This window comes from Apus apus, chromosome 14 (genome assembly GCF_020740795.1).
Source record: "Apus apus isolate bApuApu2 chromosome 14, bApuApu2.pri.cur, whole genome shotgun sequence".
Lineage (NCBI taxonomy): Eukaryota > Metazoa > Chordata > Aves > Apodiformes > Apodidae > Apus > Apus apus.
This window is the reverse complement of record NC_067295.1, coordinates 6,080,948-6,149,448: the sequence shown is the minus strand read 5'-3', so window position 1 is coordinate 6,149,448 and position 68,501 is coordinate 6,080,948. Positions and strand designations below refer to the sequence as shown.

Sequence of the window (68,501 nt, the reverse complement as noted above, 5' to 3'; positions counted from 1 at the left end):
ATAATTTGAGTCTTCTGAGTGTTGACCTTACCTTAGGTCACTGGAAATTGCCCATGACTAAAGGATCAGGATCAGGTTTTTATGGATGTTAAAAACATGTGAACATTACACACACATACTGTGTAAAAATAAATGTATTCTTGTATTGCTGGTATGAAGACAAATAATAAAGTTGTATTTAAATACCCTTTAGTTGGTGTGTCAACCACATGAAGCACTGATAATTATCTCTCTAAAAATCATAAGCAGTGGATTATAGTATAAAAGCCCTGGGGCAACAGATTCCATTTACAAAAATGTGCAGGTCATGCCCTTTCAAGTTGATTTCACTTATCCCCCCCTGCTTCATAATCCAACTGTAATTCCAACCAAACATTGAGGTGTGTTTATTCTATGTGATACCTGTATTCAGTGTTTGAATACTTGGCTTAATGCTTGTAAAATGCCTTTGTTTTTCATGGTTTTTGTGAATAATAACCAGTATCCTTTTTCCTAACAGTTGATGCTGTCGACACTTTAACCAACAGTATCAATAAACACTTGTAGTTGCAAACATTATATAAATTTAGCAGAGGATAAACAGTCAATACAAACATTTGTACAATTTTAGAAGAAAATCTTCTGTTCCTATTTCTACACAATAGATCATAAGTATAACCAAAAAATCCACATAACTTTCTTTAAAGCTGCAAATTTTACTACTTTGGGAAACTGGAAGGAAAGTTTTCTGCTTACTCAATGCAAACAGTCAAACCCATCTCAGAAAAACTGTTTTCCTAAGTCAGGCTTTTCTTTAGGTTCCTCCTATCAGTTGAGCAGTAATAGACTGTGAAATCTGTTTCTGAAATTATCCTTTCTCTTCTTATTTTTCTTCTGCAGTTTCTTATTGTCTGTACGCTTTCTTAGTACCAATTCTTGTCTTTCTCCTTTAATTTTTCCTGAATTGTTCATCCCTTTCTTCCAGTTCTTACTGTTATCCCTTTCTGCCTATTCCACCCAGTTCCCCCTCAGCAGTGCTTCCACACTAAACCAGATCTGTAATGTCAGTGCCAAATACAGTACAATAACAACAAAAAAATTTCCTCTTCCACGTTTTTTTTTTTTATTGTTGAGTTGAACAGATGAGTGGTGGGTGCATTGAGAGCATTCCTCAGAACAGCATTTGGAGGACAAAATGCTAAACCACTAAATCTGCAACATCTGGTTATTCTAAGCTAGAGACTTGATTAGACTGGAAGTTGTACACTTCATTTCTGGGCATTGCTTTCTCATGGAAGTTTGTCTGATGCTGAGGGGAGTGCTCACATGCCTTATTACATGCTTACTGAACACATGTCAAGAACATTTCTTCATGCATATAATCATTACTAGGCAAGTGGAAAAGGCCTACAAGGCAACTGCTGAAGCATTTAAAATAACAGCTGGAATCATAAAAAGAAAAAGCCTGTGATATGTTGAATGGTCTTTTGTGTTTTCCAGAAAATCCTCAAGTCATTCCTGTTCTTTTTTCAGTGTGTGAAAGCAGCAGAATTGATTGGAATGTTTGTCAGCCCCAAGGTGTCGTTGAGATTAATCACATCAGCCTTTGGGAGGACACCCAAACCATCATGTATCATGGTTCTAACTGCAGTCATTCGAGGTAGCACAAAAGAAATCTTACAGCCTCATTTGGCTCACCTTGGCAGCACACTGTCAGAAGCTGGAGTTTGTCAGCAGTCTGGAGAGGTGAGTAGAATGTGTGGAAAACACACAACAGGCTACAGTTCTAGACTGGTGGTTCTCCAAATTGTTTTTTCCTGTGTTTTCCCTAAATGCTCCCATTCCTGTCCCACCCCACCCTATCTCAGGATATAGTTGTGGACATGTGTCTGGGACAAAACAGGAGCTTCCCTATCCTTCCTGGGACATGTCTCCTGGTCAAATCTGCTATTCCCAAAAACTTGCTAGCCATCCATCCTCTCAGCAGAGGGGGGTTCAAGAACTCCTGTAAAAGGCTTCAGAGGGTGGGAGGAAAATGAAAAGGCAGTCAGGGAGAGAAGAAGCTGTTTAGTATGTACTGTACTGGTAAGAGGACTACCTTGGCTGATCCAGAGGCAGAATTTAACACATATTTTGAAATGCCTTGTGTTCACAGTCCAAACAAGATCATATGTTTTGATCTTCAACAGTAAAAATTACCAAAAACTTGTCACAGTCTATTCTAATTGGCATGTCATGTTTCCTACAAATATTCCCTCTTAGTATCATCCTCTTATTTTTGTTTTCTATTATTGTTGTTTTCCACTTTAAGAGGAAGGTACCAGTACTTTTATGTGTACATTTAGGAGCATGCTTTGTAAACTGTTAAGCCTGGGTGCTTCTCTTTAAGTGAGAAGCTAGGAGGGAGACCTTTATAAATTAGAAATGTACTCCCAAGTGTACCCTTAACTAATGGCTGAGCCTGGATAGCACTGGCATTTCAACATTTGAAGAATAGTCATTAATTGCTATATAAGGAGGTGAGAGATTCTCTTCAGTGTGCAATGGAGATTTTTAACTTCCAGGATTTTTTCCCCCCCACCCCTTCAGTTGCTTGGATGTGAAAATAGATCTGTTAGAGATGCACAAGAAGAATCCCTACCATCTCCCCACAGATGAAATCCCAGCTTTCATTCCACTGAAAGTTTGTTAGGCCTCTGCTCTTAAGATGACCAAAAAAGGGCCAGTGTGGTGCCTTCAGGAAGCTCTGACTTCATGTCAGGTGCAGACTTCACTTTAAAACAGTTATTCATGTGTGTAGACTGAATCTAGTGTAATTGTGTTTTCAAGCCAATGTTATATGTTTAAAGTTCTGCCCCCGTTAGGTTTCTTCCCTAATGGAATACGTGCCAGAAATTCAGGAATTAACCTTAATCTCCAAGAAGCCTGTGATGATTAGGAACTCGTCTAACTGGAAGCACTATAACATGATTGTTCAAATAACAGTTCCCTGAAGTGTATCTGCAAAATTGCTATGGGGTCTTAAGCTTACCACTTCCATTTGGCATTAGACACAGTAGACACATTCATCTGCAGCTGAAGGATTTGGCAGAATTGTTCCAGCCTTTGGTCTTGGAAAACAATCTTTTCCTATTTTAGACAGCAAATGCTGCATACACACTGTTTAGCTAAGGTTTGACTGTGTCCATGAGATTAATAACATTTATAGCTAACCTATTCCTAGACTTGATTTATTTTTTGGAAGTAAATTGGAAACAATAGCCTCCTCTGGTTGTTCAGTGTGATCTGACAGCTTCATGGAATGTCTGATGCACTTGATCATAGTATATTGCAAACTAACTGACAATATTGACTTCAACTGGTATCAGCTGGATCAAGATAACATCAATTATATTGCTGAGATAAAAGCAGATGCTTGGGTTTTCTTGGTTTATGTATTTTGCTATGATCCATCCAAAACAGGGAAACATAGAATAGTTGAAAGAGTTACAACAAATATGGTATTAATTAACAAAATCAACTTCAGATTAAAAAGGTACTATTGATAAGCATTCTAAAATGCACGGTCATTTATTTTATTAACAGGACAAGGTAAATACAGTGTGGGAGGAAGATTATATTTTATTCTATAAAACATAGAATTCAGGTAATCAAAAGCAGTAACATAAAATTGTCAGTGTTACCAGTTTAGGGGATTACACAGTCCTCAGACGTTATTGTCATTCCCAGTATCTCTTCCTTAAAGAGAATGTTGTAATTCCTAACAAAACATAATAAAATTGTGGTTTTATTTAAAAATAGGTGGTTTATATGGAGCAGTTGTTTTGTTGTGTACAAGCATTGATTGAAGTATGCCAGGAAGACTGCAAAGAAATTAGCTTGCAGCTAATGAAAGTTTTGGTGACAATAATGGCAACACCATCTTCTCAGCACCTTAAGGAAAAGGTAAACTATGAGCTGGTTCAATATTTTGTTGTGTTCCTGACTTTCACTGTTGATAAGACACTATCTAAACGGAGCCAAAATTATTAGCTTTGCTTTAGGTTTAAACCACAAAAATCCTTAACTCCTTAAGAGCTCATCTACAAAGACTGGTAGAGTTTGAAATTATTTGGTGTTGAGTGACCCTCTGTCTCCTTGTCTTTTTCTATAGTGTTGGATTTAGTCTGTTTGAAACAGATAAAGACAACTTCTCCAGAAGAGTAAATCATTAAAATCTCTTTGTAAGAGCTAAGAATTGTACAGTACAGTTTAGGAATTGCTTATTTTTCATCTGTATCTGTGTGTGTATAGCAATCTATTTCATAAATTATATAGAAAGCTACACAAGGGGCCAGGAGAAAACACAGTTTGATTTTCTGACTATTAAAAAACAATTCACTTATACATGAAGAGCACTACTAGCCTTAAAAAAGTGAGTGTTTAATAATATTTTTTTTATCTTTAGACAAAGATCAGACTGATTTTACAGTAGTTAACCTTTTTACCTCCCTAGCAGACCCAAAAGTTTAAGTGTTGCAGGAATGCTTTAAAATCAAGGACATCTGTAGATGCCCTGATAATAGATGAGCTTTTTTCACTCAACATTATCTCACCCCCTTATTTCTCTCTTTCCCTTTCTTCCCCAAGCTAAATATCAAATAAATCAGCAAGCCATCCTCATGTAGTATAATTGTGACCTATCCAAGTTGTCTTTTTTCAAATGTGTGCCTTAAGTGCACAAGTTCTGCTTCCTTTTCTCTTGCTCCCAGGCATGGTATTCCAAAGGCCTGTGTAGCATCAGTATTTATGGCCCCACAGCTGACAGGCTGCCTCCAAGGAGGCACAGGCTTAGAAAACTATTCTGAAAGAGGTAAAATAGAGCAAAGCTTGAAACAAATACTGGAAAGACTTTGCAAAGAGGTGTGGCATGAAGGTCTGTCTCATGGAGAGCGAGAGCAGGATTTCTGGGGGGTTTGTTTTTGTGGTTTGTTTTTTTGTTTAAAAAACAGTCTGTCCTAGTAAGCCTCAGACAGATGGATCTGGTATGTTTTGCACTATCTGGTCTGTTTAGCCCTGCAGTGGTCTATAAAGTCAGCAAAGTCCATTTAAAACCTTACAAATTCATACTCCTACAAAGAAAGCATTTTCATGGAGATAAAGCCTGATTTTCATATAGAGAAAAGTTAATCTCCCAAGATTACTAAAGTTTTAAGATGTTACTGCAGTTACAGATGATTTTTAAAGTTGACAGTACTTTGGATCAGAATCCCTTTTCTCATTAGCCTTTCTTTCAACCAGGCAGATAGAAACTCTGGCAACAAGATTACATAATTGCAATCTTTCAAATTTGTCACAAAGACAGCCTGACATTTTTTTCCCCCCCCTAGTTACCAACTATTCTAGAATTTAAAAAGTGAGTTGTACAACTTGTAGAAGGCAAGAAGTGCCTGGTAAAATACCTTAAGACCATGTAAAACAAACGTATCACATCTAGCTTTACAAGTATAAATTAGTTGTTCAGAAAAGAAGTCTGAATTCAGGATCATCGAATTTGTAGTATAAATTATTCAAAAAATTGCATTAGAGAGCTTCTCTTCAGGCTCTAATACAATGGGACAGAAGATCACAGAGATGCCAGAGACCACAAGTGATGTGACCTGATTGTGAGTGTTGCTGTTCCTCCTGCTTGCTTGATTTTTGGCCCCTTTGCTTTGTGTTTGTGTTGTGAGTTTCTGGTTGCTTCGGGCAAAGGAAGAAGATGAAGACCACCAACTGAGCACTCTGGTATCTGCTGAGGAGCATGGTTTACAGCCCCAAATAGACTGAAGCCATATCAGCTGTTAGTGTGTTAACCATGAATTGAGCTTGCCAGTGATTTAACTGGTGACCTAAAGATAAGAATTTTGTTTCATTACCAGGGGCCTGTGCTACCTTGGCTCTTTTTTCAATGCATGTTGATTATGAGCATGAAAATTATGTACCATTAAACTTGTTAGCTTTCAAATATAGGAAAATAATATCACTCTTGCTATTTTTTTTCTTTTGACTGAGACACTTCTTAATGAGAAGATATGCCTCAGTCTGCTGGCATATTTATTTGTTCTTTTTTTGATTGTGCTCTTGAAACTACTGAGTTTCTTTTAAATCACCTGTGAACAATGTGTTGTTTTGTATCTCTTTTGTTCAATGGAAAAAAAAAACAACTTGCAGATTGTGATGGGACTAATAGTGGGGAACAGTTTCTGGCTTGGCACATTCTGTCATGTAAAATGTTCCTATTAATTTACAGATAAATTAATATTTTACATATAAGTTATTCCAAGTTAGTTTGGCTGGCTGGGAGAATGCTTCCAGAAAGGAGAAATCTGTTGTGCTGGAGGCAGGCAAACCTGCTTTAATAGTAACCTTTGTCCTTAGCAAATCCTGATTTGATTTTATTTCCAAATTTATTTCCTAGAAATCTCATTTATTTTCTCCACATCTGGTACTTCCATAATAACATCTCTGTCTGGCAAGTCATTAGTCTGTAAAATTCTCAAGGTCCTAGATGAGTTTCAGCTAATTTATATGGTGGAGTTCAGCTTAGAAATATTAGAAATATGACTACAATTTATAGTTCTACTGAACGACTTAGAGTCAAATGATGTCACTCACTACCCCTTTGCCTTCTAGAACTGGCCATGCTGGTCACATATGTTATTTCTCAGTGTGGTTTCTAATGGTGTCTTTGCTCCCCATTCTTGACTCACTGTCCTCTGAGATCACTAAGACTGTAGATGCTGCTTCCAGTGTGCTTTTAATCCCCTCCTTTGGAGGAGTTTTGTACCTCTGGTAGGGGTCTCCAGGAATTGTAAAAAAAATTTTCCATTGCTTTGAAATACGTCTGCTACAAGTGGTTAAGAAAATCTGTATGCTTCCTTGCCAAGCATGACAGTGTCTGGAATTAATTAGTAGTTCTTTTTACATGTTTTATTTGTACATGTTTTGTTTGCCTGTCTCATGGAATAGTCTCAACGTAAATATTTCAAACATTAACAGTGAACTTCTAAGGAACAGGGGTTGTGGATTTCAAACTGGACCTGCCCAGCTACTGTAAAGAGAGAGGATCTTGCAAAATTAATACTGGGGAGGTAGGGAAGGAAGAGGGAGAGGGGAATTGCAGTGTCTTCCCTGACCTGCAGCAGGAATGGATTTTGGAAGCTGCCATAGCCTGCTACATGGGATTGTGAGAAATTCCCTCCAGGTTAATGTTCTAATTCATTCTTAAATTGAGGAGGAAAATCACTACATTTTTAAAACTAGTAAGAGCTTTTTATGATGTGTTTGATTTTTGGGTAGGTTTTCACTTGGATCGGAGTTTCTTTCATTTTTCCGTTACATTGCTGTGTTCCTTATGATTTCAGCTGGAAATCAGGACAAATGTTTTACTGTTTTTTAAAGATAATGGATGTGTTGTAGACAGACATTAAGTATCAATCTTGATTGTCCTAGTAGCAACTTAGGAGATTCTTGTGTCCCTTTGGTTCTTCTAGTGCAATTATGAGTTTTCAGTTTTTTCTTTTTTTTTGAACATCGTTTCAGTTCAGATAAAGTATCTTGTCTCTGTTTGAACAGGTAGAGGAAGCAATGTCTTCATTAGCTGAAGTGCAGCAGTTGGATAGTTTTCTTTGTCTCTACAAACAGCACATAACTGAGCTTATGGAATGGGTGTCAGAGTCGTGTGATTGTTGGACAAGCTATTCTCCAGAGCCGTTACAGTTGGATGTCATTGCAACTCATTCAGGTAAGACTCTTTTAGTAGTTCTGAAAAAAATCAAGACATACTCTCCATAGCCTACAGATAGGTTGTTTCTTATAATGAACAGTGTAATATTCAGGAATTCCACAAGAGTAGGATGGGAAGCAAAGCTGAAAATGTTGAAGTAGCTCAAATTCCAAAAGGCTTCTTGGCTGCAAGGAGCACGCTGGAAGCACGTCTGTGAAAATTATGAGGAGATGAACTGATGTGGCTTGTGTGTTCAACAATGTATCTATTTTTTCTTTCTATTCATTAGTCTTGTAATAGATACTCTTTTTTTACACAAACATTTCCTCACTTTGGTTCCTCAACACCTTGCTGTGTATAGATGAGTGACAGTTTGGCATGTGTTTCACCTCACTTCAGATCTGCACAGCAAACGTTCCTGTGACAGAGCTCTCCAGCTCTCCAGAGTGCAGCTACAAGCAGGGGACACAGTGACAGGCAGCTCTTTTCATCTAGACACCCATTTAAGATTATTAAAATGGGAAGTCCTGTTTATTTGTGGGGTTTTTTCCTTTCTGTTAATTCAAAAGGGGCTATAGACTGCTACTTCAGCTACAGGTGAAGTATTATTATTGCTGCTTCAGAGAGTTAAATGTGGACAAGGATGTTTGAAGGGACTGTGGCTTCTGCATTTAATCCTTGAATCTCAAAAAATGCCTCAACAGGCCTATGTGAAGCACCCACTTGCTGGTTTGTGCAGCAACCACCATAAGTGCTTTTTCTTTTTTGTATCTGTGGAAAGAGCAAATAATTTTTTCAGTGCAAGATCTGAGAGGCCAATTTTTCTGTATATTTGTGCTCTCATTTCCATGACTGAGGGACTTCTAGACAGTTGTCTCTGTTTTCCTTAATGCTAAATAAATCATCAAATGTCTGAGCAAACGTTTTGGCTTGCACCCAACACTGGTAATATGCTATTGTCTGTGTTTTCTGTCTGACACAGCAGCTCCTAGAGCTATTTTTTTTCCTTTCTTTTCATTCCCACACATAATGTTGTTTTTAATCAATTTAATCAGGTTTATTTGAAATTTCTCAGTTTTTACTGTTTCTGGGAATGCATGCTTAAGCTGAAACTAGCAATGTAGTTTATTTTGCTTATTTCCCATCTGTTGAATTTGCTCCTATCAGTTTGATACAATAGTATCTTTCAACTGTCTTAGAAGTCACATGGAGCAATTTATTTTAAATAAATGCTGTGAAAATAAAGACCTAATTCTAGGCACAGAATTTTAGCCAACTGCCCCCCAACACCCTGAATTGTTTCAGTCTAGACAGCAAAGATTTGGGATTATTTTATTTTAAACATTAAATTTCCAGATATTATTAAATGCTATTGAACTTGTTTGGGAATCTTGAATACTTCAATCTGTCCATTCCATGTGTGAGGAATAAAGCATGTATATAGCCATATATATTCTTCCTTTTTAAAACCATGCAGATGTTAATCATTATAAAGGAGAAAGGTATGAACTTCCCTCTCTTTTGGGAAAATCAGGTCTTCAAATATCGAGATAACAACTTAGGATTTTTGTTTGTTTGTTTATTGTTTAGGGGTGAAAACAGAATTCATCCTAGGATGTGAAAATGGTAACAAACTGAAGAATTACTTTGGAATGTATTTCTATTTCAAATAGCTTTTAAAATTAAACATATTTTAGATTATCTTGTAAAACGCAAAGAAGTATTATTTAAACATGGAGAAGGAAAACTGCTTGAAGAATTCCACTAACTAAGTTTTGAGGCTGACCCTTTCAAACATGCCCTTTCCTGTGCCCCTGGGAGTCATGAGCATGTTTCCTTGAAAGCTACACAGAGAGAAACTTGAAAGAAGAAAAAAGCACAGTTAATGCTGATGTTTGGAGTGGTGTGATGGTCACTCCGGATTCAGTATCATTTTCTTGAAGTTCAATAAAACTAAAACTTTGTGCATAGCCTCAAGTTTTCAGGGATATAGTGAACAGTGTTAATCCCCCCCAAAAGGCTTAGTTCCACCCAAAATGTCATGTTCTACTGCTGGTCCCAACCACTTGCTGTGCAGCATGGACGTATCACTGACATCTTAATGAAAAGCTGCCTAGATGTGTTGTGGGGTAAACCAGCCTTCAGGGACCACCTTGCTGCTATGGCTGAGACTGGGGTACCTGAGCCCATGGAGAGTGAGCTTGGGTGTTTGTACAGCCCCAGTACCACATAACATGGGTACATCCATGGCTGCCATGCAAGAGTGGGAATTAAATACTGTTTTAATACCAGGCATACTACAAATTGTAATGCACTTAGGTATTAAGCATCTAAATAGAACTTAACTAATACTCTGAAATAAGTCCTATGTGTTTGGGTTTTTTTCTAGGTCCTGTCATAGGTGAAGCTCTAAATAACTTTATTCCCATTCTTACGACGTGTCTTCAGCCAAATAAGGATCCCCAGATGCAGTTAAAACTTTTCACTGTATTATCAGAGTTGCTCCAGGAAGCAAATGAAACCATCAATTCTCAAGGGTAAGCAGAGTCCTGATTTCACACAGCTATTTGAACACTACCATGGCATTAAAAAGTAATGACCATGGTGGTTATTTAATCCCTTTAATTGTGTCCATGCTAGCATGTCTGGAAGAAGAAAGATTTTCCCACCATCTTCTACAATGTATTTTTCTTGCTGTATTTTTAACAGTACTTGGGAGGTTGGAGTGTAGTTAATTTAAGAAAAAAATAGGGATAAATTGATATCTGGACTTTCTTCACTATAGTCTTCCTGCCTCTGCCACTATGGAGCATTAAAATGGATGTGATGCAGATCTGGATAGTTTTCAAAAAGTGCAGAGTTTTAGTTGAAGAGAATAGTGTTTGAAAGCTAAAATGGGGATTCTTAGGAAAGAAATATGGGGGCCATAAAGTTTTTTTGGGTTTTCTTTTTCTCCCATAAAAGTCCCAAATCCTTAAACTTTGCCTGTACTCATCATAAGGAAACAATAAAGCACCCCAAAAAATGTGCATTTAAAAATGCCCATGATATAGCATGGTGTTTAAAAAGCATTAAACTAAATGTTTGATAAGGAGTTATTATTAGTCTCAGTGACTAAAGATGGAAGCATCCTGTTGCTTGGCTCTATTTATGCATTGCAAGTACAATCTAACTACAATTTATGGTGCTTGTAAAACCCCTCCAGGGATAACAATGCCAACAGTGGGGCTCTTCAGTCATTAGTAATTTAATCTTTATAGTAGTGCAAACACTTCTGCAAAGTTCTCCTGAATACATAAACAATATCTGCTCTGCTTTTCCCAGTGCCTGCTGCATTTAGAATGTGAATGTATTCTGTGCATATTTTTTTTCATTTTTAACTCTAAAAAAAATAAATACAAAAACCCCACAAAACCAGAAAACAATCACAGGAAGCATTCTTCCTAAAAGTGCTTTGATAGCAGTGGTCCTCTATACCTAGAAGTTTTTTGCACTATTTTGTTGAGCAAATTGGCAGTCAGTGGGCATTCTGGGATGTTGAACATCATTCAGATTCCATTAGGACATGTCAGTAGCAATTTTTGGATCTTTTTAGTATATTAGTGTGCTTAAGATGGGATATAGTGAAGCTGTCCTTTTTGTGCCAAATATATTATCTGTTTTCATATTTTCAGGATCCAGTTGTTAAATCTTTGTTCATATGAAAAATCTCTTTGTAGTCAGTGGGTTGTTTGTGTGAATAACCATAAGTAAGTGAGTGGTAGTTACAAGATCAAGCTAGATATGCAGGAATCTTCCAAAAAGAAAGAAAGGGCAAGGAAAAGGAAAAGGACTTTGAAAACTCTTTAAAGTGTTCCAGGATGTGACTATTTACTGTAAGCTAATCTCTTCTATCTGAGATCTGTATCATCTAACTGAGGATGCAAAGACTGTAGAGCCAAGAAATGTCATCTCGTGTTCTGTGATGCCCTGAACACAACAATAATGCTTATTAAGTCTGTAAAAACATATTTCAGTCCAAAAAGGGGGTAATGCAACTCTCTCCCATGTATTTATTTTCTTTTATGGCCTAATTTTACCATCCTTTATTTACTGCAAAATGCATTTTCAGCTCCTGTTCATCTGATGTACAATCACAATGGAGGAAGTAACATAAAGTTTTTGTGTTTGAAGAGCTGTTTGCAAAACATTTTTGGATGCTTTGATTTGTAAAAGCAAATCTGATTTTGTTTCAAATGACCTGGTTTTCTTTTGGAAAGTACAAAAACATAGACACAAAAAACCCACACCACAACAATCCACAAACATATAAAGCCAAGTGAGGCAGTGCCTTAAAAGCAAAAAAGGAGCCAGTCCAGAATAAAAATAGATAAAAAATACATAACATGGAATGAAAGGTTAGGTATATAAGTGCACAAAATGTGGGTAGCAATTTCAGTGTAAAGCCAAGCTCTGCTTTTTGTATTTGCATAAGAGGTAGGTGTTATTGGATGCACAGATCACATTTTAGTTATTGCATATCTGGTTGAGAATAAAATCTCAACTCTCTTAATGCAAACACTACAGACAGGGTATGTTCTTTCAGGGAAAAGTCTCACTTTTAGAATTTTCATAGATTTACCACAGTAAGATCTGAAAATGGAAAGAGGGAAAAATTCATTGCATTCTTAATGGTAATGAGAGATAGTGTAGTGAAGTAGAAATAAGTACTAGTTCCATAATTGCATTCCCTGCTGGAAGTAATTTATTTAGCTGCTTAAAACTTTCCAACAGTTTAGATAGGAAGGCTTCCAGTTATTATACTAAACTCAGTTGTGTGGTCGTCTAGTTTTGTTTGAGTCTGACATGATTGAATCAGATATTTGCCAGATATTACTTGATGGACTCTATTTCAAGGCATTACAACAAATACTTTCACAAATAGAAAAGCATTATGGAATTTGTCTTTATGTTTTGACAGATTGGGATTTTTGCAGTTTAACAGAAAGCTTTATTAAAAACAGAACAGCTATTGATCAGATATCACAGTAGCACAGATAGCACAAAGCCTTTTTTTTTTTTAGCTTTGGAGCTAAAAGGAAATTTGGAGTGATAGTGATCATTAGTTATATATTTTTTTTCTGGCAACTTTCTGAATAGAAAATTACTAATACTCAAAAATGTGTTTGAAATAATAAATCTAAAGTTTCTGACAAATTTAGATACTTTTTTTAGAGACATCAGATTTCCTATTATTACTGAATCTTAAGTGCCATCTGCTGGACAGGGAGCAAGAACAGATCTCTGACTTTCTCAGACACTGAGTGTGCAGGTCTATCTATTTTCATCATGTTGAGGGTAGAGATTTTCAATATTGTGTGTGTGCACCAGATAATTAAGGCCTGGCAGGGTAGCTGGTCTTATTTTATTCAGATTACTTCAGTGGGTAAAGAGTAGTTACAGGAAAGAAGTAGATACAATTGCATTTCTTATTACATTGGTACAATATTATTATGGAAAATTGTATTGCTGGATGAGTTTGTTCTGCTGCTGTGGGGATTATTTTAAAAGTACTTTGTGATAATTGTTAACATCTACCCATTATGTTCCTCTTGTGGCTTGGCAGATCTCTGTAGGAGCCACTTATTAATCCTGGAAATGTAGGACTCTCAGAAAAGTCAACAACAGCTTCTTCCCTTTCTGCCAAGCAGCAGGGTGGTGGGTGGTGCACTCAGGTGGCCACAGCCCAGGTCTGCAGGAAGTTTGAACAGAGTGGGACACAAGTCAAGGTAGATTAAGCCTGTTTGTCAATCTGTTTTGCATGCTGCTTTTTAAGGCAGAGAGGCACAGTGAATAACCTTAGTTATCTGGTCTCAGCCAGGCATTATCTCTTTGATGCAGCAAAGTCTTTTGTAATTTGTGTGTAAGATCAGTATCTTTTTCTCTTGAAATGGTTTGAGCTGGAATTTAATGGGTGTGAGGGAATATTTTCTATTGCAACTGCTGACCCTTGCAACAACTTTTAGCATTGTCATAGCCCATTCAGTGGAGAAAGAGGAAGAAGCATCAGCAAAAATATCACAGATTTGTGTGTTTGTAGTGAAAACAAACTAGTATTGGGACTGGCACTGTAAGAAAATCCTACTGACTTCTCCTTGAGGGAGATGAGTTTCTGAGCCAAGGGAAAACAGAATTATTCTGTGTGGACTCCCTGCAGTATCACTAGTTCAGGTCTCATCAATAGCATTCATACTTTTCACATTATAAATACTTTCCACTGGGCAGTCTCAAAGGGCCTTACAAATATTAATGAGTCCTCACAGTATTTATACAGGGTCTTATCTCCTCCTCACAGACGGAGAAAACGAGACAGAGAGAAGGTAAGTAGTTTACCAAGATAACACAGTGAGTCATGGACATCGTCTCAAGTGGGAGAAAGTCTAGTCTCCTCTTTCTATGAATGCTAGGTATTTGTTTAAATACTCTCTAGGAAAATTAAGTTATGAAAAGCTTATCACAGACATTATAATCCCATTGGCTTAGAAGATTTTATTTCTTTTTTTACAGTATTTTTTTCACCTTTTCTGCCTGTGCTGCTATGACAGAAAATTCTCTTCTACATCCTGTCAGTCTCTTTCTCACTTTCTCATGAACCTTTATTTTGCTTTCTTATTTTTGGCTTCAGGCTGTTCCCTAGTTACCTTGAGACTGTGATAAAAGACATACTGGCCCCTAATCTGCAGTGGCATGCTGGAAGAACTGCAGCTGCCATCCGCACTACAGCTCTGTCCTGCCTTTGGGCTCTTACTCACTGTGAGATGCTGTCACCAGAGGAGGTAAGTTTTCTCCTCATCAAATGTACTTTGAAATCTTAGGCAGGAAGACAAAATAAATGCGAGGGGCAAAGAAGGAGAAATCCTTCTATTAAGTAATATTTTCAGGTGGACATACAGTTTTCATAATCAAGTTCAACAATTGTAAGGGAGTAGTAATAATTGAAACGATCAGTAGTGGAGGGGCAGTGGTATCCTGAGGTGATCTGCAGTTCACCAGCAGAATGGTGAACTGGAGAACTCACCATCGTCCAGTTTTGTAGATCATTGTTCTAGAATAACATCAGTTCTATAGCACAAAATACTCACCACTATTAGCACAACAACTTGGGTGCTTGACAGGATTGGATCCCTACCCAGTGTCTGTGCAGCAACCCTGGAGCCAGCCAGGACATTCTTTTGTGTAATGTGGCAAAGACAAACTGGCTGGCTGCCTGGGAGCCCAAAGGTCCATGTAGGAAAAAAAATAAATCTAAAAGATTCCTGAAAGGGCAGGAGAACTTGAGATGGAACTTGAAGAGTATGTGTAGAAACTGAAGTGGAGCTCTAACAAGGAGTACACTTGAAGAAATGTTACCCACCATAGTGATTAATTGAATCTGAGGGGCTTTTTGAACCCTCCTTGCTAATAAAAATAACATTTGGAAATGATGCACTGGAAATACATTACATATAAGGGCATTTTTAAAAACTAAATGGAATTAAAATGTTATTAAATGTTTATAGTCTTTATTATCTTTATAACAGACCTTATTTGAACAAAGTGCTTAAGCATTTGTAACTGGTTGAGTTCACATATACAAAAAAAATTATAACAGAGACTACTGTTCTAATTAAACTTTTTTCTGATTGAATGCCTTTTTTGCATTTATGTATACAAAATTATGTATTAAAGTCAAATTATGAAACTCACTGAAACATTTTATCACAAGTCTACTTAAAGGCTTCCTTTTAGAATGAGAGCACCATCTACTGGTACATACACATAACCCTCATCTCCACATTATTTAAAGTCTTGCCCACAATTTTTCAAAATGGAAAGGCAAGTAAGTGTAAAGCTTTTACAAGTTACATTAAGCTCATTTTCAGTTTTCATTAACTGGATGATCAACTGGTGGATTTTCATTTCCCAAGCTTGCTTAGAGGCAAACACAGAGCACTGTAACTTCCAAGATCTTCAAGTTAACTTTTATAGTTAACTTTTTCTTTTCAAATGAAGTAACCCAGTGTCAGTCAGACCTAATGCTAACTGATGTAACTAATAGGAACATTGTTTGAGTGACTGAAAATCTGTTGCTCTTCTATGCTTTTTCTCTAACTGTAGATGTTAAAAGTCAAAGATGGCCTAATGCCCCAAATCATTGCCTCTCTGGATGAAGACTCTAAAATTGCTCGGCTGTTGGCTTGTCGTATTGTTGGTGTCCTTCTCAAAGTCTGTGGGAGGCAGTTTGATGAAGAGAATTTTACCAAAACTTACACAGGTAAGTGCAAAAGTTTTCTGGTTTTGGGTTTGGTTTGGTTTTAATGTTGAAGAATTACAGTTGCTTTTTTCCCTGCAGCAGCATAGGTACCTCAGCATTTATGGTTGAAAACATGGTGCTGGAACAGTGGGCAGATTCACTGTATAGCTTTAGGATTCACTGGGCAGGTTGTCCATCCCACCTGCAGATTCCCTGCAGCTGGTAGCAATGAAAGCACTAATAGAGAGAAGGGAATGACAAAACCTTTTGTATGTCACTGTGGCAGCTGGCTTTCATCCCACATAAAGAGCAAAAAGCCTTTACACAGTTTGAGATGCAAATTGGGGCAGATTTTATTTAGACTTGGTTTCTCAGCCATTCTTATTTCACTCCCATACACACATATTCTAGTGCTGTTTCTGTGTTCTCTTATGTGGTATGTTAACTATTTGGATAGTTCTCCCCCAGACTAATTTTATAAATATTAAGGAAATGAAAACAGTAAAGTGCTGCACAAAATCATACCATTAGCAGTTTTTTTGTGTATAGTTTAATGTCTTAATCCTGCAGAGACTAAGACATGGTCTTAAACTGACAGGCGAGACTGCTTAAAGTATATAAACTACACATACACATTTTAGAAAAACAAAGTGTTATACACTTGAGTAGGTGTTGAGTGTGACTCCAGCAGCATTTTCTTTTTGCAAAGCCTTTCTATAGTAACTTTTAAACAGCAGCAGTTCATTCCATTGAGGTGTTGCATGGCAGAGTCCCTGTTCTTTGGAGATGCCCTCACTCCCGGTTGAGCAGAACTGAGCAGGATTCCCGACGTTATTATGCATTAGGCCACTAGATGGAACTTCACTCAGGATTACGGTCTTTGCAAGGCTTGTGCCAATATTCCATCTGCGTTGCTTCCTAGTTTAGACTGTATGAAATAATGTTCTAACTATAGTGAAGGCAGAACAGCAATGCGTTACATAAATGGCAGCCACATTGTTCTCCTTGCTGTGGTTCAGAGAGCCAAGAGCAAAACCATTTCATTGTACCATAAATAGACCTGAAGAAGTAGTGGGTTGTGGTTTCTTATTTAAAAAAAAAAAAAAATTAAAAAAAGGAAGAAGAAAACCCTAATCTAGAGTCCTGCAATGTCAAATAGAGCCATTATCTGTAATGTTTCTTAGGGTGGTGTTTAAATGCCAAGCATTGAGTCAGGAGAAGTGCAGCCTCTGCTGCGTCAAGGATTTATGTGCTCAGAGATATATGCAAATAAGTGGGACTTCCCCAAACTCAGCATCCTAGTGGCTGGTATTTTTTCTTACATGGAACAGTAGAAACCTAACAACAAACATTTTTATTGGAGAAATATGTGATCAGACAAGTGTCAAAGTTTATCTTTGCATCTTGCATATTCAAGGAGTTTGCAATGCAGTCATTCACTGAAACAGTAATATTTGATAGAAATACTCTGCTTTATAGAGCATAAAAATACCTCTGTACTTCAGTAACAGACATCCATAGTACCTTGTTAGCAAGAGTGCTAGAGAATGTTTAACTAACCTAATTAATTTGTACATTTCCTTTAATGTTTTTGTCAAGATAACAATCCAATAACGATGCACTGCATGCATTTAGGAACAGTGTACTGTGTGTATTTGTTCAAAAGACAGAAATATGTAATAGATGCAACAGTCATTTCAGTGGTGACAATATAAATTTGGTTATTCAAATGGAAAGGTAACCTGACTGTTCACAGTGCTTTTTGGTTATGTCTGGCCTCCTTTTCAGAAGTTTTAAAGCGTCTGGATGATGCTTCAAGTGATGTACGAGTGACAGCTGCTCAAACCTTAACTAACTGGTTTAAATGCCTGAAGGACAGTGCTGTGAAGTCTGCAATGGAAACTCACATTGAGTATCTGTACCAAGAACTTTTGATACATCTCGATGATCCAGATGAAAACAGCCAAAATGCAGTCCTTGGTAAGGCTTTCCATCATACACATGTTTAAAAATGCTTTTAAAATTGTATTTTCTAGTGCTACATGAAAGTAATGCATACAGCTGGAGGCTAATCCTGGCAGGCTGGAAGCTTTCCTTTGGGTTTTGGTGTGAGCTCAGACCTTGTACCTGCATGAAGACTGCAGGGGTATGGCTACCGTTCACCAGAGGGGGAGTGTCAGTGGATCTGGTGTAGCAGAAGACTTTACAGATGGTAAAGAGGATACAATAGACACTTAACCACTGCAGAATGCGATCATATCCTACCTTGCTTTGTGGATTCTTTGGAATTTATTAGTGTATCATTCTGTGTTCAAGCATGTAAATGTCAAAATACAGACCTCAGCAAATGAGGGAGGAATCAGGTTGTCACGTCTGAGCAACCATCTTCCAGGTTAGGTTTCAGCTACTCTTGAGAGAACTTGGATAGAGAAATGTAGAGTGGCTAATGATTTATAAGCGTATTTTTTAAACATATTTTTGTTTTACAGAAGTTTTGAAAGAAGGAAGTGTTTTATACCCAGAACTGCTTGTGAGAGAAATTGAAGGGGTTGTACATAAGCACCGAACACCAGTCTATTGTAATCAACTACTGCAGCACATTCAGTCAGCCAGAGAATCAGCTTGATGAATCTGAAATTCTTTCCATTGATCTGTGTGTGAAATCTGTATGATCTGGATTACTTTCATATTTTCATCTGCTTAAGAAAGGCTGAGCACTAAATAGATTGTTTTTTCGTTGTAAGTTTGCTGTTAGCTCATTTAGAAGTCAGATTGGCACAATTCTGTGTTCTTTGCTATTTGAACAGCTCTTTGTATTTGCTAGCAATAAAACAATGTGTTAATTCACTTTGCTGTGGGAGTTTTTCAGATACCAGGTTTAAAGGATTTTGACACTATTTATAATTCAGAAAGATAATTTATTTAACAAAGTAATAGTCTAACATCAAAGTTATTAACATAATTCAGTGAGGACTCAGTCTTTCAAGGGGCATTTCAAACTCTGGATAACATAAAAACCAGGTCTGTAAGGATGAGTTTTATCATGGAAAAAACCAGCCAAACTTCTCTTGCATAATGCAGCAAAAATTTTATAATGTACTCACACTTATTTTGCTGGTATAATAGGGACATATTCTGAGTAGGTGTCACTAAAGAAATAGTTTTTATCATTGTGTTACATTTCATGACTGAGAATAAAACTAACCTTTTTAAAATTAAGTTTTATACATGGGAGGAAATGTGCTGTTTTGTCACTTAGCCTCACAGTATTTATATTTTTGTATTAAATAGACTGCATTTGCAGTTTCTATGTTTGTGCCATTGTGCCTTGGAAAACAATGCATTTGTTTGCATATTACTTTGAAATTAAATTCTGCAACATTAGGTTAAATCTTGGTTTATTTTTTTAAAAGACCTCTGTAGTGTGCAAGTTTTAGTGTCATCTTACATGCTCAGCTGTGTAATAAAGTAAGTGAGCTCCTAGATTCTTGTCTATGTCATTATGGGGTAGTGTGCTCCTTATTGCACACACAAATCATGGAAAATCAGTTTGTATGTTTTGTTGGTTTTTTTTTAATATTTATCTGTATTACAGACAAAAAGGGCTCTTTGGCTTCTAGCTCCAGCATGCCTTGGCTTTGTACCAAGTCTAAAACCAGGCTCTGTGGGGTTTGGTAATAGTCCTTTTGCTGTATAAGTCCTCATGTTTTATCCTTCTGAGTTAACTTTAGCTTTTCACACTTGTGACATAACCAAGCCACAATCTGTGTCCCATAATACCTACTTCCATTCTCAAAGAAACATTTGAGAGAGGTTAGATGAACAAATCTTATTCCTAGCTTACAAGCAAAGCCATGCAAACCTATGACTTCTCCACAAAATTTTAGGTTGCTCTGAAAATTCTACCAAAGAGGGGAAATTAATACTAACAATACAAAATAACTGAGTAGTTTCTTATGGACCCAAAAGCTGTAAAATAGGATGCTCATTTTAGATCAGATGTAGTGTCTTTGAACTTTTCTTTTAATGAAATGCCAAAATATAACTGTTCCTGTATTGAGCAGCATCTTGGTTGACTAAAAAATATTTTGTGTGTAAGGTTCTTCCAATAAAACCTGGAGTTCTGCTTCAGCCACAAGAGCCCAGTTATTACTGTAAAGTTCCCTTGCAAGTCCACCAAATAAATCCTACTTAACGACATTACTCCAGGCATAATTTGATTAGCTTCCTATGTTGGCAAAATTTAGATTCTTCTGCTTCACCACTGACTGCAGGCTTGTGACAGCTGCAGTACAGATGTTGTGCAGGAGCTTTTAATTACTCTGGTGATCTAAATAAGAGACATTTGAAAACCCAGCTTTAACTGCGGCAGAAGAGTGGCAAGAAGCTTCCTTGGGTGGAGGGAAATTGAGTCAAAGGTTTTCAAGATGTTCTAAAGCTGGTACACAAATAGTAAGAACTGAAGTATCCATCAAGCTTGCTATCTTCAGCAGGCTGGGAACATTTTTTTTCTGCATATGTTGAGAATTCTGTTATCTTTCAGAACAGTGTTGTGGGATGCCTCCCAAAGAAAAATCTCCGCATCATCCAACAAACCAGCTTTTGTCTTCAGAGCCAGGAGAGCTTTTTGAGTTAAATATTTTAATAGTCCTTCTAGAGAACTGTTAAACAGCAGCCTGATGTTGTTTATGCATGTGTGACAGACTAGGTAGCCTCCACTACATCCTTTTATTAGAAACTGTTCTGGACGTAGGACTTCCGCAGTATGCTGACCTTGCTCAGAGTTTGCCCAACTTCCAATTATATAACCCAAATTTCTCAGATCCCTTTATAAAGAAGTGCTGTTATTGAGTCTCCTGTGGATGGTGTATGTGCCTGGGGTTTAGAGTTATTTTCTTTGGGACTCAACTTTCTCATCTTCAACCTTTTGCTGCATCAGGAGGGCCATAACTGAAATACATGAATATTTTTTTTCTGTTTGGCTAGATCAGCTATTATACGTACTCGATTTTTTTTGCGTTCACAGCATAATGTTACTGGGCTCGTATTCATTACGTAACTTTTAAGCAAGGACAATTTTTTGGGGCAAAACCGTTATCTCAAAGTTTCAGACTGTTCAGATAAGCAGGCTTTAGCCCTGCCCTTCCTGTGACGAACAGATGTGCTTCTGTCTTCGTCCTTGTAAGCTTGAAGACCTGTTGTGGAGGATCCTGGGACTTGGATTCTCAGAAAAACAAAGTTCTTGGTGAGTGCTTGTGTTTGTCTAACTGAATATACAGTCTTCTGAATATGTGTTGGCTGCCTTATATAGAGTCAATTAATTAGACATGGAGAGAGCACTGTCAAATGAGGCACCTAGACTCTGAAAGCCTATGTCTGAAAGCATTTTTAGGAGAGACTGGAGGTTAAGTATGTTCCCAGATCCCCTTCTCATCCATGCAGGTCCTTGTAGGCAATCCTGCAGAGTTCCTCAGAAGTGCTTTGGTGGGTTGCAGACCTTCTGTCTGCAGCTGCCAGCTGAGCTCAGGAAGATGCACTAATGCACCTCGTCTGCTGGCACATGCAGTGTGCTCCCCAGAGACTGCCCTCCAGTTATAACCAGAGAGTTATTATAAACTATAATAACCCATCAGAAGGCAAATCTAATGTCTACATCTGGAACTTTACCTCTTCCAGTATAATAACCTTCCAGTTATAACTGAAAATAACTATTATAGTATAGAATACAGTAATACTATACCATAGTAAAACTATACTCTTATAGTATAACCATAATATTTATGTCATTATACTATAAGTTATTGTATTTTTCTTTGCTATATTTAAGTTGTTGTACTATAATAGCTATAGCTCTCTATATAGAGATTAGATTTGCCTGACAGGCTATTGCCTAGGTTTTATCTCATCTGAGGGAAGTCCCTGGTCTGCACAAAACAAACATCCAGATAGAAAGTAGCATCTTGGCCTGTGGAAATCAACTGCTGATTTGAGAGGCGCCAGGTTTCTGTTTAATTTGCAGAATCTGTGTTAGGATCTCTGCATGGGCAGGTGAGCAACTGTCAGCTAGAAGAGTGGGCCAGAGCTGGCCTGGTGGCTCTGTGTCTCAGCCCTTGAAAGTGAAGCTCTAACCACATTTTAAAAAGAGAAAAGGGAAAAAAAAAAAATTCTTCCTTATTAGGCAGCTGAAGGATCAACAAAAATTACAGTTAACAGGCTTGTGTCCATTTACTGGCATCAATCCTCTGGGAAAGCTCACTACCAGCAGTAACTGAGATGAAGCAGCAGATGAGAGCTGAGAAGAGAACGGCTGCTCTGTCAGGCTGCCTTGTAGGTAATCAGCTTTTCTTGTTAATGTCTGAAATCCCCCGTAAGTCAGGACCATGGCAGGATCTAGTGGCAAAATGGAACTGAAGTGCTTTGCAGCCCCCTCTAACTGAGAACCCAACTGCTCTGTGTGCAGCGCCCATCGTCCTTGGCTGACAGGAATGAGGGTGCAGAGAAAGGGCCCTGATGAGCTTAACCATAAAGTGTGATGCAGATGGTGAGAAACTTTTTCTTCCATGAGGAAGAAATCAGATTTCCAGATATTTTAGGTGATTTTCATACTAATGCAAGTGTATGATCATCTCCCCAGCCTTGGACATAAAGGTCACCATACTTCCTGACACAGGAACAAATCCACAACATGCCCTTTGCCCAGCACATCCCTGCCACATGTTGCCACAGCACCCTGACCCCAGCATCCCTCCCCAGGCTGCTGCTGAGTTCCCTGGGACTTGTTTCAGGGCTTCCCCAACCCCACCACCTGCAGATTTTGAAGCAGTGATCTGGTCCCCTCATGGACCCATCACACAGCACTGCCCTTTGCTCAGCCATTCCCCAGCCCGTGTGGTCCTTCCAGGACCCCCTGCATGGGCAGTGTTCATACCCACGGAGTGCTGGCCTGGGAAGTGCAACGTTTCACCCTTTCCAACCTGCAGAGCAGCCCAGTACCCCGTGTTACCAGTCAGGAACACCTCGCCACACTGGTTTCTGTCACATTTAGTCTGTACCTTGATTTGTTGTGAGAACCTGTGTCTTGATAGCAAAGGACCAGAATGCAGAGCAGAACAGGTTTGCTAGGTGTGAGTCAAACAGTGCATTGGGAATGGTATTGGGCAGGAAGCAGAGCAATAATCTGGGAATCATGGTGGGAAGGGAAGAGGTAGGACTAGAGAAGTGTGGACCTTGGATTGTTTTGGCCTTGCATTGCTGTTTGCTTGTACCTGGTATCAGTCAAGAAAGCTTATTTCCCCTGAATTTCTAACTGCCCTCTACAGTGTTAAAACTAAAACTTTTTTAATATGTTTGATTTTTATTCTTATTGACCATTCTTCTGCAGACTTGAACTTAGCCAACAAAGCAAGCCCACTTCACATTCAGAGCTCACTGTTGAATGCTGGAAAACTTTAAAATAATTTTTGTTTGCCTCAGAGCAGTTTCTTCTGAAATGTGGAAAAATTAACTCCCTGCAGGTACCAGCTTCTTTTAACAGAACTGGGACACCTGACCAGGTTTCCCTTAAATCCTAGAAGCCAAAGGCTCTACTGCTCCTCATGGCTGAGAAGCAGAGGGAAAGCTGAGTGCAAGCCATTCTGCTCCAGCCTCTTAGCCTGGTCATGATGGAAAAACAACTGCTTGGGACAAGTCAGAGCAGCCCAAGGGGCTGGAGCGATGCCCAGGGAGCACAACGTGCCTTGTTCTGCCAGAGCAGAGCACAGCCTGCCTGGCTGGGCTCCAGGGGAACGGGGGAGAAACATCCCAGAGAAGGTCTGGCCTTATAGTGCCAGAGAATTTCCGGGAGGTTTAAACTAAGACATGATTTTGCTCTGTCTTAAGTCCTTAAAGGCTACCTGCTCTAGAGTCAAGAAGAACAGTGTGTGGAATAAGTACAGAAAGAGAAGGGGTGGTCAGAAGAGTGAGGTGATTTACCCTTCTGCAAAGTATTCAGCCACCTGCCAGTGAGGGGCTGTGTGTCCCACTGAGTTATGTGCTGACTTCCAAGAGTTGCTGGGATCAGCTCAACTTTGGCTGCAGCATCTTTAAACTTGCTGGAGCAAAGAGCTTTGAAAATGAACAGTAATTACCTAAAACCAGTGCTACGCTGACATCATGTCTTACATGGATGTCTTTCTTTTTCATCCTTCACTGTTTAAGGAGTAACTGCTTTTATGCATTTTGTATCCAAACAAATACACCGAGTGTATGTATTTATTTGATAATAACATATTTAGTAACCAGCCTTTCCCAGTCAGCTGAGTCATTCTCTTGCATGCACACGTAAATAATAATTTTTGGCCCGATTACCCTTTCTCAAGTGGCACATTCCCTGTTTGCACACATAGTGCCATTTGAACTGTCCTTGCCCGCAGCGACCAGCGCGTCGACCCCCACAAGAAACCTGTAGGCTCAGGGAGACTTAAAGGCTTAACAAAACATGACTCAGACACAGATTTCAAGTTGAATGTGTTTGCTTATGTCCCCCAAATATTCGAACAACGGGGCTTGCTGCACGCCACGACTTCTTTGCAGAAAGGAGGCCTGTGACAGTTCCTTTTCCCCCAGCTGACCCGTGGTTGCCATGGCCCGTCGCAGGCACCGATGAAGCTCAGGATCCAAAGGGCTTAAGTCCTGCTGAACGGCTGTGCAAGTGCCAGAAGTCTTGGGGAACGGCAAGAGAAAGGGAAAGAAAATCCAAAACTCCCACTGAGTGGGAAGGAAACTGGGAGGGGAGAGGCAGAAACACTGGGGAAGAAAGTCAGTGAGGGTCCAAGCAGCAGAGGCAGAGGTGGAAATCAGAGGTAAGTCTGCTCATCTCTCTAGCATTTCTCACGCCCAGGACAGCCCCGGTTCCATCCCGCAGAGGCGGGCGCCGCCAGCAGCCTGGAGCTGCCGGGGCAGGAGCCCGAGGCGGGGAAGGGCGAGCCCGGGGAGCCGGGGCGCCAGGCGGGCGTGCTGGCTGCAGGGCAGGGCTGGAGGGGCTGCGGGAGGGGCGATGCGGGGCTGCCTGTGCCTGAGGGGCGCTGTGTGAGTGGGCTGTGAGGGGCTGCGGGCCGGGCGGGGTGTGAGGGGCGGTCTGGGGGTGCGCGTCCCTGAGGAGCGGCGGTGTGCGGGGCCGGGCGGGGCGTGCGGGGCCGGACGGTGTGTGCGGGGCCGGGCGGGGCCGGGCGGGGCGTGCGGGGCCGGGCGGTGTGTGCGGGGCCGGTGCCCTGTGGGCGGGGCCGGTGCCCTGTGGGCGGGGCCGGTGCCCGGTGGGCGGGGCGGGCCGCAGAGGGGGGCGCTGGCGGCACGCGGCACGCGCCGCGCGGGCGGGGCGGGGCGGGGCGGGGGTTCCCGGCGGCCTCGGCAAAGCGGGCGGAGCGAGGCCAATCTCTGCTGCCGCCGCTGCCGCCGCGCAGCCTTCCCTCGCTTCCCCGGCGCCAGGTAACGGCCACCCCGGGCCGCTTCGCTTCGCGTGCTGCGCGGGCCGCTCTCCCCGCTGCCCCGCGGAGGGGGAGCGGGAGCGGGGCGGGGCGGGGGGGTCTGTCCTTTCCCTCAGTGGTCAGGCCGCGTTTCCCCCGCCCTTCCTCAGAGCGGGGGGCTGGCCAGCAGCTTGGCGCCAGCCCGTTCCGGTCGTTGCCGCGCTGCCAAGCGTGCCCCGCTTACCCGTTTAACTGCTGGCAGGCGGCAGCTGCCGCCTCACGCCCTGCAGGCCGGTCCCGGGCAGCGGCGGTGAGGGCCGCGTTCGGCAGCCGCCCGTCCGGGAACGTCGTGTCTCGGTCTGCAGGCTCCGCTGGGCGGAGCGGGTTCGGCTGCCTCCTCTGCTCGGACACTGGTCTCGCCCTGCAGCCCCGGGAGGGCAGCAGGCTGTGAGGACGTCGCGTGTGAGAGCGGGCTGGAGTTGTTAGCTGGCGTGCTGAGCTCCGCAGGGCCTGAAGTCACCGTCAGGCTGGAAGGAGAGAGGCAGATCTCTGCGGTAGCCGCCTGCCTGTCTGCTTGGGAGCTTCTCGGCCTGGCGCTTGGAGGGCTTTCTTGTCGGAAGGGACTACAACCTGCAGCTTTCCGCTCTGATTTCGGAGGAATCGATAAGCGTGCCGTGCTGCCCGCAGCTGCCGAGCTTTGGTGCGAAGGTAACCGCTGCCATCGGGGCTGTGCTGCGGTTCGGGAAGTGCCAGACCTGCCTCCTCATAACCCCCTGGTTGTCACCTCAGGGCGGCTGGTGTGTCCGTCAGCTGCTTCCGTGGGGAAGCCTCTCCTGGGGGGACTGCACGACGTGGTGTTTCAGTATGGTGCTGGTTTTGGGAGGATAGAGCTGGGTTCCTGATGCGTGATGTTTTCGTTTGGTCGCTCTTCAGTAACCACAGAGTGTCAGAAACGTGCAGCTGCTCGGAGGCAGCGCCTGTTTTCTGACAGTCTTCAAGAAGTTTGATGTCTGCTGAAAAGAAAAAGCATTTGGCTTGCCTTATTCTACGTTGCTTTATAGAGATATGAGTATTGTTTATAATACGTTCTAGGAAAGGAAAATATTAGGTACCAAGTGCCAGGCTCCGTGTTTCTGCAGCACTTGCGGTCCCCCTGCCCCACCGGCTGGTGGTCAGTTGAACGTTGGCACAAAAAGGAAGTGAAATGTTCTCTCATTAAAAATATATATATATATATATAAAATTCTGTGCTTTGCAGCCGACTATTACAGGCTAATGCTTCCACTGAATTTCCAAGTTAATATTAACCTCTACTTTCCCCTCTCGCCTACGGTGATGTGTTACTCTTTGCTGCTTTCCGTAAGAACGTTATGGAGGTGAGCTGCGGGCTCTGAGGGGTGAGGGATCCGGCTGGAGGGCTTTATCGACAAGCTTAGCAGGCTTTTTCCGTTGAGGTATTAGCAGGTGTGGCACACATGCATCCTTAAATCTATGCTACCTGACTGACTTGTGACTTGGTGACTGTAAGTTGTGGAAATCTTGGGCACTCTGGTGAAGGAGTTGGTTACAGAGAGTAAGATGTTGGGTTTCGTTTTGTTCAGACAATGCTGAGGTCGCTTTACTGGGCAAGCGAAGCGTTTTAGGAACGGGAGACATGAAGTAAAAGGTGCTTTTTGTTTTCAGCTGGTGAGCTTCGTAGCTAAATTAACACGGATGAGGTGTACATGCGGGTTGACATACCCGGGGCCCTTCTCTGCGCGGACACCCGTGGGTTAAACCGTGGGTTAAACCGTGGGTTAAACCGTGGGTTAAACCGTGGGCTGGCGGGGCGGCCGCGGCCAGTCAGTTCAAACTCTGCCTCTTGAGTGACGAGGGACGCTCTGGGAGGCTGGGTCCCACCCGCCGGATCCTGCGGGCTTTGTTGCGGCCGGGAAGCCATTTTGGGAAGCGGCGGTGTGGCATGGAACAGCATGTTCCCCCCGCCGGGGAGCGAGCCCTGAGCTCGGGCCCCTCCCGGTGCCGCCCGCGGCGCGGGGCCCGCCCCGGGGCCAGCCCCCCGCGTCGGGGCTGATGGGGGGAGGCCTGGAGAGCCGCGCTGAGTCGCTCTCAGTGCAGAGGCCTGGTGAGGCTTTTCTCTGTATTTCATGGCGAGTTGATCTGGGCGTTCCTGGCTTATAAAGTGACTTGCGTGTGTCGCCGTGCGGCGCTTCAGGTGCTGCGTGTGTAAACAATGAACAGACGCGTTTATTGTTTCACCTGAAGGTATCGCTGCTTTCTATCAACCTTCCTGTATAAACAACCAAACAACCCAAACATCTGAACGGGTACTTAATGTCAAGATGCAATATTAGTGCTTTGTGCAGAACCTCTTGTTTTTCCTTAGTAGCGTTACAGTTTGACACCTGTGCTTGGGGATCTTTGACTCAATGGTAAAATCGAGTATATAAAACGTGAATGTTATTACTTGGCATTTTTTGTTTGCTTGCTTTTGTGTTTGCTTAAAGGGATACTAATGTTTTAAGAATGTGTGTTTTCGTTTTGATGTGTCTTGGAGCTCTTTGCTCTTCAGCCTGTATAAACTAGTAGTTGATTGGGTATGTGAAAACATTCTTTGTATAATTACTTATGGGTTTGCCTTTTTTTTTTTAATCCAAAAAGAGTAATATTATTGGTTATTCATAATAATAGTTAAAAATTGAAATTACAAGTAAAAACTGGCTTGCTCTCAGAAACAGGTAGGGGTGTGTACTTCGGTTTCATTATTACTAATAATTTGCCCAAAAAGTCGGTTTAGGTTTTAGGTCATTAGTGTGTTGAATCAAAATTACTTAAACTTAGTTTATTTACTTTAAAAGCTAAGGATAGAATAGATTATACTTGAAGTAGTACTACCAATATCTCTCAAGACCTGAAATGTGTATGATTTTTTTTTTTTTAGGCCTTGTAAAAAATAAGATATGCTTTCTTGCAAATTTTCTGATTCTATTACGGACTTCCTGGTGATTATTTCAACTCTGCCCAGGTCCCATTTATAGAATGACAATTTACCACTTCCTTGGTCAGAAAGAGTGTTCATGAGGAAATGCCTAGATAGCATGTTGGTGGAAGTCTATTTATGTACCCAAAAACTCTTAAGTGGGGTCTCATCCTTGTCCTTGTGTATATACAGTTTTAGAGTATTTGGTGCTGCTTCCCCTCTTGTGGTGCTTCTGTGCTTTAAGGCCGCTCACTATCAGAGCATCTCATCACCTTCCAGGAAGCTTGCTGCCGTGGTAGTAGAGTTCTGTTGAGGCTGGGTGATTCTGAAAGTAATTTCCAGGTAAAAAGTCTTTAAGTAAAAAGTAGTGATGCAGTCTCATGTCACTCAGATGCTTCATAGTCCACATCCTCTTTAGACAGAGTCAAGGGGCTTTGTGCAAAGGTAAATTCTTCTGCACTGATTACAGGAGCCCCCGTGCTTCCTTGTGTTCTGTCCAAGTCAGAATTGGCATCTTCTGCCCTTCCACTCGGCTGATAAACCGTAACACTGTTGAAATCGTTGTCTGCTTCCCCAAAAGAGCAAATAATCCAGCTGTCTCCTCTGCAGGAGCATGGAATTTGGGTTAGAAATTGAGGCGCATTCTAATGTCCTCTTGAACTCTCTCTGAAATGTGTGCGTCTCTTTATGGCCTTTAGGTTGTCCTATAAATGTACTCTTTTAACTTGGGTTTTTTATGCAACTGTATAATGACTTCTTTCACTATACAACCCTTAGTACTTGGAAATAGATGTTTATGAGCTTCTGAGGAAGGAAAAAAGGCTGCCTCAAGTTTGGGCCCAGTAATGCTTGCAACAAAGCTGGTACTAAAAGCCTACATGAATCTGAGTCCAGAGAGATCTATGGTACCTAAACCAAAAGCCTGCTGGGCACCCAGAAGTGTTTAAACTGGAACTAAGTACTTTGTCTTACCTTTCAGGTTCTCTGCCAAGTTTTGTGTTTTAATTTCCAAAATATTTTATTAGCATGCCTCTTTCTGTTCTAGATGTATATGAAAGTTTCATAAATAAGAATAATTGATATATAATAGGTGGAGTGCTGTTAAACTTGAGTGAACAAATTAGAGGGAGTTACTGTTTTCTACCCACCATGGTCTGTTCTGTAGTTTAGAGTTCTGCTATAAGAATGTAGAATATTCCTAAATAAATTGGGTTGATTGTTTTGTGGGTTTTCTTTTGAAAAAATGGGTAACTAAAATTTAAGTTGTTGAGCTAGTAGCCCGGTTTAAAAAAAAAATAAATCTAGTTTCATAGTAAATTGTAGGTGTCTGTTTTTGAAAATTGTGGTGGTTATTGCTGAAGATTATTTTCAAGTTCTATTTAAGTCAGGTAAGGCTGTTTTATTCCTTGGCAAAAACTGGTAAAGGCTTTTCCCTTTGAGTCTGAATTAATTTTAGAGCATCAGACAAACAGTGAATCAAACCAAGCCCCTAAATCTTCTAAGAGTGCCTTCTAACTCTGTGGTGCTGAGATGGCAAACCTGTTGTGTTTACTAGAGATCTTGGTGTTGTGAGTATGAGAAGCAGCTATTAATAGATCTATGCATAAACACCCTCAGGGCTTTTCGGTGAGCAGTGCCATTTTCAAGTACGTATTTTATCTAATACTAACTTAATGATATATTTCAAAGCTTATTAAATTTATAAGAGATATGATATAAATTCTAGCATTTGATTTCCTTAGAAATGAAGTAAAGACAGAGCTGACGGGGAAGGGGAAAAGAACAGGAAAGCAGCTGAGCAAAGATGTTATTTTTCAAAGTCTGATTTTGCTGTGCCTGTATGGGTAGCAGAGGCAGAGGGAGGAGCTGGGAGGCTACTGAAAGCTCCCTCACACAGCCTGGCTTTCCACATGAGAGCATACTGCTGGGTGTCAGAAGCATGATAGCAGCTATTGAGTTACCAATTTAAAACTGGATTTATTGATAAAATTGTGTGCTAAGCAGTCAAGATTGGCTCCAGTGGAAACTAAACAGAGATGCCCCTGCCTTGTGGTTTCTAAATCTTTCTGTTGGGATAGACCAATTTAAACAGAACAACCTTAATCATAGTTTTGAATTTCAGTAGGTCTATGTAAGAGAAATCTGTTTTACCGTTGTTTAAGGCAAATGCTGTTTGATGTTATCAGCATCCCTTATCTTGGAATTCATTGTATTTCCACTCTCGTTACTTGTGGAATCATTACTTTCTGGTCCTTATTTCCTGTGTTCTAAAATGAGCTCTTGTTTGTTGTTAAAGTACAGCAGCAGTTCTTGTATATTCTACCACTATTTGCTGCTTGTTCTAGCAAGAGAATTAGACTGCTTTGCTAGTATTTCCATGCTGATCTAAGCTTCCTCTAAACAAACAAAACATTTTATATACAAGCCAGTGAAAGTATTATGGCTCAGGGACAAGTGAAATAAGTGTAGAGAGATCAATTAATGGAAATATTTATAAATAATATTAAAAAAATAAATAGCAGAAGTGAGACCTTAGTTTTCATTAACCCCACAAATGGGAGGTGCGTTCAGAAAACTGCAATGTTCAGTTTTGATTTTTAAAAATAAGGAGGAAACTGTCTTCAGTAGTAATGGAAATATCCTCCTGTCTTATTGGACATGTCCAATGGATTTGGAGGCTAAAGGTGCGATGACTAAGATATTTTGGTATTAAACATAGAGATTTATTTTTGAGCTGCTATTACGATACCTGTGACACTGCTTTTTGCTTCTATTTCTTATATATAGTGAAAATAAGTGAGAACTTTTTTCAGCGTACCAAAGTGCATTTTCCAACATGAGATACTTCTTGTTTTGATTATAAGAATTAAACTGTAGCTAGGGATATTTTTACCTCTAGTTTATGCTTGTCAGCACAGTTGTGTGGAGTATCTTTTACTGCTGCTGAGACAGGAGGTGTAGATAATCTGAAAAAATAGCCTGGATACTGCTTTTCTAATCCATGATAGCCAAATCCCTATTTTTTAACCACAAATAACCTACTATCAAATATTTTTTTTTCCTAGAAAAGCAGAACTTTTCTTGTGACTAATAAAACTGAAAAGCGCTTGTGGGTTTTCTGCAAGTTTTTTTTAACTTAAGTCAAATTGTAGATAATACCACAAGTGTATCCATGCAGCTCTGCAAGTTTCTTAATATGAGTACATCAGTTTTTATTTCTAAATTTATTATACCTTCCAAAGACCCCATGGAAAGTTTTACAAGTGTGGGTTGGGTGTTTTTTTTGAGTGGATGGCACTCTGGAAAATATACCTAATTCTAGCCATGTGAGTCAGTTGGCTCCTTTGCTGGGGTGTGTATTCCATGTTTTTATGTCAGGAATAAATACACCAGTACCAGATACTACAATTTAATGTGAAATGAAAGAAATGTCCTTGCTACTTAGTGGATGGTGTTTGAAGGTTGTAAAGTGACTGGACTATATGCAAAAACTTTCTCAGGTTTCATCTGTGTTATTCTTTTGTTGGCACACGGAGCAGCCTATGCTTTGCTCTGTGGGCTTTCAAAGCAAAACTCGTAGTGAAGAGACCTGAAAGCATGGCTAGGTATTTCCTGAAATATTTATGCTTAGGTTTTGGAATGCTAGCAATAACTTGGTTCCTGTGGAAGTGTTGTGGTAGAGTTGTGATAAGAGCTTGGCTCATGTTACAGCAATGTTTCAGAGAACTCAGAAATTGCTGAAAATAGTGTATCATAAAGAGAGTCTTGGTCAAAAATACACTCATCTTTGTGCAGGGATACTTAGCACTAGCAGCAATACTGCTGAAAAACTGAGAGCTCCATGTTTCTGCTAACAGTAGCTTTTTTATTTCAATACTTCATAACAGGCTGAACGATGCAAGGGCTTTTACATTGACTTTACGTAACTTTTAAGTCATTGCAATACTTTATTTTCACCTTTTACAGTATGATTTGAAACAGTCAACATGGACTTTTCACGTCTACACACGTACACTCCTCCCCAATGTCTGCCAGAGAACACTGGCTATACATATGCACTCAGGTGAGAACTCTCTTCTTCTTGTAGAGAAACTGCGTGTTCTCTGAATGTTGTTAATTCTGGAGAGTGTAACTTTCATGGTAAGTAGCCAACTTATTTGAACAAGCAAGCTTTGTCTGGTGTGTTTTAAAAATAACTCTGGTGTCCTAAATGGCGGAAAGAATACATGTTTAACTAACAGGACAATGACTAAGGTAATGACTCAGTGTTTATTAGTTGCTAGGAATAACTAGTCTCCGCCTAGTTACAACTGCTGTTTTATTTCTCTAAATACGTCATCAAAATTCTTAGATGCTTTCTGCTGTCTTGTAATGTGTGTGTGTTTTCTTGTGTGACTTAGCACCATTTTAATTTTAAAACACTGATTGATATGCACTTGGCTGGAAGTCACATGTGGATTGTTGTTGTGGTTTTTTTTTTTTAGCAAAATGTATGTGAATGTAAAGGCTGTATCCTCATGAACTTGTTTTTTTTTTCTTGTATCTTTTTATTAAATTCGTCATTATCATACTGTTTTTCTTAAATCACTTAATTTTTATAAAAACTCTGTAGTGTGCTTGCTAGGTTTTGTATTATGTATTAAAAATGAATGTTGTGATGTCCATTTGAATTTTTTATATCAATAGAGCACATTAGGACTGCTGATTTAATGTATCGAGCTTTTCCTGTTGCTGAATCCTGAGGCATTGGCTTTGCTAATTTTACGTGGGAAAAAATTCCTTTGCTCATTAAGATGCAGTATGAGATTGCTTTCTGTTCTGTGCCTGCAAATCATGTCTTTAATGTGCATTGAAATACAGTATTCAGGTTGGAGGATACTTGGCTACTTGCCAATAAAACAGAAGTTGGCAAAACTGTAGAATTAAGAGATCACTAACAATATTCTTGCTTTTTTGTACTCTCACACTGTAGTGTCATCAGTTTTAGTTGGGAATTGTGTTGTTTTTTTAGCTAAAGCCTGATATTAGCAGTATTGAAGAATGGTGTGTTTTATGTTGCATCCATGAAATTGCAACTCTTCCTAGATTTTTAGAAAAACATGGGTAGAATGGTGGTTAAACACAATTGGTTTACTAATTTCAAGAAAAAATATGCTAGACAATGAAAGATGATTTATGTGCCTTATATCAGAAAGCAGATTCACAGTGATATTGCTAAGCATTTTTAGATATCTCTGCGTTGCAAGTGTACCTTAGAGATTGACTGAAATTTTATGACTCTTTTCCCTGTTGTGAGCCATGACAGTAGACTTTGATTCTTCAGTTTTTTTAGACAGCAATTTTTCTTTCTGAGGATATCTTTTTTACAACAATCTGCGATACTGTCACAGTAATTTGACTTCTCCTTCGTTGTTATATTTGTCTGAAATGATACTAGTATGTTCTACTATGCAATCTTCTCCACAGCAACTAATTTTCTCATGGGTCTCAGTGTTAGATTAAGAAATGAAGATTTATTTTCTCTCTTTTTTTATTATGTGTATTTCTGATAGTATTAGCAAATTAAGTTTCAATGGCTTGCTTAAACTTATTTGGGATTAAAACCCTTCTGAGCTGGGTTTTTCTTCCTGCCCACTATTTTGTCAGAGTTTCTGTTTCTCATTGAAGCAAATAAGAATGCTACAGCAGCAAAGATTAACCTGCCAGGAAAGGAAGATGCAGAATGCTAAATTCTATTTGGGATCTGGAATGTAGTTCATTATGACATTGGGTTTTGTGTAGGAAACAATGGGAGTGTTTGACTTCCTACATAAACAAAGATGGTTGTTTTGCAAAGCTGAGAACTTGTGACAAGGCCTTTGTAGAGAGGGAAGGATTGAAAGAAAGGAGATGCCTTGAAACTCTTCAGCCTCCCATTTTGCTGTGTTATACACGAGTTCAGAAATGGGTAGAGCTGGGTAAGCTGAAGTTTAGTAACAGACTTAATGAAGGCAAGTATAGTTAAACAAGGTTGAAAATAATTCATTGTGATTCTTCCTTGTGTAGAAAAGGATTAGCAAGCACTTCTATCTTAAATTTCCTCTTGAAAAATTCTCTGAAGCCCCGAATATTAAAATAATGGGGGAAAACTACTTGGTACACTGCCTGCCTTCAGGCTGTCAGAGTGAACTACAGTCTTGAGCAGGCTCTGGCTGTGTGTCTGAGTCTGTGCAGAACATGCCATGTGTTATTGATGTAGCTCATCCTACCTTGGGTCAAGCAATATTTGAAAAATCCAAGGAAAGGGTGAGTTAGGCAGAGTTGCTAATCAGAAATATTTTCATGCCAAAGTTCATTCCTTCTTCTCCCCCCCCCCACTTGCTTATATGCTGATCTGGCTTGTTCTGCTTTTGAAAATTCAAGCTTCACGTAATCTGAGTTCCTTTAAAGAATTTGGCTTGTGCCTGTAGCACTGCAAAAAGAAGTACAGTGAAGCTAGATACCACAGAGCTATTAATAGAGCTGGTTATGACCTATTAATAGAATTTATATTAATACTCACTGGAATTGCTGTGTGTTCATAACTGTTTGTAGTGCTTCTGCTTTATGATTTTACTCCTCCAGCGCAAATCAGAAAAGTGTTAAACTGATACAGCTAAATAACCTTTATCCTCCTCAAAATGCAATTCAAAACTTGTCAATCTCGCCTACTTGTCAACGTGTAATTTACACCCTCCTCTTCAGGCTAATTTTTCTTTAGTCACCATCATCTTTTGAGTTGTGTTGGTTTTGTCAATTTAGGTACCTCTAACACTACTTTTTCTTCACAAATATGGAGTAAATTTAAAATAAATTGGTTTTATGTTGCGGGTTTTTTTCTGTCAGAGCATTAAATCAGATGTAACTTTCTGCAAAATAGTTGAATAAATTCCTTTGGTGTTTTTATGTATGTTCTGGGACTGATTTGAAGCAATAGCTAAATAACTCGGGGTAGTATCCTTGGTCAGTTAATATAAACAATGCCCTTGTCAGAAAGCACATGAACATTCTTATACTGATTATATGCCAGTGTCCATGTTAAAGATGTCTGAGCTGTAGTTCTCTAGGTGTATTGCACTTATCTATTATTATCTCATATAATGAAGAATTACTGTCCATTTCATTCCAAGAAATAATTATAAAATAAATGACACTTAAGGTCCTCCAAACTGAGCTATAGATGTGCTAAAATTGGCAGACCTTGTTCTCATTCCATTTATAAATAAACTTGAAAAGTAACCCACTGAAGTCCAGGACATTATTGTTCTGTAGAAGCTCATATGGAGTTATCAAGGTAATAGCTAAGAAGCTGGAAGTGTAAGACTAGATACAGCAGATCTGCCAGCAGCCAGGGGAGCTGTTTGTCAGGAGAAGGAACCAGAGTTTGCACTGTTAATGTACGTTTTCTAGGAGTGTAGTCTAACTGCATCCCAGCTTTAGTGTGTTTTTACACTAACTATACATATTGGGTAGGAGTACTGTCAGTGTACTGGTTTATTTCTGTCCTGTGAAAGGCAGGTTTTTTGGGGTTTTTTTGCATTTGTTTGGTTTTGTTGATTTGTTTATTTACTTTAGTCTTTTCTGTAGGAGAAAAAAGGCTGCTTTCCACAGAGGTGGCAAGTTAGGAGACTTCTAGGTACTGTCCTGCCAACAAAAAACAGATAATTCTCTTTATTTTCAATGCGAAGAGAATTACTGTCCTGTATAGGCAAGAGAGAAGCTCTCATTATGTTTAAAGAGAAAAAGATACCATTATTTTTTTAGATATTAGAGCCCAATTCCAAGCTATGTATTCAACCCAAATTGATATAACTGCTCATTGAGATACTTAGTAACAGCAAGTGTTGATAAACAGAAACAAATTGAGGCTGATCACAGCTGTCAGCTTGCCCTGTGTACTTTGTGTTCTTGTGAATTGAGTATCTGTAAGAAACACTGAGTGAAGATGAGGCAAAGCAAATGCATAGTGGCAAATGTAAATAGCAAAAGGGAGTTCTGAAACAACTGTTGAGGGAGGGACTCAGTGGTAAAGTATGGTGGTTACGACCCTTTCAGAGGGTACAACAGGAGGAGCTGTATTTAACCCATGTTCTTGCCTCACATCTGTCAGAGTGCAAGCTGTTGAAACAATATTTTTGAAAACTGTAAAAGTTATATCCCTTTGTACCTAATCAAATGTAGACTAAATCTATTTTCACACAAGGAGGCTTCTGTCATATTTCCTCTCTGCTTTCCACCCAAATGTAAGCAAGGATTAATAAGCATAACGTGTATATTAATGTATGTTGGGTTTGTCTTGCACTGTGCTTAGAGCTCTGCCTTGCACAGGGTAGCACTGCACATGGCAGCATGAGCAGGGCAGACCAGTAAGATCAAGCAGGTGGTGCCAGAGACCTGCCATCAAATCTGTGCACTTCTGGGTGATTGAAGAAGTTATTTTGGACAAGCTTTGGTCTGGTCCTGTGGGTTAATGGCCCATTCGCTGTTGGAACATCTAGATGCTTTCCTGCAGTGATTGTCTGGGTTAGGTTTTATAGCTGAAAGAAAGGCAGTTCATGTGCTCTGACACAGTCCCATCTTAATGCTTTACTTTGCGTTGTGGAGCAATCCAGAAGCTTGCTTCTAAAGCACCCACTTTGTTGAAACTCTCTGCTGTAAATGTAACTACTAGGCCTTCTGAATTTGTAAACCAAGGAGGCTGAGAGGAGACCTTATTGCTCCCTACAACTACCTGGCAAGATGTTGTTAGTGAGATGGCCATCAGTCTCTTCTTCCAAATAACAAGCAATAGGACAAGGGGAATGGTTTTAAGTTGCATCAGGGGGCGTTAAGATGGGATATTAGGAAACACAAAGTTTTGTCAAGCATTGCAACAGGCTGCCCAGTGAAGTGGTGGAGTCACCATCCCTGGAGGGATTTAAAAGCAGTATAGATGTGGTGTTTAGGAACATGATTTAGTGGTGGACTTGACAGTGTTGAATTAATGGTTGGACTTGGTGATCTTAAAGATCTTTTCCAGCCTAGATGATTCTGTGATTCTATCATACGTATCATATTACTTTGTAATATTCTGGAGTCTTTAGTGATTGTGTGAGAAAATTGTTTCCATTACATTTTTATAGTGTCTGTTTATAGGTATTTTTTAAAGGGACAACTTCCATTTCAACTACAGATTGTGCAGTAGAATCTGCTCCTTCAGACCTGATTTTCTTGCCTGTGTACTTTTTTTGAGATCTTGGGGAGGAGCTGGTTTTGTTAGCTCAGCTCTTCTTTAAACGAACAAACTAACTAAACCCCTAGGAATAATGAAGTAACTGCTGTTACAGCTCTGTATAGCCTTATGGCACAAGAGGGGACAGAAGCCTAGGACATGTAGTGTTCAGATGCTCTGGGTCACAGTGCTTAGTGGTTCATACTGCGCAATACCCTGTAACAAGAAGCTCTGCTCAGTTGCATAACTGAATGTTTCTTTTGATTTTAAGTATGAGTATTCTGCTTTGGGCTAAACTTCTGGTTTAGTAAATGCATTTTTTTACTTACTCTTCTGTTTAATTTGTTCATGTTTGCCTTGTGTTGCTGCTTTGTCTTCATTGTAAGTTTTCATGGAGGTACTGAAAGAATGAAGTGTGAACGTGTGAAGTAGAGTTCCTGGGGTAATGATGTGAAGCTTGTCTGTGTAAACTTGCCTCTGAGAATAAGCCAGAGAAAAACAGATGAAAGACTGAATATTTTTTTAATTTGTTCAGAGTTAAATATTTCTAATGATTTGCATTAAGAAGTCTTAAAAGCACATTTTAAAAAAGTAATGAGTGTTAAACTAATGAAGGTAAAGTAGGGAAGTCTTTCAAGTATCCTAAAGAGGGGAAGTTTCTACCTATTGGGAGATGGAAGTTCAAAGTAGTTGGGCATATGGATCTTCGATTCTTCTTCAAAAACAATGAATTGGCAAACAAAAACCGAACCAAAAACTCTTACTATAAATGAATTTTTACCTTGCAACTTAGAGTGCGTAATGATTTTTTTAATTTGCTGCTAGGTGTGGTGAAGAGACTGTGTCATGAACAGCTTCTTCTCTCAAAGTGGTCCCAAAACAACTGTGTCTGGGGCTGTATAATGAGTGTTTGCTCTGGCTTAACTTCAAGTGTTGTTACCGTGGTGGTTGCCTCTTTCTAACTGTGATTTGCTTTCAGTTGTTAATCTTATAATATGAATTGCTGAAGAGAACCTTGAATATCTGCATACTTCTAAGTTATTTAGCTTATGTGACACATCTTGTAGGAGTTGCTCGATAACCCTGGATAAACTGCTTTTAATGGAAACTGAGACTGGCTTGGAGGTCATGATTGTTACTAGGGGAATTTTTCTCGTAAACTCTGGTAACTTTGCTTTTCTTGTTTTGCTGCAGTTCAAGTTATTCTTCATCTGCTTTGGATTTTGAGACTGAAAACAAAATAGATCCAGTATTTGATTCACCAAGAATGTCACGGCGTAGTTTACGGTTAGCTGCTTTAGGACTCAAATCAAATGATGCACAAAACGATATCCATCATGACAGTGCTTATACTGGAAACCTGTCCTTCAGAGAACAGTCTTCTAAGTAAGCATTTTTTATCATCAAAATTTGTTTGAATTTTGAACATACAGTGCAAACACAGGTTATCTACTGTTTTGTTCTTTGTTCTCAGCATTTACTGCCTTACTTTGGAAATTCATGTTCAGTGTGAGGTTTTTGTTTGCAGTGAAGTCTTTGCAAAAGTATATAGATGCTTGAATGCAAGGATTTTCTTTTAAACTTGATTTGAGCTGTCAAGTCACATCAGTGTTAAAATACTATGACTGTTGGGTTTATTTTCATTTAAAATGAGACAGAAATTTGCATCTTTAGTGCTACGTCTTATTTGTCTTTGCTTTGTTTCCTAGTGTGGCGAAGCAACGCAGAAGTGTAAATAAGCAGTCTGAGGGTGCAAGACACAAGCAAAGGAAGACTATATCCAGCTCTTCCATTTTTAGCCAAAACAGTTTCAATAGCCATGCCAGTGACACATCAATGGTGTCCACTGCATTGGATGAAACTTCAATTCGAGAGCAGACAGAAGTTGATCATTTGTGGGGTAGGTAATTATTGCTATTGCTCACAGCAAACTGCAAATGATGGTTTGGTGTGTATGAACATATGTCCCCACCTTCCTTCTTTTCCCCATCCACTTTTCCATCCTGCCCTCAAACATCTGCATTTACTGATTTGCTGCAGATGTCTACTTGGGAAGACACCACTGGAAACTCAGTCCATTGTGTAAACTTGATTTCCTGGCATAGTCCATGTCAGGACACATTGCACAGCCAAGTTAATACACCAGGCAAACATATACAATTTTGTGATGCAACACTGTAGATTGTATAGATGTAATTGTCTGTTGTCATTAACTTCTTAATGTCTATAGAGCACTGCATTTAAAGAATGACAAACATGTAACTTAACTTGGAAAAGTCAAAGGAGAAGCATGTTATTGTTTGTTTATAGGCAGAAGTGTGTTTAAGATCTTAGTAGAACTCATTCTAAACTTCAGGCTACCTGGCTCTTAATACAGGATCTTAAAATACAATAGTAGCAAAGTAGTTACCAAGCAACAGAAACAGCGTCAGCTTGGAATGAGCTGCTTTAAAAGTCACATGGGAGCTAAGAAAAGGTGCAGTTGTCTTTCATATTATTTTGTCTGCTGCTTCTGTAGTAGGATGCTTATCACTACCTGTTACCCTACTATATTAATATCTGAATATATGGATTTATTCATCGGGTGGACTGCAAAATATGTTAAATGCTAACCATAAGGTTGCTGTTCTTTGCAGTCTTAAAATTAGCAGGACTTTCAATTTGAGTTAATGTCGGAGACTGTAGTTGATTACTGGACCTTCTTATACTTGGGACCAATTTTTTTTTTTCTTTTGAAGGTCTGGATGATGAAAGCGACCCTAAAGGTAAATACACTTTCTTTTTCCTTCCACATGTATTCTCTTGAGGGGTAACTAGTGATAGCAGTACTGATGTCAGTGCACTGAATGGTTTACTCTTGGTTTGCTAGGACGTGATGCTGCACTGGTGCAGGGAAATGGTGAGATCTCAACAGGAGAAACACAGACCACAATGATTAACGGCTACATTTGCAGTGACTGCAGCATGCTTTCTGAAAGGAAGGAGGTTCTTACAGCCTACTCAGCTTCCCATGTGCCATCTTCCAGAATTTATTCTAGGGACAGGAGCCAGAAGCATACATCTAGTAAGTTACTTTCTCTTGTGCTTTATCTAGGTAACAGAATTGGATACAGTTTACTTGATGCGTTTTCCATGTAGCATTACTTCTCCTACCCTGCTAAATTTACCAATAAATAAATTCTAGAAATCAGCCTATACAAAATACCTTTTCTATATCAGTTGAAACTTTATGTACTTGACAACCTCTGATACAAAATTAACAACTTTTTTTTTTCAATACTGATGCAAGAATAAAATGATATTAAAGTTACAGTAATGTGGTATCTTGACAAGTTATATTTCCAGACTGGTCTGGAGGACAATGGGATGTTCCAACCAGCAATGATTGTAGCAGTCTCCTAATCTGGTATTGGATCTGTGTATGTCTGCAAGTTTTTTTGTCAGGGTCTAGTTTCTTTATTTTCTACTTACAAGAACTTTTCAAGATCAAGCAGAATTTCTACTTTGCAGTGCTTCTGTTATCCAAGAAATCTCAGAGATCCTTTTCTACTTTCTGCTTTTTTCCCTCCTCATTTAAAGTTGCAGCTTAGAGTGTTTTTAGAAGCTAAACCTCAACCATTTGAAAAATTAAACTCTAAAGGGAAAAAGTAATTCCAAATGCACTTCTTGGGGACTACACTGCTAAAGTACAAATACAAATGAATCTGCTGTAAATAAAATGATGCCTTTTCAAGGCAAGCTCTGTTCTGTGGCTGGTTGTTCTCTGTGCCTTGACTGCCTGCCTCTTGTGTAGCATCTTGAATTTCTTGATTGTTGGTAGTCCTCTGTTATCCTGACAAAGTTGTTTCTTGAATGACCTTGACACTACATGAAAACTGTTTTTCTGTGCTCCCGACTTTGTATCACACAGGAGAATTTCACAAGGAACTAGTCTTTGTGCATTCCTTTGAACTTTAATCCAGTAGTTTGTGTTAAACTTGGGGAGCATGGGGGAAGGGGCACACAATCATGGCAAGTTTGTGAATGTGGCTGGGAAAGCAGCAGTATGGGGGAATGCAGCTTTCTTTCCTGTGGCTGTGAAGAAGTGTTTGTCTCCAGCACTTGAGGCAGATCACTGCAGTAACTTCCTCCAGTGTAAAGGCAGAGAAGAGGATAAGTCCTCATCCTCTCAAATCCAAAATAAGGGTGTTGTTTGTTTCATGGGAGTTGTGGCCACAAAATCAGTGTCAACAGCTCACATGATTGAAAAATCCAGAGTTCTGTAAGGAAGGAATTAATTACTATTTAGAATTCTTAATGCTCATGAAGGAAACTTTCAGTCTTGAAGGTGTTTTCGCTCGGATGTGCAGCTCTTACAAAAGCTTTGCTGTAATATCTAGTGCATCCAGACTTTTCAAACCACGCTTGCTGAAGTTTCATACTCCTGGCCAAACAAAGGCTTTCCATGCTTCATCCTCACTCTTCCACAAACTAACAGTCATCAGGGAATAGGACTACATCTTATATTTGTATTCACACTGTTTTTTTTCAATAGGAGGAACCTATTTCTACATGAGTAAGATTCTGCGATTGGTCAAACATACTGCAGCATCTTTTGCATCACTATTAGTGCAACTATTTCAAATGGTTTTGCTGAAGCTGGGTTATGAATTTAAAGGTACCTTTTCAGTTGTCTTCCTTGGTCTCCACACAAAGTCAGGGTGTGTGTGTTGGATTTCTTTTTCTTACAGACTTCATCTTCAACACTGCGGTGATCTTTTTCTGTAGTCTTTTGTCTGGCTTCTGTCTTTCTCCCTTTTTATCTCAATTGTGCTCCCCTTTTCATACTTTGGCCCTGGTTTGGAAGTATTAGGATTCACATTTGTGAGATCTCTTCACCTAGGAACTGGTAGAAGGTAGTGTTGAAATTGAGTAATTTAAGTTGATTTAAAAAAACTATTTGATAGTGTCAAATCCTAACCTTTCAATGTCTTTAGGTCTGGATCTATCTTGTTACCTTTAAGCCTTAAAGCTTGATTAGATCTGTCTTGCACAGCTAAAACTACCATCATCACTCTGCATTACCGTAAAACCCATCTTCTTTTCCTTGACAATGTTCTCTTCTTTGATGCTTTCCCTTCTATAATACATGATCTATGACTGAAGTTAAATTGCCTTAGGCAGAAGGTAACAGTTCTTTGTGTGACTAAAACTTTGTTCTCTCCTGTTCTCTCTGCCTTGTAACTTACTAATTCTCTCTTCTCAGTCTTTTAAGATCTCTGCTAACTGGCTGAAAGATGTAATGGGTGCCCTGTTTAACAGAATGATGGGAATAGGGACTCATTATTTGATTAGCTGTTACTTACGGGCTTTTTTACTAACTTCACTATCTGAAAAAAAGCAAATAAGTTTTTGAATGAAAAGGCTCCCTGTTATTTAAAGAAGAAAAAAAAAATTACACACGGAGTAGGCTGCTTCTTTGATAATTTTTCAGTTTTCCTGTGAGTAACCTGGTTTTAATCGTGAACCAGGCTGGTTTGGATAAAATCTGCATATACGATAGCTGAAATGCACATATATGAAAAGCTTTAAACTGGAGTTATATTCCATGTATACTTTTTGAATGTGTTGCAGCTCACTCAGACTACTGTGGAAGCATGAATGTAAAAGAGTTCTACAGAGAAGACAGCTATCTTGGTGTAAATGAGGAATCAATATGTAAGTATAATGCTTGATGTTGTCTTTTAGCCTTGGGCTGTACACCAGGTTGTTGCTGTACAAGTAGTATCAGGTACCCCATGGCTCTATGGAAGCTACAAAGCAAATGTTTGGGTTTGCAACTTAAATACAGGGGGAAGAATGGTGATAGCCTGGTGTACTGTGATATTTCCCAAGCAAGTTTTATTCCACAGAAGTTTGCTTAGTGTTTTTTGGGTTGATAACTGATATTCTGAAGTAGACTTGTTTGAGTTATCTTGTAACAATCTTGATTTGATCCTGGCTTTGTCCCATTAATCAACTGTTACCGCAACCAACAGGTGATGACTGTAAGGGGAAGAAACATCTTGAAATATACACCACAGACCACATGCAATCCTCACGGGCTAAAAGGGTAGCAAGGACCATTTGGCACACCTTTTCTTATGCAGGTTGACTCGGACCTTTTTTTCTTTTGCTTTTATTTTGCATTGCAATCTCACAATGTTAATAATACATACTATTTTGGTTTGTTTTCTACCTTCATCTGTTGAAGTAGATTAAACTTTTTAAATGTCTAGAAAATTAGCTTAATGCCTTTCCTGCTTGAGTTCTTTCTGTGATCCTGGCTTTTGTACAAACTTGGCAGACTGCTCACTTAATTAGTACAAACAAGGTGTAGGTACAGCATACACCTTGTATATTAGAAAGACAAGTCAGATTGTTAATGAATTGCACTTTGAGCAAGTTTGTATGCTTGATAGGTTGAAAAGCTGCCTTTAAATGAAAGCAAGGTATGAGGTATTGGTATGCAGATTATTTGAATAAAGGGGTTTTAATGTTTTATTTTTGTTCTAGTGATAGTCAATTTTTACAGGAATCTTATATAGGGATAGAATCTTCCTTGTGAGCTGAGCGTTCCCTAGCTTGAGTGACAAAAGCATCAAGAATCTGTTGAGTGATCTTTATTCAGCAAAGGAAAATGATTTGAGGCACTTCAGTCACCTAAGCTTTGCAGAATATTGGGTTGGTATATCTATAATCCTCAGATTAACCCAGACATATCTGCTAATTAAAAATGTAGGATTATTTTCTAAATGTATACTGTGTAGTTTGTTCTGTAGAATGAGCAGTCCTAGTCTTGGATATAGTAATTGGCTTCGTTGGGCTTTAAGTTAGAGCATCTTGTTATAGTGCTTTGGTTTATTTTTTGTTGGTTTTATTAGTTTTGTTCTTCTAATTTAAGAGACTCAAAACTGACATACTGAAGATCCTGGGAACATTCAGTTTAATGAAAATTTACTGCTTTTAACTCTTAGTAGGGAAGATTTTCTATTATTTGTTAATATTTCTTAGTCATCATTATTTCTTTCACTAGGATTTAAAATTTGTAATTGTTCCCTCTTCTGCACATGAACCTAGATAACAGACTATAATTTGAAACAAGATGTTTTTAAAGTGATGTTGTGCTTAAAACTTTTTGTGGTAGTTCTTCTTTTGCTCTTCTCTGTTCTCTTTGATAAACATGCTACAAAATGTAAACCTTTATTTTGGAAAAGTGGTATTCTAACTGCACAGATTCTGTTGATCTGTTTATCTCTATACGTGAAAATTCCACTTCTAGATTGTCTTAGTTTTACTTGGCTTCGTATTTATTAGTGGCTTGCTTTGCTTTTAAGTAATGAAGAACCAAGTTTGTATATTTACAGAAAGGTATGGTTTAAAATTATACAGAACACTGAGTCTGTTCTGCTTCATGTACTGTGAAAGAACCTTAAGCTCAGTTATGTATGTTACCACATGGAGTTAATTTGTTATAATCCAGGTTACTTTATGGTTCACGTGTTGCAAACAGTGGGAGCAACAGGATGGCTTGTGTCTCAGAAGGTGGTGTCTCTACTTTGGCTGGCCATTCTTTCTCCAGGTTACTATCCTAGTCTGTATGTGTGTGTGCTGCCTGTTTTTGACAAGCTAGGAGCCTGCAGTGTGTGGCTTACACTAATGCAACTATGCTTGTGCTGTAGCTTTTCTACCTTGAAATGCACGTGATGCTTTCTTTACTTTAATTACTAGATTATGCTTAAAGAGAGGGTGTTTTTCTGTTCACAGGCAAAATGGGAGACTAACCAGACTGTTTTGTGAGGGAATGAGTGTGTGAATAGCACAGAAAATGGGATATCAAGAAAAAATGGGGTGGGTTTGATTTGGTAGTCACTCCAGTCTTGGGAGTCTTCTTAGCAGAAACTGGCATTGCTAATCTGTGCATTACTTGAAACATACTAATGTCTCTCAAGTGTGTGGTAACTTGGATTCAAATATGAATACTGAGCTTCTGGCAAAGTAGCATTGTTATAACAAATGAGCATTTCATCTTTTTGCATGGCTGTTGTTTTTTTTGAGTAGCTAATACTATAATGCTGTCATACCTGTGAGATCTAGATGTTAATAAGCTGCATGTATTGCCTGCATTCATGCATTTCTCTGCTGTGCAGAGCATTCTTGGCCACTGACAGTTGCATGTCCCTCTGCTTGGTTTCTCTGAACATGTGCTGCAGTGATTACATTTCACACTGCCACTTTTTGTCTTCTAGGGAGGGCATCCTCTGCCATGTTCAGGTTGCTTAGAACTGGGTGGTATCAACTTGTTACTCTGATGTCTTTGCTCAAGGTGTTTCTTCTAAGAAGGTCTGTATTCTTTGAAAAAAATGCTTTTGTAAGCAAATTATTTACCCAGTTATAATATAAAACAATATGATGAAGTTAATGCTTCTTGTAAACTTTCTGCTCTCTTTCTCCAGATGCCTTCCAAAGATCTACAAGCCGTTACTGTTTCTTATCCCACTCCTGTTTCTCCTAGGTATGTACTAATTATAATACAACTCTGGGTATGCTTACTACAGCTGTTCCAAAATAGCCTTGTTAGTTGAACTTTTGGTTTATGAAGAAGATGCAGATGCAAAAAAGAACAAGTTTGTGAACAGGGCAGTAATTCAAGCTAAGCACTGACAAGTCATTGAGCTTCCTCCTTGCCATGAAAGGAGCACCCTTGGTTTAATTTCAGAGCTCTTAACACAGAGAGAACAAGTGAGTAAGTAAATGCACTGAAGTCCTTTTTTCTTTACCTCCCTTGATAGGAATAGCAATGAGGTCAGGAGGAGTAGGCTGCATACTGATTGCTGTGATTGGTGGTGGTCTCCATTAAAATGTGGTTAAGTTCTTTTACCAACTCATCTGAAGTCTTTCCTTTGCTCTAGGCCATGCTTTAGTTGCTTAAAATACTGCTGTTGAGACTGGCTAGTTCACAATATTCCAGGCCAGCTGTCTACTCTGAAATAGACCCAGTTCCAAATACTTCCTGAAAGTGGTAGGCTGTTTCTGAAAAGCAGTGTGAGGTCTTTGCATGTCCTAAAACACTTGTGGCTACTTTGGAGAGAAGATGAAGCTTCTCAGAATCTTATAGTGGGGATTCAAAATCCTCTGTACTAGGGAGAATAAGAAAGAAATAAGTTATCCTGTGTGGAAAATGCTGTTACTTCTATCCAAGGTATTGCAAAAATAAGTGTAATCTTTGTGAAATGCTTGTTTCCATGGAAACCTAAGTTTCCTCCAGCCTTTATTAGATATTATGCAATGTAGTACTGCAGTAAGTAGGGTATAAGGCAGATATTTTCCATTGAGATAAAAAGCAGTGTTTACATCTGCCTTCAGTGAGCACAGCCTGTTTTAAATGACATGTAGGTCCCAGAGAAGCAGTAGTATTGAGATAAAGAATATATCATGATATCAAAGCACAAGTTGCCAGCCATACAGCTGTGTGAGTGGTACTGATGAATGTTCCCTAATATTCTTGAGTGCCTGACTTAACAATTTTAAAGCTGGCTCATGCTGATGTTTACTTAGACTGGAGTAGTGTCCACTTTGTGACATGTACTTTCCAAACTTGAGGTGGCTGGTGTCCTTAAGTAAGAAGACAATCTGTAAATATAAACAGTCTTCAGGGAGAATTCTCTTGAACACTTTTTTTTGCTTTTTGTTTTTGATCTAGGTATTTGGTACTGGGGGTCAGGTGGCTTCATTTCATTACTGCCTTCATTCAACTGGACAAGAACCGATACAATGCAGAGAACAGATGACTCAGTTAGTGTTTCTGAACCACAGGCTGATTCTTTTTACCCTGTGCAACCTCCAGAGGTAAGAGAGAACAATCTAAAGAACTTTCCTACCTTTCAAGACTACTTAGCTCCCATATCTTCAATATTTTGCAATAACTACTTGACGCACAAGGATAATGCAAAGAACGGTCTTGATTTTTATATATTAAAAAATCTTCATACCTTAGGATACCATAAATATTTTGGATTCTGGTCGTATACGTGAGCTGGAAAAGCAGATGGCCTTAGTGTCTGACAGATGCCATCACCGTGATGAAAAATACAGTGAAGTGATGCTTCTACTCCAGAACCTTCAAGACCAGGTTGCTCAGATGAGTGACAAAAGTGAAACATTGATGCTAGTAAAAAATGTGATTAGTCAACATCTTAAAGATGTGAAACTGGAGGACAAGGTAAGATACTTATTGATGCTTTCTGACACTGATCAAAGTATTATTTTAATAATGCAGATTATTAGTAATTTGACTTCAGGATTTTTTTTTCTCCTACAGAATTAACTGATAAGTAGTAAATGCTGGGGACTAGTCATTGGCATTTGTTCCTTATTTGTTACTGATGACAAAGGATTAATTCCAGTTACATGGTCTAAAGTAGAATCTTGAATTGCTGGATTTATCCTGGTTTTGTACAGAGAAAGAAGACTATAGGAAGGACTAGTGACAAGGGGTTTTGTGGTTAACCTTCATATAACCCCTGCTACTGCTGAATCAAGCCTTGGTATTTATTGCAGATTCTATAATTTCTCACACTACCTGCACAATAAGTCACTTAAACACTCAGAATTGTATAAAAATGTTTTGCACACAATTTCAATTATGCTATTTGTACTCAGATATGAAACACACCACTTTTTTCTTCCCTAAGACTGACTTCCTGGCTTTACATCAAGAACATGAGTTGCGCATCCTGCAACTTGAAGACCTTCTTGGGAAACTCTCTGCTGAATCCAAGGTATTGGAAGTTAGCTTTGCTAACTCTGTAATTGCAACCCACTGATAAAATAAACTGATTTTTTTGGCAGTCTCAAACCCTGTTTTGTTTTACTCTAGCTATTACAGCTGTTCAGGTCTCAAAACTCGTTTGTGTTCTTGCTCGCCCTTCTTGGAGAGGGTTTCAGTCCAATCATTAAAAATCATTCACTTGACCAGTGAGGCAGGTTACATTTGTGCCTCTGTCTAGTAAGATTTTTACTTCAAATAGAAGTGTGGTATAGGTGTTTATATATATATACAGACACAGTCCTGTAGAGGTGAGGCTAAAATGTGTCATTTTCATTTAACATTCTTATCCTTTTTCCTGTCACTTGTGTTTCTCTGTGTATGTTAAAACTAACTTCTGTATTTTTTAGGACATCCAGAAGAAGCTTGACATAACCAAAGCAAAATCAGTGAGGTATAAGCACTTGTCAAATATCTTGGTTTTTTCAGTCCTGATGCTTATGGATGCTGATATACATGTTCTTTGAAATACAACAATCCTTTTTTTGTGTGTTAGTTAACTGACCTTAAGAGTTTGTGTTGTCAGCAAGAGTATTTCTGTCTTATGGCAGACTTTTAACTGTGGTGCCAAACATCAGCACAAGGCCCACGGCCAGTGTCTGAGCAGTCCTGCATCTAAACTTCATACTAGAAAAAGCTGTTTATGTAGTTGGGGAGAGAGTGAATTCTCATCAGAATTAACTTTTCCTTCAACTGCTTAGTGAAGTATACAGTAACTGCTTTTGATAGCCTTTGTATTCAAATTCTTGAGTTGTATCAGCTCTAACCTTTGTCTCTGTGTGTGTTTGTCAGCTATACTACTTTCCACTCATGCACTACAAAATGCCACGGTAAAAATTGCAGCACTTCATTAAGTAGTTTCCACATCGGGAAGAGGAAAAAACCACTTTCTGAATTAGATCTAAATGTAAAATGGCCTTAGAATGATGGCTGATATTTTTTCCATAGCGTGTACTGAACACTGGTATCTATTAGTCATAATGTGACCTGCTGCTTAAGCTCAACTTGACACCTACCTTTCAAGTTATTCTGGTTTAAGTAAGATAATTTGTGGCAACTCTAACTAGTGGCAAACTCATGCAAATAAAGTTTGACTGGTTTGCCAGAAACTTTAAATTCCCAAAAGTCTATATCTGCTTGACTTACTAACTTTTCACCTGGTGATGTTCTGAAATCATCACTGCTGGATTTGTTCACAACTTCAAAATCCTTTACTTTGACTATATTAATCCTAAGTATGCCTTAAATAGCATCTTCAAGGAACTGCAAGTTCACAGTGTCTATCATGGTGAATAATGGAGCTTGAAAGCACTTTGTATCAGAAATGTACATTCTCACACCTTTGGAATTTGATGGAATAATTCAAACTACTCTTCCCTAATTATTATCTCCTTGTTTTTGTTAGAGATGATTATGAGCATAATCAACTTTTGTCCAAAGTCAAACAGCTAGAACTAGAGTTGTCTCAGATGAAATCAGAGCTGCTAAGTGTGGAAAGTGTGAAGACAAGCTGCAAGAAAATAGATGGCATTCTTGAAAAAGTAGGTCTTCTAAATTCTGCAACTCTCCCAGTAAAATTTGGTACTATTTGATTTTGTTCACTAACTTTCTTGAAATGCTCTTCAGTAAGTAATGTGGGAGTAGTATTAATCTTAAAGTGTGGGAGCATTTTATGTAGTGGTATTGCAGTTTTTTCCATCTGTGCATAACATTTTGCTAGACAAGAGGTTATAGCTTATTTTCTACAGTGGCAGGTTTTTATAATTGAAGAAATAATGCAACAGCAGTTCTGCATACACTACTTTGCTGTTCTTAAATTATTGTTGTATATATTTTTGTCTAAACCATGGAAATGTGGACAAGAAACCTATGTGTAAGCAAGATAGGTTTGTGATCCGAGAGTTGTTTTAAAAAAAAAAGAAACAAGCTTAAATTATTTTGAAGCATTTTATAAGGTCTGACTAGAATGTAGCCAAAAAAATACAACAATAAATATTGGTATGGGATTGTCAGCCTTGGTAAATTACCGTTCTGTGATAATGCTCAAATATGATCCAGCTATTGTGTATGAAATCAAAGCATAACATGACTGAGTGATTAAGCAACTTGCATAACTCGGACTAACAAGTCCAGTGCTTCCCTCAGAGTTGCCATGGTGCCTTTCTGAACTGTTGCAGCCAAGTTCTTTTACTGTGAAGTGTTGGACCCCTAATATAAACTGCATGGTTTGCTAGACCTTTAATGAAAGAATCACAGAATGGTTTGGGTTGGAAGGGACCTTAAGGATCACCTAATTCCAACCCCCCCTCCCACTAGACCAGGTTGGTCTTGTTCGCCAAACCAGTGAAGCATCCGGAGTTCCCATATATTCTTCTGCACACCTGACTGGTCTGTTGTTTCAGTGTAAGTCAGTGTAGTTAAAACACGTGTGGAAGCTAGATTTCTATGTAGTACTGAATGTGTGTGTTCCTTTCACATATGCCTATTACCTATATGGTATTAATGGTTTGTAAAGACTAATCATGTCTATTATAATTGTTAATGTCTTCTACTAGGTAGATGCCCAGGTCAGAGAATCTGTCAAGCTAATGCTCTTTGGTAATCAAAAAGAAGACCTCCCTGAATCGCTTCTCCAATGGATCACGTCCAACTTTGTGAGCAGGAGTGATCTGCAGGCTTCACTGCGGGATCTAGAATTGAAGATCCTCAAGAATATAACTCTCCATCTGTCTGTTACAAACCAAAAAATAACACCTGAAGTCGTAACAAATGCTGTGTCTAATGCAGGGATTTCTGGAATCACAGAAGCAGTGAGTTCTCAAAAGTTTACTTAGAACTATAGAGGATTCTTCTATAGGCATTTTGTGAAGCATGACTGACAATATAAATGTTAATGACTTCAAGAGATCCTGTATATATCCTCAAAAAGATATATACAGATGTGTATATATGAATTTTTAAATCAGTTGATCTTAAAATCTCTCTTTTTCCATCCTTCTCTGTCTACATCTGCAGCAAGCACAGATTATTGTAAACAATGCACTGAAACTCTACTCTCAAGACAAGACGGGTATGGTGGATTTTGCCTTGGAATCTGGAGGTAAATAGTAGAGGAAACACCATTTTTGATCTTCATGGTATTTATGGTATTGACTAAAAATCCTGAAATCGAGACTAAAGGTTAATGAGTTGCCTGATTATCAGACTACTGCAATCTGTGCATGTTGTTTACAGAGTTATATATCAGCCCCAGTATGCATGGACAGGGATATTACAGTTCTAAGCATGTGTATAACTGAATAATAAGAGAATCTCAGATCTCTGTGTGAGGTGTGCACCCTACTGAACTCCTAGGGAACATGTAGATTTTTCAGCCTTAAATGAAAAGCTTGTAACGTGTTGTTAAAATAACATGGTATTTGATAGAAGTGTTGTATCCCCAGAAAGTTAATAGACTTTAACAATATCTTTAATATTTCGTTTCAGAGGAAAATAACTGGTGTATTCATTAAGCTCTGTACAAATCTCTGCCTTAAAGATTTCAGCAAGAACTGAGTGATTATTTCTGCTAACCTAAATATATCTCTTTTGAGGTGGCAGCATTCTGGGTACTCGCTGTTCTGAAACCTATGAGACCAAAACAGCATTAATCAGCCTCTTTGGAATTCCTCTGTGGTACTTCTCTCAGTCTCCCAGAGTGGTGATTCAGGTAACTAAAGGCCAAATAAACAGACTCAGCAATGATACCTTGAGTTATTTGGGTTGTTTTTTGGATGCTGGATGTTTGTCTGTCATATATTTGGGGCATGAGTACTTTGAACTATCTTCCCACGAGTGGGATTTTTCTAGTAATTTCTGGGCACTGCTCAAGTCCTACTCTAGAAGAATGAAAGCCATTATGGGAAGCTTGAGTGGTGGACTGCACTTCTGCAAAGTGTGAGCCCTGCAGAGTTCCTGGTGAGAAGTAATCTCAAGGTGTTCAGGTGGATATGCTGTCTTCCTGAAGAGTTCTACCAAATAGATTGTATTCTGCCCCATGCCATCTCAAACTCTCCTAATAATTTAGAGTTCATTGCAACTCTTTATTACAAAAAAAAAAAAAAAAAATCTTGTTCTCTTCTCCCTCCTCCTTCTAGCCTGACATGTATCCAGGAAACTGCTGGGCTTTCAGAGGATCCCAGGGGTATCTTGTAGTGAGGCTTTCCATGAAGATCTATCCAACTGCCTTCACACTGGAACACATACCAAAAACACTTTCACCAACAGGAAATATCACCAGTGCTCCTAGGAACTTTTCAGTCTATGTAAGTGTCTCTGAACTTCAGTTGGTGTTTGTATGCATAAAGAATGTTTGTATTGCATATCTTGGCAAAATAATGACTTAAGGGACGGTTTCTGTCATTGCTCTTAAAATTGCTTATATTGTTTTAAGAGCTTTGAGACTAGGAACAAAAAGTGTTACAAACAGTTCTTGGGGAAGGGGGGTGTGGGTTTTTTTTCCTCTTGCCTTATAGAGTAGTAAAGAGTTTTGGAGGGGGTGATGATGGTTATTAATGTGGTGTATAGTTCTTTCATACACTTTAATTGTTCCATCCTTCCTCCAGTTCCTTCTCCCTCTCCCCCAATTTTGGATCTTCATCTTATCTATAATGTGCCTTAAATCTTTTTTGAAATTGATTTTTAACTAGTACCACCATTCCATAGGCCTGATTGGAAAACAGAAGACCACAGGGTACATTATAGTTGTGATATCTGAGAACTTTTTTGTCTAATGCTTAAACAGGTCTCTCTGCAAGCTTCTGGATCTTGACTTCCATCTTGTTTATAAGCTGCCTGTTAATAGTTATGTAGGCTGGTTTTGGTTTTATTTAAAATTTGATGGAAGCAAAAAGCTCAATCCTATTGTTACAGGGTCTGGACCATGAATATCAAGAAGAAGGTGAGCTTCTAGGACAGTATGTCTATGATCAAGAAGGAGAACCACTGCAGATGTTTCCAGTGATGGTAAGTCTGGATGATAAGATTTAAAGTGCCAGGAGAAAGATAGTCCTGTTTTTTATGGTAGTGAAGGAAAAAGGTCTCATTCTGTTGGGGACTGTAGAAGCTGAGGTAGAAAGGGTCAGTCTGTCTGTCTGCCTCAAAACCTGTGGACTGAATAGATTGGAGGGGATGAAAACTTTGTGCTTTCTGGACATAAATGGTGTGAAGACACCAGACACAGGAGAGTCTGCTTCATGTTTTTTCCAGCTCCCTTCACAAATAACTCATTGTAAGGCAAGGAAGGTTCTGTTCAAAGTGGCAGGAAGTTCCCAAGGTGTGACTTAATTTCATTAATAAAAGTTGGGAGTTGCAGGAATCTTAAGAAAGCAGCTTGAGTTGCACCTGTTTGTACTAGAAACCTAACTCTGGTTTGTGTGTTTGCTTTTTCCTTCCTCCAGGAGCAAAGTGAAAATGCATTCCAGATAGTGGAACTGAGAATTCTTTCTAACTGGGGCCATGCAGAGTACACATGTCTTTATCGGTTCAGAGTGCACGGGAAACCTGCCCAGTAATCTCCTACACTACAGCTTGGGTTGTTCTTTGTTGTACATTTTGTTCTCAATCTGTATATACCGGAAAGCCTAGAACACTGGAATCTTTAAAGGACGAGGATGCAAGATCTCTACTGCAGAACTATTGATCCTCTAACAAAGGCAGAAGACTGTCAGCAGAACTGAATAAAAGCTAATTTTTATTTGCTCTAATGCTCAGCTTGTAATTGCCAGTTAGCTTTATATTTTTGTGTCCATGCTGAGAGGAATAATGCATGCAAACTGCTCGGGTTCATCAAGCCCAGTGGGCAAACAGGCAACACCACCTATTTTATTACAAATGAATGTATAGGCTTTTTTTAAAGAATAAACCACACTTTCTGCAACTAGGAATCTGCCTTTTTTTTTTTTTTTTTTTTTCCCCTAACCCAGGAATTAACTGCATATATAAGCCTGGCACCATAAGCCAAAAACTGTGGTACATTTTAAACACTGACTGTGGCTGAAGGTGTCCTTCAGTTGTCCCTTGGTTTTGATCTTTTTGGTGGTTCCAAAAGGGCTTCTTTGTGATACATGTTGAATATAATTATTACTGTCAGGGAAAGGTAACACAACCAAAACTAGTTTAAACACCAGCTACTGAGAATGCTTTACTGTAATTTGGGGCCATGGATTGCTCTAAAAGTCAGGGATAACTTTAACTGAAGTTATTGAAAGGGTTTTTACTATAGCAACTTGGCCAGTTTGTTTTTTGTTAGTGTTAAATCCAAATCAACCTTGATGTATTGACTTACTGGATGAGAGCTGATAAACCTGCTAAATTGCTTAGGAAACATGAATATACAACAATTGAAGAATTTTAATTTGTCAAAGGTAATCTGTTTGGGACAAGAATTCCCGTGATGGTTCACTGTTCACCTCAGTAGATGCTGTACCCTGAGAGTGCAGCATGTGGGAGACACAACTGAAGTGAACCTCACTACTCCACACTTACAAGAGGGACTTGTGCTCAGTGCTGCTGTGCTGGGACACACAGGCATTCCTTAATCATCCCAGAAACCTTAGAGAAGATGAGACTCGATGTCTTTGCTCTCAGAAGCAGTATTTCCATCACAGACTGAGCTGTATCTGTTTATTTCCCCCCTTAGGACTGCAATTTTGAAGATCCTTTTCAGAAAAGATTCCTGAATTGTATGCAGAATTTTTATTTTGCTGTTATAATGCATTTTATAGTTACAAACTGTTAACACATGGAACTGCTGACTGGTTTTCTGAATAGTTATGTATGTTGCACAACAGTCCTTGAATGTTTTAAAAAAAAAAAAAGTCTCCAGGTGAAGAATTTTTGTTTCACTTGAGCTAGAGACAGAGCCTATGGCCTACTCAGAGGAGCTAGATCACATGTACAGGTGTTTTCATATTATAGGTTACATATTTAAAATTAGAATTATCCTGTATAAATTGAAATTAGGTAGCTGGGGTGGGAATATTTTGAATAACACTAACTTATTTTTTAAAAAAGCAAGATAGGACTTTGTGCAATGTATTTTTGTAAATGCTTTTCAAAACGTCTGTTACTCTTTGCTGCCTCCCACCTGACAAGATGCTATTGAGATGTTTAAATTAAAAAAAAAAAGAGTTTTAATTTTTTGAAAGTGCATGTAATATTTGAAACAAGAAATAAAGCTGCTTTTTCCGTACTTTTGATCACCTGCTTCAGTAACTGAGGCCAGGAGGAAGGACAAGGGGCAGGTCTTCCTCACCCCCGGCTCCTCCTGCTTCTCACGTGCGATCCCAGCGAGGGTTGCGGGGGGCCGTGCGGGGCCGTGCGGGGTTGCGGGGGGGTGTGCGGGGCTGTGCGGGGCCGGGGCCGCTGCTCCCGCTCCCAGCGCTCCAGGGCTGGTTTTTCCCGCCGTGTTTGGGGCAGCCGCTCCTGTGCCGCGCAGCGCCGGGGGGTGCTGGGGAACCCCCAGCCCGGGGGGGCTGGTCCGTGTCAGGGCTGAACGGGGCGCGTTGGTTTCCAGCCCTGCTGAGCCGGGGCACCGCGCCCTTTTCCTGCAATCCAACACCGTTCTCTCCTCTCCTGCTGTTCCTCTGGCGTCACGGGCCGGCTCCGCGGCATCACGCAGGCCCAGGAGTTCCGGGGTTCCCCCGGTACCGACGAGCCCCTTTCCCTGCCGGGGCTGCCCCCGCTCCGCCCCCGCCCCGCGCAGCCGCGCCAGCTGAGCCTCGCCGGCCGCCGTCGCTGTGGGCGGAAGCCGGGCAGCGCCGCTCGCGCCGCTCCGCGGCTGCGTACGTTGCGCCCGCGCGCCCCCCCCCCCCCCCCCCCCCCAGCCCCTCCCCACCCTGCGCGTGATGGCGGCGGCGATGATGGCGGCGGAGCAGGAAGCCGCGAAGGGCGGCGGCAGGAACCGCGGCGGCGTGCAGCGCGTCGAGGGCAAGCTGCGCGCCAGCGTCGAGAAGGGCGATTACTACGAGGCGCACCAGATGTACCGGACGCTTTTCTTCAGGTAGGGCCCGGCCCGCCGCCCTGCCCCTCCCCCGCCCGGCCTTCCAGAGCCTTCCCACGCACCGCCCGCCGCGCCCGCTCCCCATTGGCTGCCGCTGCTGCCCGTCATCCCTTCCTGCTCTCTCATTGGCCCGCGGGGGGGCGGGGCGGGTGCGGGCGGCTCGGCCATGGCCGCGGCCCGGTCGCCGCCATCGGCGGGTGTGTGAGGGGCTGCTGGCCGGGCAGGGCGCTGCTGCCCGCTGGGGTCTGAAGGTGAACTCCGGCCGCCCGGCCCGACCCCGCAGGCCCGGCTGAGGGAGGGGGCGGCAGCAGCGGGGTCCCTGCCGCTGCCCCCGGGACGCGCTGCCCTGTTCCCGTGCGGAGCGCGGGTTGCGTCATACTTGCCAGGGTCACGGACGGGGCTGAATTTCGCGCCGCTGTCCCCAAACATCCCGTGGTGGCTCCGTGTCCCGAGGAGGCCGAGTAAGGCCCCGTCCTGCCGGCTGGGATGGGCTCGGGCTGCTCCGCACAGCACCCCGGGCCTGCGGGCTGAGCCCTGTGTCCCGGCTCCGGAGCCATCCGCGAGCTCCTCACGCAGGTACCTTTGAACAGCTCCTGCTTTGCCGCCTGACTTGAAACGTCAGCCTGGCCACGCAGTGCGTTGTTTCAGGCTTATAACACTTCTGCTCTGCCCTGAAGCAGAGCTACCCTGTTGCATGGCAGGCACCTTCTGGGGCTGCTTTTAGGAAGGGGCAGCTGTCCATGGCGAGGAACCTGCACAGAAACGTTGTATTAAAATAGGCTCTAGTTGTTTGAATGTTTGTGTATGTGGCGGTGACTAAGTAGAGCAGGCCTGGACCTTCCTTGTTCAGAACTATTACTACTACTTGTCATGCCGTAAGAAGCTTAGTTTTATTGCAAGCCTCCATTAGTTCAATCTATTTTTCACATCAACTGTATCAGCAAAATTTAAAATGTAGACCCTTGTTTTCAGGGGCATGGAGCAGGTTGTTTCTTCTAGGGGCTTCTGTGGTTTATCCCAGATTACTTGTGGGGCAGGACAGATTGGAAAACTTGCCTTCTGAATCTTTGTAGCTGGCTTTTGTGTCGCCTGTTCCCAGACCCCATCTAAGTTAGAATGGTAACAAGCCTGTGGGTATCTACAGAAGAACATCAGCTGGGGTTGTGGGGCAGAAAGTCATTGGTTCATAGTCCTGCTGTTGCAGCCAGTGTAGATTAGATAGCCTGTCCTGCCCTGTGTACCAAGCTCCCATAAATTAAAGCAGTTGTGTGCTGCCACGGCCTTCTGATGGGATCAGCGGGGGCACTGTCTAGGCCTTAAGATTTAGATTGTATTTGTGAATAAATCTAAATTTAAGACAAAGCATGGCCTATTTTATAAGTAAGGATTACATGATGTGGTGGCTGCAATGGCAGAATATGACTTGGCTCAGCAGGTCACTTCTCATCCTGTCTCCTGAATGTATTAACTCAGATACTTTGCTTAAGCCTCCCTGAATTAATTTGGAATTAAAAAATCCTGCCTTTTCTATTTCAAGTATGAGTGAAAGGAGGTGCTTAATTAAACAAAAAGGTGACATTTGCATAGCTTGGAAGAGGGCTTCCTTCCAGGTAAAAAGATGTCATGTGGCTGTGAAACTTGTTTGGAAAGTCACTGAGGCCAGAAAAGAGTCCTGGATAGTCTTGTCTGTCATCTGTAAGACAGATGTTAAATGTCAGCAGTTTTCCAGAGACACATTATCACAGACTGAGATGATCTCAGCTGTGGAATTGGGATTGGGTTCTCCAGTTGTTTTAAACAGCACTGGCCTGTAAAGCGTTAGTCTGTTCTGTCATGAGGTGCGTGTTAAACTTGAAATCCTGACTCAGAGTTTCAGAAGTCATAAGCTGAGATGTGTTAGAGGGTGGAGGAGGGGAAGAAGTGGAGGGGGATTACTGTAAGCCTGCCTCCTCCAGGCTTCTTATCCCTCCCGGTGATCCAGGGAGCAGGTGGAAAACTGCTGTTCTTGCTTGACCCTGAGCAGCGAGTCCCGTGCTCCCTGGAGCAGGGTCCCTGGGCCTGTGTGTTGCTGCTCAGGCTGCCTGGGTCCAGCTTTTCTCTGAGATTTGGTGCTTGAGTCCAACTTCCAAGCTGAATGTCCACAATACGTTGATTTCTGTTTTCCTGGTGCTTGTAGGTTTTTTTTCTGGTATGAATAATCTGTTCCAGGATTTCTGTCATTCTAAAGTATGAACCCCATGAATATTTATTTTTCTTTTAATAAAAGTTATTTTAAAAACCTCCAACTTTTAGGTGTGCTTTATATTGTAAGGCTGCTTGTAGCACCTTTTAAGTATCTGCTATAATAATTCCCAGAGTAGGAGGTTCCAAATAGCATTGGGAATCTTACTGGAAGTGAAATTTGTGGAACTGGATCCACACTGAGGTTTGGAGTCAGACACCTAGAAGCAAACCTGGATGTGAGGCCAGCAGTGGAAATGTTGGTGCTGCTGATTAGTTGGACTCATGTGCAGAGCATTTGGGATGGTGGTGGCAAATCTGAGTTGGTGAGGATACTTAACTCCAAGCAACCACCATCATGCCATCTGTTATTACAGTTCTGCTGTTTTGGGTGAAAGACCTTGATGTTTTTGGAAGACAGTGAACAGGATGGGAGGACTCGGTCTCCTCCCCTCCTTGTTATCTGATCAGATTTTACCCATAGGACTTGTCCCTGGCACTGCCACCTGTGACAGGAATCACAGAAGAGTTTTTGGGATCCAGTGATGGTTGTTTTTCCCTCTGCTTAGTGCAACTCCTTCCATGCCCACACTGTCCCACCACTCTTCTGACTGTTTCACACCCAGAACCATCCATCCCACTTTGTCACCCATGGGGACGCTCATGCATCAGATCTACTTTATGGGGGGCCTGGTGGCTGTGGGAGCAGAGGCTGCTCTGACCCTGAGAGCAGAGAGGGGTGAAGCAGGCACAGCACAACCAGGTGTTGTAGAGCACAAACAAACATTGCAGATACTAAAGCAGTGTGGTAGAGCTGACCTCTTACCTTCTCAATACGAGCAAATTGGAGACTGTATCTGCTGCCACACCTCAACTGCTCTTATTGGAAATGCTGCGTTATTCATCTAGAGATGTGACCACCCAGGACCTTTAGTTACCTGTGGTGCTGATGTGCAGGAGGCTGCAACCACAGCACTGGGGTAAGAGGCTCCTGCTCTTGAGGTAAACATGGGGAACACACACATTCTTTTCATTTCTTGGTTAGCTCTTAAGAGAGGAACATGGAAGCTGCTGCAGGTGTGTTTTGCAGCATTATATTTGAGAGAGCAGACTTGATTCTTTTATGAGTGGGTGGGTCTGTGAAGTGTTGCATGATAAAAACCGTGCTGGCTGTTATTGTCTTAGAGCCCATCAGAGACAAGCTGCTTTGGTTCAGCAGGGGACTAGTGTGTGGCTGGTGTCCCCTCCCAGAGTAGTATTGGTCAGAGAGACATCTGAGAGGGCTGGAGTCCCTTGAGTGGACCTGGGGGAGCGGGCTGTCAGGGTGTATTCCAAAAACGGCTTCACTGGGATGGGTTTGGGTTTGGTAGAGGCTCTGACATGATGGTCTGAACTAACTTGATTTAAAAATAAATCCCTTATTGCCTTCCTTTTTAATTTTATTGATCTTTAATAATTGAAATGCATATGCAGCTTTTTTTGTGGAAACTTTTTATCGAGGCTTTGTTGTTGTTTTCAGGTATATGTCACAAGGAAAACATGCAGAAGCAAGAGAACTTATGTATTCAGGGGCTTTGCTGTTCTTCAGTCATAACCAGGTAAGTCACTGGTTTTGTGTGTGTTGGATGGGAGGAGGGAGGGTTGTTATTCCAAGACTTTGAGGAGTGAATGTTCAATTCTCGATGGTAAATGTTTGGGGTAATTGCTTTGTAGTCTTTTGTTTTATCTCTTTGTTGAGTCATTCTCTGCAAAGGATTATGCCAAACTAGAACATAAAGCACAAGTATTTGTGACCATCCAAACAATAATCGTAACCACGTTTGTTTTGCTTTCCTGGAGGCTTGTCTTTTGATGCCATCAAATTACTATAATTTTTTTTTATAAGGGGTGGTTGAGACATGATGCTGTGCCTTAGCTGTAGATGCTAATAAAAATATTAAATCTGCCTCTGACAAAATTCTGGTGGATACTTTCTTCTCTGTACTGATACCAGTATGTGTTTTGTAGCAAAACAGTGCTTCTGATCTGTCCATGCTGGTTCTGGAGTCTCTGGAGAAGTCAGATGCAAAAGTAGCAGATGACCTTTTAGGTGAGGTGACCTTTACACTTGGTTTGGTGGTGTTTAGATGTGCTTTCTCTTCACAGTGGCTGTTGTTAGCAGTCTTGAAACCTGAAATCCTTTTTGTATGCCCTCCCATATGGCAAAGGGTTCTCTTCATCATAGAAATGGACTCAGGGCAAAACTTGATTGGAGATTAATGGATTCCTGATAACTCTGTGAGCATGCCTAGGACAAACACTGCTGTCTTGTGGCATTGTCCTTTCCTCCATGCAGCAGTAATGTATCGTCTGCATGGCCACTGATGTCCCCAGGGCTGTGGTGGTTGGTGGTTTCCCACCCTAGCAGTGCTGTAAGGTGCATTATTTGTGAAGCAGCTGTTGGCAAGGAAGTGTTTCTTGTTTGACTGTGAAATTTGGTAAACAGGAAATTCAGGGAGACCTCCTTAAGAGCTGCCCGGCCAAGACTGCTGCTGCAGCATGGGCAAACCACTCCGGTTAACAACCTATGGATGGAGAAAGACAGAGGCTGTTCTTTGTTTATTTAGATCAGTTCTGTCAATTTGTATCCCATCTATGACTTCTGGTGGTGTTTTCCAAGCTACAGCCCTCTATCCCTCACAGCTTCCCTATGGATGGTGAGCAAGGCCATAACCTGCAGTCTTTCCTCTGCCTTGGAACTGTATTGTCCTCTGGGATATCCTGTCCCAAATGATGTGAGAGGAATGGTGTCACCAGCTGAGGGCAAGGCACAGCTTTTGGCTGCAGAGGAGACATAAAAATCTTTCTGGTTGGTAGATGCAAGATGGACCTGATGTGGGAGAAGTGGCTCATGTTCAAAGTCACTCTTTTTAAGGTGGCTTATGGAGGCCATTAGGGGAGCTTAAAGACACAATAGCACTGTAGCTTAAATGATGTATCTTAAAGATACACCAGAAGCAGCAGTTCATCTATTTCTATTCATGCTAACATTTGTGAATCTTATTGCTTCTAGAACACTTGGCTAAATTGTTTAGTTTAATGGATCCAAATTCTCCGGAAAGAGTGGCTTTTGTATCCAGAGCACTCAAATGGTCTAGTGGGGGATCAGGAAAACTTGGACATCCAAAACTACACCAGTTACTAGCAATTACCCTGTGGAAAGGTAAGAAAATTCAATTGGCTTTTCTGTGTTTCGTTTTGAAGATGTTGAAAGTATGATACTGTGAGAGAGATATTTTGGAAATCAGCAGAGGAGTTGGAAGTGATTGATTTGAGTTCTGCTGCTACTGGATTTTTGCAGTAATTTCAGCTTAATGTTACTACAAAAAAAAAAACCCTGGGGTTGTAATGCTGAGTTCATGCGAAACCCAAAACACAACTGCTGTAAGGCTCTCTAAAAGGAAGATTGATCCTGGAGGCATTGAGTTTGATTGAGTCCTTAGAAGGAAAATAGCTGGGAAGCAGAGCTATTCTGTTGTGGGTTTATTGTTTTTAAATCCTAGATAAACATGGCAAAGATTGAAATCCATCACCTAGCATCCAAAACAGGCTTTCCATCTGTGTTTAGGTACTTGTTGAGATGTTAACCAGCAGTCTTATTCCAGAATGAGAGCTATTGCCTTTGATTTATGTGGGATTTTATCACTTGTGAGGAGATGTAAGAGAATCCAAAAATACACTAAATAATTATTTCAATTGTGGATGATAGCCAGTTTGTAAAGTCTTATATTCAAAACCTAACAAAAGTAAGTGAGAACAGTTAAATAAATGCCATCTGTTCTGTGGTTTTTAATGAATTAAAAACTGCAAGGTGCTTGTTTATTTAACATTTTTTTCAGTAGCTGCAAAGTGATAATAGTGGTTTCATATAACAATCCTGACCCAGTGGTCAACATTCCAGCTCATTGCCTTTCCATGTGCCATAGGCAATCCTGTGGCTCTTCTCATGGGACTCAGGTTAGCTTGATGGCTGCTGGCAGCCAGAGAGGGAGGATTTTCCTCAGAGCATTGAAGTTAGAAGCTGAGATACAATTAGGCTAAGAAACAGTTGCATTCTGAAAGTGAAGATCCTCATTTGGCAGCCATCTGCTCACTTTCTTTTGAAGTGTGTGTTTTCTTAGTCTGTAGTTTTTGAGAGTTTCATCAGGAAAGGCTGAGATTTTTAAAACAAAGCTTTTAATTCCAAAAATCAGCAGCTATCCACTTTTGGTTTTGCAGTGTTTTTGCATGAGGCTTTGCTTCAAGCTGAGTTCTAGCAAATTATTGCCATTTCTTACACCTTTTTTCTCTGAATAATTGCTGCTCTATTCAGCATAAGGAAGCAGTTTTAATTTTGATAGCAAGAGTGGGCTAAGCTAAGAATAGGAACTGTGCACTTGCAAAGAGGGATGCTGAAGGTGCTGTTTGACTTCTTGGTGCACATGATCTGATATGGAACTTCTTGATTCTTCTAAGCACAGATGATGGCATATGAAGTGTCCACATGCAGTTAGGTAAAATTACATGACTGCAGCTTGAGCTGTTTGTCCCGGTGGCAGCTATATTTGTGGTGGCATTCAATACATTCTCTGTAGCAGCAGTTGTTCAAATGTATTTAGGATAACATATTATCTGCCTTTATAAATTGTTTATAACTTACAAAGGAAAAAGCCCACTCTCTTTTTTTGCTCATTGTGTTGTTTAAATACCATATGTGTAACTCTTGTCCTTTTACCAACTGTACTGAACAGGCCCAACAAATGTGTTTTTATGTTCAGGTATGATGAAGTGATTTCTTAAAAGCTGTTTTCTTTTTCCTTTTCTAGAGCAAAACTACAGTGAGTCTCGGTATCACTTCCTGCACTCCACAGATGGTGAAGGATGTGCAAATATGCTAGTGGAATACTCCTCCTCCAGGGGATATCGCAGTGAGGTGGACATGTTTGTAGCACAGGCAGTACTACAGTAGGTGTTAAGCTTTTTTTTAACTGTTTTGCTGAGATGACAGTGTTTGAGGCCAATCTGACTTAAGCATGATAACTGTGCATCCTTTTCAAAAGAAACTGCAACTGGCCAGAGCTTCTGAAGTTCACTTTGTGTGGTAACAGCAGGAGAAAACTATCTCAAAACTGGTGTGTTCAGTTGGTTAGGCTGGAGAGAGAAAATTAAAGAATTAAGGTCAAAACCTGAAATCATGTTAACAGCCTGGAGAACTAATGTAATCTGTTTGACCGTGAAAGAACAATTCTTAGCTTTGTTAACACCCCTTTATGTCTAGTTCTGTCTTGCCTTCAGTGTTCTTACCAAGTCTGGACCTAAGTAGGTTCAGTGTTTACCTTTAGCATAGTACTTGCTCTCAGTCTCATTGTCCTAAGAGACAGTTTGTTTTGGGTCACCCTGGTCTGTGACCAGCAGTGCAATGGTTCTTGGTTGGACAGAGTTGCTGGTGACTTTCATTGACTTCAGATATTTACTTTGTAGAAGATGGGAATGGAAGCTGTTCTGTGCCTCTGCAGAACTCATGTACAATTAGGATTGACAAAGCCAATTTTACTGTGTTTAGTCAGGTGATGGTTTTCTTTAGTCAGGGAAAACAGCTCATGGAGGAGTCTGAGGAGGAGGTGGAGACAGGACTGTGCAGCAGGGAGTCAGGGAGAGAGTAGGTGTTGGGGGAGAAGGAGGAGGTGAGAGCAAGTCTGTTTCTTTTGGCAGCAGTGAGCTGTCATGTTAGATTTATCCTGCTTTCTGTAGCTGGTTGATACAGATTGCAGTGATTTTGAGTGGGAGAAAATCCTTTGTGGAAATCCAGTATCTGCAGGACTCTTAAACCATTTTATGGGGCTTTGTTCTGGAGGGGGAGAAATTTCAGGGAGAAGTTATGAGGAAGAGATTATTTTTTCAGTATTTATACAGCACCACTACTGCATCCTTTACTGGCCTGTGTCTCAAATGCTTTACCAAATCCTCTTGTCCAGTTTATACTCTAATGAAAATAATTGCAGTTCCTTGCTCAGCAGCAAGGCAAAAGAGCCCAATGCCCTTGCACATGTGACTGTACAGAGTTGGAGGCCAGCCTGCAATCAAAAGTGAGATGCTTGTGGCAGCTTTCCCAGTGCTTGCTGACAGCCCTCGTCCCAGATCAAGCGTCTTGTTAGGCCTGTGGGATTTGCAGAGGTTGCCAGTTAAATTAACTGGACCTGAACAAAGACTTGAGGGGAATTGATCTGTTAACTGGTGACAAATGGCTTGGGGACTCAAAGTGCAGCTTTACTATTGAGAATTTTAGACATGTGTGTCAAACTTATTAGTGGTCCTGATGCCACGTTAGTTTGAGGTAGTGCTGGGAGAATGATGGAGTCCTTGGACACTGACAGATACATACTGTGTTTGGGAGTGGTTGGGGCCAGGAGAAGCATCTTCAGTTTTTACCTCAGCATACTAAACTCTGGACCAGTAAATGCAATATTATGTTTATTTTTAATTACATAGTGGCCAGTCTTTTGACTTCTATATTTAATTTATATTCTCTTTTAGTAACCACCCTGTATGCAGTCTGCTTAGGTTATGGTTAAATTAATATTGAATGTCCATTCTCTGTCCCAACCTGCTTATTCCACAGTGGATTCTAGTAGTGATTTGCTTGATAGCCAAAACATTGCCACAGTTGTTCATCTCTACCAGTTAGTTTTGGCCATCAGTTAAGCCTGAGATGGCTTCTACGCACAAATGAAATAGAAACAAAGAGAGGAGCCATTGGCTTCTCTTTCTGCATGTAAAACTACTTCTCTGCCTTTTATTTTTAACTTGCCCTGTTCTGTTTCTTTTTGCAGATTTCTCTGCTTAAAAAATAAGACCAGTGCATCTGTTGTTTTTACAACATACACACAGAAACATCCTTCAATAGAAAAGGGTCCACCCTTTGTTCAACCGCTGCTAAACTTCATCTGGTTCCTGTTATTGGCAGTTGATGGGTACAGTCTGATTTCCCCCATGTTTCCCTTGGTTTCCATTTCTAGCTGTTACTGAGATTACATTTTTTATTGTTCTCTTTCTAGAGGAAAACTAACAGTATTTACAGTATTGTGTGAACAGTATCAACCTTCACTGAAAAGAGATCCCATGTATAATGAGGTGAGTTATTCGTAAACATTTAACCTGCAGAATTAGTCCAATAATAGTTGATTGTCTCTTGGTTTCTGGCTTGTAAATAGGAGCCAGTGATCTAGCTTGTGTGCTGTGACTGCTGCCTGTAGTGTTTCCACCTGTAAAGGAAGTAACTGATGTTGTTCTTCCTCTTGTGTCTTTTCAGTACCTCGATAGAATAGGACAGCTTTTCTTTGGTGTTCCACCCAAGCAGACATCGTCCTACGGAGGATTGCTAGGTAAGGATGGTGCCCATCACTGCTTACAGGTACCACCGGGCATTGTTTCTGTAATGCAGGGGCTTATATAAAATGGCTGTGGTGGAAACAGGTAATTCATTCTAGTGAATGTATCACGTATCTACAGTAACTGTAGAACACAAGATGAATTGGTTGCATGTGAAATGAATTTGGTGAAGCTAGTGGAGTTTTCATCTTTGAGAGGGAAGAAGCCTGTAAATGACTCTTACAGATAATTTTTGACATTACGGTATAACTTCCAAATGTAAATAAAAACCTTGCTTGACTTAAAGCTTAATTTCCTCCGACTTTGGTGGCTGAAGTTCCCATCTGTAAATAATGACTTTTCAGCAATCCAGGCATAGTTAGATTGAGTAAAGCAGAGAGAACATGGAAATGCCTTAAGTTTTTAATTGCACGATGCAGATCATTGCTGGTTTTGGACAGTTTAATGGCTGGAGGTTTGTCTTTCCTGGTTTGGTTGGTTGTTTTTTCTTTCCTGCTGCAACTATAGTACGTAAGTATAGGACTTCAATGGAGATTTTCCAGTGTACTTTTAGAGAAGGAACGGTATAAAAATACAGCTGCTTAAATCAAGAAATTCTTAGTGGAAACCAGTGTGAAAATACTAATGAGCTACTGAGACTTTTTTTTTGTTGTTTAAAGTAAACGTTTTTCATTACTGAAATCTGCACCCTAGCAGGATGGCAAATTTTAGAGGTGAGAATTTAAAATGAGCAATTTTGAGTGCCCTGTATTTTGTTCTAGGAAATCTTTTAAACAGTCTCATGGGAACTGGAGAAGATGAGGACACAGAAGATGGTCAGGAAGATAGCAGTCCTATCGAGCTCGACTGAATAATGTTGTCAGTGGGTGCCGTGTAAATCTGATGATTTGATGACTCCAAAGACCGTTTTGGAATTTGAAACCTGCAGTTGTTTCTTGGTGCCTAAGCAGGCTCCTCTGGTCTTTTAGAAATGGTTGCTGAAATGTTTATAATGTTTGGTCTATATTATTTATGTAATAAAAGAAAGACACCAACAAAAAGTAGCCAAATGAACCAATCGGAGCGATTGTTAGCAGGTTTCCGATGCAGCGGCTGGTGACTTTGATTAAACTCTAGTCTTCTACGGTTTCTGATGCAGTATTCCCTTTTGCACAGTCATTAATAGAGCATAAAGGTGGGGCTTGTACTTCACGACTTGACTTACCCACTACCATCTTGGTTAAGAGAAAGCCTCCTTAACCTCTGCCACCTCCAGGGAAGATCTCGGAAGGCAGAGTGAGCATTTGAATCACTGATTGGTGAGGCCGGTGCCAAAAGTCCTGCGAGGTGAGCCAGGCAGCACAGTTTGAGCTGCACATCCAGGAGACATTGATACCACGAACTCGCTTCCACTGCTGTGAGTAACATGCAGGCCCTTCATACTGCCTGGCACTCTGTTTGAGGGCTGGCTCTGGCCGAGCCCACCCTGTGTTCAGCCAATACTTCCTGAAAAGCACAAGAGCGAATGGCTGCTGAGTAAAAGCTGCTCAGTGGAAGTTAGGTAATTGGCTTCCATGTGGTTCTCTCTTACCTAGATATAAAAATTTGGCATCTAAAATACCTCCTCTGGCTAGTGGCTCTGCTCCTTTGGAACAAATTCTTCTTTTTTGTTTTTCAGTGTAAGTTCACAGCCATACGTGAAGGTGTTACAGTGACTGAAATGCTTTGCCGTGAGCAGCGTATGAGTTTGAACTGCAGCTGTATGTAAAGAAAAGGGATACTGCAGAACTTCTGGTTCTTTATGATATATTTATTTTTCTTGGGTGGTTGATTCATTTAACACTTTCTGTAAAGAAGAATAAATCAGTAAGTAATGGAGTAACTTCACCCCCCATGGTAGGCATAGCCATTCTACATCTCCTCTCTAAAGCAGCACAGCGGATGGCGGTGGTACCGTGAGCAGATCAAGGGTGGGGAAACGCTTTATTTTTTCACAATGAAGATAAAAAAAAAAAAAGGCTTAGATTAATAAACAGCAAGCATGCATGGGGGAGGGAGGGATTAATACAAATTTATTGACTGTATGAAAAAGAAAAGGCATTGAAAAGAAGACTTTGTGTTATTGTGAAGTCTCAAATAAACACTTTATACCAGGATGTGCGATGTTGCTGAGTTGTAACGGATGAGCTTGCCTTGCTGTGTCTGTCCCTCCTCCCGTGCTGTGGGTCACCCAGACCTCAGCTGGCAGGTAAGAGACACTGTGGCTGCCAGAGACCATGCCTGTCTTGGGGCAGCTGGCAGTGTCTGGCAGTGACAGCTCCACCTCCAGCCTGCACAGCTCCAAGTGAGTGAACCCCTTCTCAC

The 68,501-nt window shown here is 40.5% G+C and overlaps 3 protein-coding genes across 12 annotated transcripts in view; all 3 read left to right on the top strand.

The window, feature by feature from the left end:
* DNAAF5 (dynein axonemal assembly factor 5) overlaps positions 1 to 19,481 on the top strand; it is a 26,626-nt gene extending 7,145 nt beyond the window's left edge. The window contains exons 6-13 of the mRNA XM_051632441.1: positions 1,513 to 1,725; positions 3,781 to 3,924; positions 7,576 to 7,744; positions 10,116 to 10,263; positions 14,391 to 14,541; positions 15,863 to 16,019; positions 17,787 to 17,978; positions 18,488 to 19,481. Of these exons, the coding sequence (XP_051488401.1) occupies positions 1,513 to 1,725; positions 3,781 to 3,924; positions 7,576 to 7,744; positions 10,116 to 10,263; positions 14,391 to 14,541; positions 15,863 to 16,019; positions 17,787 to 17,978; positions 18,488 to 18,624 (1,311 nt within the window). The 3' untranslated portion in view covers positions 18,625 to 19,481. The remainder of the gene's footprint in view (positions 1 to 1,512; positions 1,726 to 3,780; positions 3,925 to 7,575; positions 7,745 to 10,115; positions 10,264 to 14,390; positions 14,542 to 15,862; positions 16,020 to 17,786; positions 17,979 to 18,487) is intronic.
* Positions 19,482 to 21,194: 1,713 nt separating this feature from the next.
* SUN1 (Sad1 and UNC84 domain containing 1) lies at positions 21,195 to 55,721 on the top strand. Of its 10 annotated transcripts, XM_051631758.1 has the most exons (24): positions 21,195 to 21,243; positions 24,603 to 24,838; positions 32,382 to 32,478; positions 38,839 to 39,030; positions 39,354 to 39,544; positions 40,383 to 40,409; positions 40,514 to 40,708; positions 42,179 to 42,301; positions 43,258 to 43,341; positions 43,662 to 43,772; positions 45,146 to 45,244; positions 45,912 to 46,005; positions 46,119 to 46,177; positions 47,366 to 47,511; positions 47,660 to 47,884; positions 48,357 to 48,443; positions 48,841 to 48,884; positions 49,896 to 50,035; positions 51,050 to 51,300; positions 51,506 to 51,590; positions 52,084 to 52,199; positions 52,627 to 52,794; positions 53,402 to 53,494; positions 53,929 to 55,721. In XM_051631758.1, the coding sequence occupies exons 3-24, from the start codon at positions 32,402 to 32,404 to the stop codon at positions 54,040 to 54,042; spliced, it is 2,721 nt and encodes a 906-aa protein (XP_051487718.1). In that variant the 5' UTR covers positions 21,195 to 21,243; positions 24,603 to 24,838; positions 32,382 to 32,401; the 3' UTR covers positions 54,043 to 55,721. The 10 variants fall into 10 exon arrangements, with proteins under 10 accessions (XP_051487718.1, XP_051487716.1, XP_051487724.1 ...); XM_051631756.1 differs by lacking the exons at positions 21,195 to 21,243; positions 24,603 to 24,838 and adding an exon at positions 25,370 to 25,460; XM_051631755.1 differs by lacking the exons at positions 21,195 to 21,243; positions 24,603 to 24,838 and adding an exon at positions 25,680 to 26,146.
* A 584-nt stretch (positions 55,722 to 56,305) lies between these two features.
* On the top strand, positions 56,306 to 68,293 carry GET4 (guided entry of tail-anchored proteins factor 4). The gene is made up of 9 exons (XM_051632358.1): positions 56,306 to 56,531; positions 60,271 to 60,349; positions 60,759 to 60,840; positions 61,804 to 61,953; positions 63,596 to 63,734; positions 65,600 to 65,740; positions 65,825 to 65,900; positions 66,079 to 66,151; positions 66,920 to 68,293. Exons 1-9 carry the CDS (start codon positions 56,377 to 56,379, stop codon positions 67,006 to 67,008), a joined length of 984 nt encoding a protein of 327 aa, XP_051488318.1. The 5' UTR covers positions 56,306 to 56,376; the 3' UTR covers positions 67,009 to 68,293.
* The last annotated feature ends 208 nt before the right edge of the window (positions 68,294 to 68,501 follow it).

Bases quoted from the DNA above. Each gene is read 5' to 3' on its own strand.
- SUN1 (XM_051631758.1), top strand. From the start codon at position 32,402: ATGGACTTTTCACGTCTACACACGTACACTCCTCCCCAATGTCTGCCA. The intron at 45,245-45,911 runs GTTACTATCCTA...TTTGTCTTCTAG, and splicing joins GCTGGCCATTCTTTCTCCAG to GGAGGGCATCCTCTGCCATG. The intron at 52,200-52,626 runs GTAACTAAAGGC...TCCTCCTTCTAG, and splicing joins CTCCCAGAGTGGTGATTCAG to CCTGACATGTATCCAGGAAA.
- GET4 (XM_051632358.1), top strand. From the start codon at position 56,377: ATGGCGGCGGCGATGATGGCGGCGGAGCAGGAAGCCGCGAAGGGCGGC. The intron at 65,741-65,824 runs GTACAGTCTGAT...TTCTCTTTCTAG, and splicing joins CTGTTATTGGCAGTTGATGG to AGGAAAACTAACAGTATTTA. The intron at 65,901-66,078 runs GTGAGTTATTCG...GTGTCTTTTCAG, and splicing joins GAGATCCCATGTATAATGAG to TACCTCGATAGAATAGGACA.